At 41.0% G+C, this 72,089-nt stretch overlaps 1 protein-coding gene across 2 annotated transcripts; it reads left to right on the forward strand.

Moving 5' to 3' along the window:
- Nucleotides 1–30,501: 30,501 nt before the first annotated feature.
- On the forward strand, nt 30,502–41,690 carry LOC142180003 (uncharacterized). 2 transcript variants are annotated; one of them, XR_012708326.1, is made up of 2 exons: nt 30,502–31,034; nt 41,540–41,690. XR_012708326.1 is itself a non-coding variant. In XM_075250920.1 (2 exons), the coding sequence occupies exon 2, from the start codon at nt 39,377–39,379 to the stop codon at nt 41,264–41,266; it is 1,890 nt and encodes a 629-aa protein (XP_075107021.1). In that variant the 5' UTR covers nt 30,502–31,034; nt 39,305–39,376; the 3' UTR covers nt 41,267–41,532. The 2 variants fall into 2 exon arrangements, 1 of the variants encoding a protein (XP_075107021.1); XM_075250920.1 differs by lacking the exon at nt 41,540–41,690 and adding an exon at nt 39,305–41,532.
- Nucleotides 41,691–72,089: the final 30,399 nt, after the last annotated feature.

Genomic DNA, 72,089 nt, shown 5'->3' on the forward strand with positions numbered 1-72,089 from the left:
CCATTGACTCTGAATACTTCACCATTCTTGTTCCTTAGATCAAGAGCACCAAATGGGTTCACGAACACAACTTCAAAAATCCCACTCCACTTTGACTTGAGCTTACCCGAAAACAGACATAACTGGGAATTGAACAAGAGAACCATATCTCCAACCTTGAACTCCTTACCCCGAGCATATTTGTCATGAAGGTACTTCATTTTTTCCTTGTACAATGACGAGCTGGAGTAGGCATGGAATCTAAACTCATCGAGCTCATTAAGTTGTTCAACCCGAAGATTTGCCGCAACATCCCATTCTAAGTTCAACTCCCTCAAAGCCCACATGGCCTTGTGCTCTAATTCCACCGGAAGATGGAAAGCTTTCCCAAAACACCAACCGATATGGAGACATATCAATCGGAGTTTTGTAAGCCATCCGATAAGCCCAAAGAGCGTCATCCAACTTTTTCGACCAATCGGTCATATTAGCATTGACAGTTTTAGATAAGATACTCTTAATTTCTCTGTTGGAGACTTTCACTTGGCCACTAGCTTGAGGATGATAGGGGGTCGAAACCTTATGATTGACACCATACTTAGAAAGCAACATGTCGAAAGCCTTGTTGCAAAAGTTAGACCCCCCATCGCTAATGATAGCACGAGGAGTGCCAAACCTTGTGAAGATACTATTTTTCAAAAATGCCACAACACTCCGGGCTTCATTGTTGGGAAAAGCCACGGCTTCAACCCACTTTGGGACATAGTCCACCGCCACGAGAATGTAAGTGTTCCCACAAGAGCTCATAAAAGGACCCATGAAATCGATTCACCAAACATCAAAAATATCCACTTCGAGAATTGTATTGAGGGATATCTCATCCCTTTTAGAAAATTCCACCAGCTCTTTGGCATTCATCACATCTTTTGACCACATCACCCGCATCTTTAAACAAGGTAGGCCAATAAAATCCGCAACTAAGCACTTTAGAAGCCATTATCACCCCACCATGATGGCCACCATAGGGAGAGGAATGGCAAGCCTCCAAAATACCCAATTGTTCCTCCTCCGGGACACATCGTCGAATCACACCATCGGTGCAAATCTTAAACAAATATGGCTCATCCTAATAAAAATCCAAGCTATCCCGCTTGAGCTTCTTCCTTTGGTTGGAAGAGAGCTCACAGGGGATGATTCCGGTAACAAGATAATTTACGACATCGGCGAACCACGACATTCCATTCATTGACACCGCAAGGAGTTGCTCATCAGGAAATGCATCGTTTATCTCAAGGCTATCACAAGGCCTCCCCTCCTCCTCCAAACGGGACAAGTGGTCTGCAACTTGATTCTCACTCCCTTTTCGGTCAACAATTTCCAAATCAAACTCTTGGAGAAGCAATACCCATCTCATCAATCTTGCCTTTGAGTCCTTCGTGGTCATTAAATACCTAAGGGTGGCATGGTCGGTATGCACTATCACTTTGGCCCCCATAAGGAAAGGTCGGAACTTTTCCATAGCAAAAACAATAGTCAATAACTCCTTCTCGGTGACTGTGTAGTTCCTTTGAGCCTCATTCATGGTCTTGCTTGCGTAGTACACTGGATGGAATATTTTGTTGATCCTTTGGCCCAAAATAGCCCCAACCGCAACATCACTAGCATTGCACATGAGCACAAAATGCAAGCTCCAATTTGGTGCGGTAATGATGGGGGTAGAAGTCAACTTGAGCTTAAGAAGCTCGAATGCTTGTATACAACTCTCATCGAACAAGAACTTTGCATCTTTCTCTAGCAACTTGCATAACGGATGTACCACTTTAGAAAAATCCTTTATGAACCTCCAGTAGAAACCCGCATGCCCAAGGAAACTCCTCACCCCTTTGACAGAAGTAGGGGGAGGGAGCCTCGAAATAACCTCAATCTTGGCCTTATCAACTTCAATTCCTCGTTTCGAGATCTTCTGACCCAACACTATACCTTCTTCTACCATAAAATGGCACTTTTCCTAATTGAGAACAAGGTTGGTGTCTTCACATCGGGCCAACACTCTATCCAAGTTTACCAAGAACTCCTAAAAAGAATCCCCAACCACGCTGAAATCATCCATGAAAACCTCCAAGATATCCTCCACCATATCAGTGAAAATAGCCATCATGCAACGTTGGAAGGTCGTCGGAGCATTACACAATCCAAATGGCATTCTAGAGAAAGCGAATGTGCCATAAGGACATGTTAAGGTGGTCTTCTCTTGGTCCTCCGAGGCAATTAGAATTTGATTGTACCCCGAGTAACCATCCAAAAACCAATAGAAAGCCCGGCCCGCAAGACGATCAAGCATTTGATCAAGGAATGGTAATGAGAAATGATCTTTTCTAGTCACCTTGTTCAGCTTCCAGTAATCCATACAAACTCTCCACCCGGTGACCGTTCTAGTGGGAATGAGCTTATTGTTGTCATTGGTCACCACGGTCATACCACCCTTCTTCGGCACACATTGCACCGGAGAAGTCCACGAACTATCAGAAATAGGATAAACCACCCCAGCATCTAGCCACTTGATAACCTCTTTCTTCACCACCTTTTGCATCGCCTCATTTAGTCTTCTTTGATGCTCTAAGGAAGGCCTTGCATCCTCCTCCAAAATGATCTTATGCATGCAAAATGCGGGGCTTATACCCCGAATGTCAGCCAATGTCCATCCAATCGCCTTTTTCCGCTTTTGAAGTACCGCCAAAGTGGCGTCAACCTGCATGTTAGTTAAGCAAGACAAAAGAATAACAGGTAAAGTAGAATTTGAACCCAAGAATTCATACCTGAGGTGTGGAGGAAGTGGCTTCAACTTCAACACCGGTGGCTCCTCAATCGATGTCTTTGTTGGTGGAGTTTTGCGGTTTTCAAGATCCAAAGATAGCTTCTTAGGCTTATATGAATATGAACCATACCATGCAATGCATTCACGCATTCCACTCTACTAGCATCATCATTGATATCCATATTAAGAAGCACGGCCTCAAGGGGATCTTCAACGTGGATCATGAACTTGTGTTATCCACTATCACAGCTGTGACAATGTCCACAAATGAACACACCTCCGTGCTATTGGGTTGTCTCATTGATTTGCAAACATGGAATACCACCTTATCATCCCCCACTCGGAAAGTCAACTCACCCGCTTCAACATCAACCAATGCCTTCCCTGTAGTTAGGAAAGGTCTACTAAGAATAATCGGCACTTCAAAGTCCACCTTACAATCTAATATGACAAAGGGGGCCGGCAATATAAACTTATCCACCCGGACAAGTACATCATCAATTATGCCCAAAGGTCACTTCATCGATCGATCCGCCATTTGAAGTCTCATTGAGGTAGATCGAGGTTGTCCAATTCCCAAAGTCTTGAAGACCGAGTACGACATCAAATTTATGCTAGCCCCTAAGTCACAAAGGGCCTTTGCAAAATCCGCACTCCCGATGGTGCAAGAAATGGTGAAAGCACCGGGATCTTCAAGCTTCGGAGCCATTGAATGTACTACAGCACTAACTTGCTGAGTCATCTTTGTAGTCTCACAATCCATAGAATGCTTCTTTGTGACCAAGTCTTTCATGAATTTTGCATAGCCCAGCATTTTTTCAAGTGCCTCCACCAATGACACATTAATAGATAAGCTCTTCATCATATCAATGAACTTTTTAAACTGATTATCATTCTTCCGCTTCGCGAGCCTCTGAGGATAAGGTGGAGGTGGCCTTGGCAATGGAGCCTTGGATCTTGTCACAACCGGCTCGGGCATGTCAATCACGTGTTCCCTAGACGGGTTCACGACATCTTGAGTTTCTACCTCAGCCTCATCAATATCAATCCTCACATCATTGTTCACATTCTCTTCAACCACATCTTCAACAACCAAAGGTACATTATCATCACGCAACTCAACATCCTCATCCACAACTTGCTTTTGCTTTGAGGCATTCACATCACCGCCTCTCCCATATCTTGTTGTAACCGCCATCACATGATTGTTATTCCCACCCTTCGGGTTCACTACCGTATCATTTGGTAGAGCACCCTTGGGACGAGTATTCAACGCTTGAGAGATTTTGCCTAATTGCACCTCCAAGTTCCGGAGAGATGTATTATGAAAAGCCAATTGGGCATCGGAATCTTGGTTCTTTTTCATCATTTGCTCGAACATGCTTTCAATTCTTCCTATATCACCTCCGGAAGAACTAGGACCTTGAGAAGGGAAAGGGGGTGGATTGTTCGGTTGTTGGTACATTGGGGGCCTTTGAAAGCCCATCCCCCTGTTTCCTTGGTTTCCATTGTTGTTCCACCCGCCTTGATTGTTGTTGTTACCCCAATTATTGTTATTAACATTCCAATTCCCTTAGTTGCCTTGATTACCCCAATTGTTGTTTTGATTGTTGTTATTCCAATTGCCACCACCTTGTTGTTGGTTGTTGTTATTCCAATTACCTCCGCCTTATTGTTGATTGCCCCAATTTCCTTGAGGTCGCCATTGTTGGTTGGAAGAGTTGCTTCTATTTCCTTGATAGTTGTTGACATATTGAACCTCTTCACTTTAGTCATCATAACACTCATTTGAAAACCCACTACCATCATTGTCATATTGTTCACAATTCCCTTGAGATTGTTGCCGTCTTTTCCTTCTCTTAAGCATAGTGACACCTTCCATTGCGTTGACTTGATACGGATTTTGGATTTGTTGCAACTGCACCTTTGCCAGTTGGTTCATAGTAGTAGTAAGCTCGGCAATAGTTTGACCATGATCGTGTAATTCCTTGTGCAAATGAATGAAAGTGGGGTCACCTTGGGGAATATTTGCTCGACTTTGCCATGCCGAAGAGGTGTCGGCCATTTCATCAAGTACATCACATGCCTCTTAGTAAGAAAGTTTCATATAGTTCCCTCCGGCCAATTAGTTCACAATGCATTGATTCGTGGTGTTGATGCCCCGATAAAAGGTTTGTTGAATCATAGCCTCGGTCATGTCGTTATTAGGGCACTCTTTCACCATTGTTCTATATATTTCCCATATCTCGTGCAAAGGTTCTCTTGGCTCTTGCTTGAAGGCTATAATGTCATCCCGAAGAGCCGCCACATGACTTGGAGAAAAGAACTTGGCAATAAATTTGTCCGCCAATTAATCCCATGTTTTAATAGAATGATTGGGGAGCCTTTCTAACCAATCCAATGCTTTACCCCAAAGAGAGAACGGGAAAAGCCTCAATCTCAACGTATCCTCGGACACATTTGTCTTCTTGCTACCCCAGCATGTATCCACGAACCCCTTCAAGTGCTTGTAGGCATTTTGATCAGAGGTGCCCGTGAAATACCCTCTTTGCTCGAGCAAGGTCAACATAACATTTGTGATTTGAAAGTTCCCCGCCCGGATTCGGGGAGGAACAATAGCACTGGCGTATCCTTGATTTGGTAAAACTCTGGGAGCCACTCTCAGTGGTGGCGGAGGAGGGTCTGGAATATTGTTGTTCTCATTTGCATTTACATTGGCATTTCGGCCTCTTCGTGGAACTTGAGGTAAGACCTCATCTTGTTCTAGATCCTCTACCTCCTCCCTCGCTATCATATTACCGAGAGGGTCATTTGCATTAAGAGCCATTTGTACGTGATTGATCGACACAAACAAAATTAGTAAACAAGAAGGAAAGAGAAGCAAAACACAAAACTAAATAAACCGATAGTCAACACCGTAAGCTCCCCGACAACGGCGCCAAAAAGTGATCGATGCCAACTCGACGCTACACTAAGGTAGGAAGAGCGGGTCGCAATAGCTTTAACCCGATATGAGGGTCGGGATCGATTTCCTCGGGGAGCTAGTAGTGGAGTTGGATTGTCTGCCTAGCCTAAAGATGTGTTTGTACTCCTAATGTCACTTCAAACATTTTTGGGTTTTCGAATCATAACTATTTTTATAAAACTATTTATTAACACTAAATTATGCTACGAGAATATTGCTAAGTTGTATCTAATAGGAAGAAGGGCACTAGGGTCGTGACATTACCTAGGTGGCTAATTGACGGGTAGATGTTACTAAGGTTCGATTGACATAATTGGGGCTTATGCTATAACCGTTGTACAATTTTACCCACTCTTACACCTCTCGGTAGAGAGAGTGATTTTGCCCAATTGACTCCCTCGAGACCATATGAGTAGGTAAATTAGAACAAGCAACTAGGGTTCAAGTAGGGTAATTACTCTCTCGAGGTTTAACCCGTTAATTGGGACTATCATTTTTCATGAGTCCATCCCAATTCCTTGTTGGGTCAATTTTGGGGTCATAGACTCTCTTTCTCAAGAAGAGTTAAACCCACAAAGCTTGAATCAGTGTTTGCAACCATCAATTCTAGATTAAAATATAAAATCAACCCAAATAGCAAACATCCATAGTCAATCTAACACTAGATGGCAACACCCATCAATTACCCACACTAGGGTTGAGCCACAACCCTAGCTAATGGGTTTAGCTACTCATGCTAGATAAAGCAATTGAAGAAATAGATGAAGAACTAAACATATTAATTAATTGTTAAAATTAAACTACAAGAATCTATCGTAAATGTAAAGCAAAAGTGCTAAAAATGGCTACAAATATCGTTCTCAGGAGCGCAACTCACGTCTGAATACAAAAGATCACCAAAAATGGTAAAATGTTCAATTTATACTAGGCTGGAAAAACTGGAAAAAAATGCCCCTATGGGGTCAGTGCGGGCCGCACTAAATGGACCGCGGCCGCATTGGGCTCTTTGCCATTGACTTTTGCTTCTCTGAACTTGGACTTCGCGGACCGCGTAGAATGGATCGCGGCCGCGAAGGGAGCTGGCGCCGTCCGCGCAATCACGATCGCGGACCGCATGGCATTGGCTTTGCAAACTTTCATCTCTCTAAATCTTATGACCGCGGACCGCACAAAAGACTAGTGCGACTGCAGAGCCTTCACCGCGGACCGCGAGATGTGTACCGCGACCGCGTTGCCTCTAGCCTGGTTTACCAACTCTCTAAACCACCTAGTGTGGCCACATTCAACTTTGCGCAGTCCGCACTAGGCCTTCTTTCCTTAGATTTCTTGGTATTTGATACTTGAGCAGGTTTTACTCCTTTTTGAGTCGATCTTTGACATTTCATCACTTTGCCGATCAAACCTGCAATCAAGCACAACTTGTGAGCCTTTTAGGACTATTGTGTAACAATATTTGATCAAAGCATAGGCAAGTAGGGGCATAAAACATGTTAAAATCCTAAATTATCACGTATGCCCGGAATCGAATTCCGAGGTCCCAAGCCCGAGAAATGAATTTTTAAAGAAAATTATTTTTTGAAATTGTTCATGAGATTTGAAAATGAATTGTGGTTAAAACTTGATGGTATCGGTACCGTATTTTGGTTCCAGCACCCGGTACTAGTCTTATATGTGGTTTAAGATAAGTCTGTGAAATTTGGTAGGAAACGGACTTGAAACGACGAGAATCGGATCGTTTTTGAGAAAATTGGAAATTTGAAGTTCTTAAGAAAATTTCATGATTTTGAAGCTAAATTCATATTTGGTGATGTTATTTTAGTGATTTGAATGCACGAACGAGTCCGTATGATGTTTTTAGGTTGGTGTGCATGTTTGGTTTGGAGCCTCGAGGGCTCGGGTGAGTGTTGGATAGGCCACGAGGTGAATTTTTGGACTTAAGGAATTGCAGGTTTCAGCTATTTCTGTGCAGGCCTGCAGGCTTTGAATTTGCGAAGCCTGGCTCGAAAATGCGATATCGCAAATGCGAGGGCTTGGTCGCAATTACGAAAACAGCCCAGGCCAACCTATCTTCGCAATTGCGAGGATTTTGATCGCAAATGCGATCCCCCAGATTGCGGCCAGTCGTCGCAAGTGCGACATATGGATCACAATTCCCAGCTCGCAAATGTGAGCCCTTTTTTGCAAATGTGAACCTAGCAGAGGTCGGGGTTCACAATTGCGAACCCTGGTCTCAATTCCTATATCTGCAACCTACAATTTTTATACTTAGCCAAAAAACAACCATTTTTCACATCTTTTCAAAAGATAAACTCCCTAGGGTGATTTTTCAAGAACAACTCTTCTTCCAAATCGATTGTAAGTTAATTTTAACTCGTTTCCTTCAATCACTAACATCTTTTAACATGATTTCAACTCAAAATCAATGATTTTCATGGGGGGAATTGTGTATTTGGGGTAGAACCTAGTTTTTTAAAAAATTGGGGATTTGGACCTCGATTTGAGGTCCAAGTTCAAAACAAATTATATATTTGGGTTTGTGGGGGAATGGGTAATCGGATTTTGGTTTGAACCTCAAGTTTTGACCATGTGGGCCCGGGGGCAATTTTTGACCTTTTGGGTAAAACTTTGGAAAACTCATTTTCATGCATTAGGGTTGATTCATTTAGCGTTTAGTGATGTAATTAAGTAACTTGTGTCTAGATACGAGCGAATTGGTGGTGGAATCAAGGGGTAAAGCAATAATTGAGACGTGAAATATGTTTGTGGCATCGAGGTAAGTGTTTGGTCTAACCTTAGCTTGAGGGATTAGGAGTTGTGTCCTATTTGCTACTTGTTTCTTGTTGAGTACAACGTATAGTCATGGTGACGAGTATCTATACTTTGGTGTCAAGCATGACCGTGAGTCTTAAATTGAACTTGTTGTGTTCTTATCAATTACTACGAATGCCTAAGTCGTTGACTCTCTGTGTTGAGAAAGGATTATGATTATTCTCGTGGATATTACTTATGACTTAAAATTAGTGTTAGTTGAGGTAGTTAGATGTTGGAATATGTCTGGTTATAGTTGTTTCTTCCTTGTCGGGACGTATTTATTTATATTGTTGATTCCCTTGCCAGGACAGTATAGTTCTTCATTAATCCCTTGTCGGGACTCTTGTTGTCATTGTTGTTGGTTGTATATGTGGATCAGGTTGTGTGTCGCAACAATGATATATTTGGATTGGGTTGTACGTTGCAACAATGATATATTTGGATCGGGTTGCGCGCCGCAACAATATTATATGTGGATCGGGTTGCACGCCGCAACAATGATATAATTGGATCGGGTTGCACGCCGGAATAATAATATAACCGTATCGGGTTGCACGCCGCAATAGTGATAAACGATATGGATCTGGTTGCACGCCGCAACAGTGTTGTTATAAGTTGGGATTGGGTTGCGCGCCGCAGCAATTGAGGATACAAAGTGTTTGTAGATTGGATACAAGTTCCTTATTGTTTTGTTGTGAATTCCAAGTTGTCCTTTTGCCTTTACTCTTGATTTACTGTTGATAATGATATACCCCCACACCATGTACCCCCCCTCCCGTCTTTACTTGTTTATTTCTGTTTTATTTTCCGCTATATTTTATATAACTGCACAGGTTTATTTGGTAGTCTGGTCCAAGCCTCGTCACTACTTCACGGGGATTAGGCTAGGCACTTACCAGCACATGGGGTCGGTTGTGCTGATGCTACACTCTGCACTATGTGCAGATCCCGAAGCAACTCTTGGACCATAGCATTTGGGTGGCTGCCTTCAGTCCAGCTAGAGATCCCGAGGTAGACCTGCAGGCATCTGCAGGCCCAGCATTTGCGTCTATCTTATTACGTATTCTGTTTTTAGTTGTTTCCGAGATAGATTGTACTTACTTTTCAGACATTTGCTTGTAGTATTCATAGACAGTCCGTGATATTGTGACACCGGATTCCGGGTAGAGACGTATGTTGGCACTGTCGTACTGGATTTAGCTATTTTATCATATTAAGTATTCCGCTTGATTTTTATTTATCGTTAATATTTCAATGTTGATTACCTGTTAATTTAAATTGTTAAAAAGGGGTAAAAAATGAAAGTGTTAGTGATTCTTTATTTCGCGGTTTGCCTAGCTTCTATGAGTAGGCGTCATCACGACTCTCAAGGGTGGGAAATCTGGGTCGTGACAAGTTGGTATCAGAGCTCTAGGTTACATAGGTCTCACATTTCACGAACAAGCTTAGTAGAGTCTGAGGGATCGGTACGGAGACGTCTGTATTTATCCCAGAGGCTACAGAGTTAAGAAGAACTTCACATTTATTCCTTCTTGTCGTGCGGTTTGGTTTCTCAATGCTAATTAAATTTCTACTCTATTCTTTCGCAAATGGCGAGAACACGCGCTTCCTCATCCACCGATCAGCAGCTCCCATGAGAGGCAAAGGGCGAGGTTGAGGCCGTGCTAGAGGCTGAAGCAGGGGCAAAGCTCAGCCCAGAGCAGCAGCACCAGCGACGGAGCCTCAGGTTGACTTTGATGATAAGGTTCCGTCCCAGACAGTTCTGGTGGTCCTGTCCCAGGTCCCAGAGGGGTTTATTGCTACCCCAGTACTCCAGGATGCTCTGGTCTGTCTGGTGGGCCTTATGGAGAGTGTCACTCAGGTAAGCTTGCTTCCCGTAGCACCAGCCGTCTCTCAGGCGGGGGAGGAGCCCAGACTCCTGCTACTCGGACTCCGGAGCAAGTAGCTCCCCAGATTCAAACTCCAGCAGTTTAGCAAGTTGGAGCAGTTCAGTCGGGTGTGGTAGCTCAGACCAGTGATGGAGCAGCTATGTTTACTGATGCTTTGTGGAGATTGGATAAGTTCATCAAGCTCTTTACTATTACCTTAAGCGGTGCATCTTCTGAGGATCCCCAAGATTTTCTAGACAGCTGTCATGAGGTTCTCAGGAACATGGGGATAGTAGAGACCAACAGGGTCGATTTTGCTACATTTTGCTTGTCGGGATCTGCCAAGACTTGGTAGAGAGACTATTGTTTGGCTAGACCAGCCGGATCATCAGCTTTGATTTAGGAGCAGTTTACTCAGCTATTTCTGGAGAAGTTTCTCCCCATCACTCAGAAAGAGGCCTATCGGAGGCAGTTTGAGCGTCTCCAGTAGGGTTCTATGACTGTTACCCAGTATGAGACCAGATTCATTGACTTGGATCGTCATACTCTTATCATAATTCCCACCGAGAGAGAGGGTGAGGAGGTTCATTGATGGACTTATTCAGCCGATTCATCTTCAGATGGCTAGGGAGACAGGGAGTGAGATTTCTTTCAAAGAGGCGGCCAATATGACCAGGAGAGTGAAGATGGTTCTATCGCAAGGAGGTGGTCATGGGTCGGACAAGAGGCCCCGTCATTCAGGCAGATTCAGTGGTGCCTCATCTGGAGGTAGGAATTCATATGGTAGAGGCCATCCTCCTAGGCCCTTTCAGTCAGCACTTCAGGTTTCTCACGGAGCTTCAGGTGGTCGTGGATCTCATATGCAGTATTCTGATCAGCAACCCTATAGTGCACCACCAGCTCCTATCAGTGCACCACCACTCTAGAGTTTTCGGGGTGGTCATTCAGGTCGCCAGGGTCAGTCTCAATTTCCTCAGCCGCAACACTTAGGTGGATGCTTTGAGTGCGGTAAGTATGGTCATATCCGGAGGGCTTATCCGAAATTGGTGGGTACTTAGTCACAGCAGTAGGGCTCCCGTGCTATGGTTCAGGCACCACATGTTCTGCCACCCGCTCAGATAGTTAGGGGTGGGGGTAGAGGTTCTAGAGGTGGAGGTAGAAGTGTTAAAGGTAGAGCTCAGACCGCTATAGGTGGTGGCCAGCCATCTACAAGCCGTCCCAAATATGTAGTCCAGGATGGTGGGGCCCAACCCCGATGTTATGCTCTTCCATCCAGGCCTGAGGCTGAGGCTTTCGATGCGGTTATCATAGGTACTGTTATGGTTTGTAGCAGAGATGCTTCAGTTTTATTTGATCCAGGGTCTACGTACTCCTATGTATCATCTTATTTTGCACTGTATCTGGTCATGCCTAGTGGTTCTTTGAGTGCTCATGTTTATGTGTCTACACCGGTGGGTGATTCTATTGTGGTAGATCGAGTCCATCGTCATGTGTAGTTGCAATTAGGGGTCTTGAGACTCGTGTAGATTTGCTTCTTCTGGACATGGTTGATTTCGATTTCATATTAGGGATGGACTGGTTATCACCTTATCACGCTATCTTGGACTGTCATGCCAAGATTGTGATCTTAGCCTTGCTGGGTTTACCTCGTTTAGAGTGGAGAGGGACTCCTGGCCATTCTACCTGCAGTGTTATCTCATATATGAAGGCTCGGCGTATAGTCGAGAATGGGTGTTTGGCCTATTTGGACTATGTTCGTGTTTCTAGTGCTAAGGTCCCGTCTATTGATTCTGTGCCTGTTGTTCGTAAGTTTCCTGAGGTATTCTCTCCAGACCTGCCGGGTATTCTACCGACAGAGATATTGACTTTTGCATTGATTTGGCTCCGGGCACTCAACCCATTTCTATGTCGTCATATCGTATGGTCCCGCCTGAGTTGAAAGAATTGAAGGAACAGCTGCAAGACTTGCTTGAAAAAGGTTTCATTAGACCTATTGATTCACCTTGGGGTGCGCCGGTGTTGTTTGTTAAGAAGAAGAATAGATCGATGAGAATATGTATTGATTACCGGCAGTTGAACAAGGTTACAATCAAGAATAAGTATCCATTGCCGAGGATGGATGATTTTTTTGATCATCTTCAGGGTACCAAGGTCTTCTCGAAGATCGATTTGAGATCTGGCTACCATCAGTTGAGGATTAGGGCATCCGATGTCCTTAAGACAGCTTTCCGCACACGGTACGGACATTATGAGTTCTTGATGATGTCATTCGGGTTGACAAATGCCCCAGTAGCTTTTATGGAGTTGATGAACTGAGTGTTCAGGCCTTACTTGGATTTGTTCGTGATAGTCTTCATTGATGATATTTTGATCTATTCCCGTAGCCGGGAGAAACACGAACATCATCTTACAGTGGTTCTTTAGACCTTGAGGGATAGTCAGTTATATGCCAAGTTTTCGAAATGGGAGTTCTGGTTGAGTTCAGTTGCATTCATGGGTCATGTTGTATCCGCAAAGGGTATTCAGGTTGATCCAAAGAAGATTGAGGCAGTCAAGAACTGGCCTAGACCAGCATCATCTACAGATATTCGAAGTTTCTTGGGATTGGCTGGCTACAATCGTCGGTTTGTGGAGGGGTTTTCATCTATCGTATCCCCGATGACCAGGTTGACCCAGAAGGGTGCCCAGTTCAAATGGTCGGATGAGTGTGAGGCGAGCTTTCAGAAGCTCAAGACAGCTTTAACTACGACACCGGTGTTAGTTTTGCCCATAGGTTCAGGGCCATATAATGTTTATTATGATGCGCCTAGTATTGGGCTTGTGCGGTGTTGATGCAGGATGGCAAGGGCATTGCTTATGCTTCGCGGCAGTTGAAGATTCATGAGAAGATCTATCCGGTTTATGATTTGGAGTTAGCAGCCATTGTTCACGCATTGAAGATTTGGAGGCATTATCTGTATGGCGTGGCATGTGAGGCGTTCACAGATCACAAGAGTCTGCAGTACTTGTTCAAGCAGAAGGAGTTGAATTTGAGGCAGGGAAGGTGGTTAGAGCTGTTAAAGGACTATGATATCACCATCTTATATCATCCGGGAAAGGCCAATGTGGTGGTCGATGCTTTGAGTAGGAAGTCAGCCAGTATGGGCAGTCTTGCTTATATTCCGGTCGGTGAGAGGCCGCTTGCTTTGGATGTTCAAGCTTTGGCCAATCAGTTCGTGAGGTGGGATGTTTCTGAGCCCAGTCATGTGTTAGCTTGCACGGTCGCTCGTTATTCTTTATTGGAGCGTATCCGTGATCGGCACTATAATGATCCCTATTTGTGTGTCCTTAGAGACATGGTGCAGCACGGAGGTGCCAAGTAGGTTACCTTAGGTGATGATGGAGTTTTGAGATTGTAGGGTCACGTTTGTGTGCCTAATGTGGATGGACTCCGAGAGTTGATTTTAGAGGAGGCCCATAGCTTCCAAAACTCTATTCATCCAGGCGCCACGAAGATGTATCAGGATTTGCGGCAGCATTATTGGTGGCAGAGAATGAAGAAAGATATCGTTGCATATGTCTCGGTGTTTGAATTATCAGCAGGTTAAGTATGAGCATCAAAGGCCTGGTGGTTTGTTCCAGAATATTGAGATTCCTGAGTGGAAGTGGGACCGAATCACTATTGACTTCGTTGTTGGACTCCCACGGACCCAGAAGAAGTTCGATGCAGTATGGGTTATTGTTGATAGGCTGACCAAGTCAACGCATTTCATTCCTGTGGAAGCCTCCTATTCTTTCTAGAGATTAGTTGAGATCTATATCCGGGAGATTGTTTGTCTTCATGGTGTGCCCAAGTCTATCATTTCAGATCAGGTACGTAGTTTACCTCGCATTTCTGGAGAATAGTTCAGCGAGAGTTGGGCACACGGGTTGAGTTGAGCACAACATTTCATCCTCAGACGGACGGGCAGTCCGAGCGGACTATTCAGATTTTTGAGGATATGCTCCGAGCTTGTGTCATTGATTGGAGGCTCATAGGATCAGTTTTTGCCTTTAGTAGAGTTTACCTACAACAACAGCTACCAGTCGAGTAATCAGATGGCTCCTTTTGAATCTTTATATGGTAGGCGGTGTCGGTCTCCGGTTGGATGGTTTGAGCCAGGAGAGGCTCGGTTGTTGGGTACGGATCTGGTTCAGGATGTCTTGGACAAGGTCAGGATTATTCAGGATAGGCTTCGTACAACTAAGTCTAGGCAAAAGAGTTATGCCGACCGCATGGTTCGAGATTTGGCTTTCATGGTCGGTGAGCGAGTATTGCTTCGAGTGTTGCCTATGAAGGGCGTGATGAGATTTAGGAAGAAGGCAAGCTTAGCCCTAGGTTCATTGGCCCGTCTGAGATTCTTGATCGGGTGGGAGAGGTGGCTTATAGACTTGCATTGCCACCAAGCTTATCAATCATGCATCCAGTTTCCAGTTGCCATTCTTGATAGGCAGGTCCGGAAATTGAGAAATAAGGAAATTGCCTCCGTAAAAATGTTATGCCAGAACCAGCAGATGGAGGAAGCCACTTGGAAAGCCGAGGAAGAAATGAGAAAGAAGTACCCACATTTATTTGAATAGTCATGTAATAGCTTTTATGCATTTGGTTCCTATGAACTCTTATCTTTTGATTCGATCTATATAAAATTGTTCCATTTTGGTTATATATGTTGCCTAAAGCGGCCATGGTTGGTGTTGTACAAGTATGTTATGTCTATGGAACATGTATATGCTGTTAGGACATGTACCTAGGGCCCTTTGACTGGTGGATAGGCCTAGTTACAAAGGAAACTCTGGCGAAATTTTTGGAAATTTAAGGAGAGTTAGCCAATTTGGGGCTGTTGATATGTTTCATGCTGCGAAAGGCTGAGGTTGCATAGGGATTGCTAATAAGTGAACATTGATCCTTATTCAAGGACGAATAATCTTAAGTGGGGGAGGATTTAAGGCCCCGGGAAAATTTCTACTCAAAAACCCGAATCTCATGGTGCCAAGTTAGGATCATGTGTTAGAAATTCATAAAATTCTTCAGCTCGCTGCGGTTCGAACACTTTGGATTGATCCGTGCACTAAAAAGTTAAGAAATTATGTTTTCCAGAAGAGTGCATTTCTGCGGTCCATTATGCGGTCGCATAATAGGTATGCAGACCGCATAGTCGCCGCAGAGTCAGTCAGTATGATAGTTAACTTGAGGTCAACTATGTGGCCAATTATGCGATAACGTAATCGATATACGGGCCGCATAGTCATCGCATAATCCCCTTGGAATATTTGTGAAGGGCGGTTCTGCGGTGCATTATGCGACCGCAGAACAGGTATGCGGACCGCATTTCTGTAGCATACCCAGATAGTTTGTCCAGATTTTGGGACAATTTTTACGGTCCATTTTGCGGGCCGCATGTCCATTATGTGATCGCAAATCGTGTCGGGGCTCCTATTTTCTAACTTTTAAAACCCGACCCCATCCCATTAAAAACACTCCGCTAGACCATTTTTCTGTAATTTCATTGCATTTAGAGAGAGAGGAAGTTTTGGAGAGAGAGGGAGTGATCTTTATCAAGTCCCCACTTAATTCTTGCCCCAAATTTTTGAAGATTGTCAAGTGAAATTGCTAGGTCTTCACCCTAAGAGGTAAGAACTTGTACCCTCATCTATAATTTCGAAATTTCAATTAAAATAAGTGATTAGCAAGTTGATTCATGGGTATAAGGGCTGATAACCTTGCATGCATAAAATGTAATGGGGTTTGGGGAGGTTGTGTGAACCAAAAGGATAACAATTGTGGTATAGGATGATGAAAATCTCTCACAAAAGGGTCCCAAAATCACTATGCACACTTAATGCTTGATAATTTACTTAAATGAGCTAGAATCTTATTCATGCCTCTAATTCTTGCTTCAACTTGTAATTTTCATAAAATAGGTTGAGGTTGCTTGGAAGTTTCGGAATTTATTATAAGGATTTAAGGAAAGCTCTATTAAGGTATGTATGGCTAAAACCCCCTCCTCTTAGGAGTTGGGCCTCCATGGTGCCCGTGCAAATGTTGTAAGTCCGAAATTTGATTGATGTGGAACTTGCTATGCCAAATGATTCGATGTTGTGAAAATGTATGTGGAAGGTGCTTCTCCATGTGTTTAATGTGTTATTCTTTGTAAATTGAGTATGTGTGGAAAATGTGAACTATGTGTTAAATGCCTAAATGTCAAGTCAAGGTTAGATTGTGATTAATATGCCGAACTAGATGAATTCCTCTCTATGCTTATAACTTAAATTGCTTTTCTATGTGCATATAAATTGATATATGTTAAATAAAGATTGAAATGAGACGATTAATAAGAAAAGAGTAACGTCTTGGTAAGACAGCTTAGCCGATCGGGCTGTGATCGGATGCCATGTTATACACACATGGTGGTAATGTACTGATAATTGAAACTGGAAAGTGAGAATGAAATAAGGGTAACATTTTGGTAAGATGGCTTAGCTGATCGGGCCGTGATCGAACGCCATGTTATACACACATGGTGGTAATGCAATGATAATTGGAAACTAAAAAGTAAGAATGAGATAAGGGTAACGTCTTGGTAAGATGGCTTAGCCGATCGGGCTGTGATCGGACTCTGCTCAAGGAAGCGGTGGTAATGTAGATGATGATGCAACGATATGGAATGCCCCAATCTAAAATTTCAGAAATTATGTTAAAACTATGTGAACCTCTTATATTGTTGACGTGGTGCTTATTTGAAACTTTGTTGTCCTTATGATTTCTTTTTACTCTTGCATGGTCGTTCTTTCTAACTGGATGGTGTTTAGTTATACATACTAGTACTATTCCTTGGTACTAACATCCCTTTTGTCGGGGGCGCTGCATTTTTTTTAATGAATGTAGGTGGCTCCATAGCGGATAGTGCTGATTGCGTGTAGCGGAGCATCCTCCTCTCAAAGTCTTGGTGAGCCCCTTTTCTTTCAAGGGGTAATGTCGTACATCTTTTGTTATAGTTGTGCACTTTTGAGGTATACACGGGGCCTTGTTTCCGGCGTTGTCATTATTGTCTTTTGCATCCTTAGAGGCTTCGTAGACGATTGTGTGGGTTATGTACGGGTGTTGGATGGGTCTATGAACTATATTGTAAATCCAAACTCTTATTTTCTCTAGATCATAACTGTATGTAATCTTGGAAACTTAACTATGGTTTAAGGTAGTGATATAAAATGAACTAACAATGTTTAACGTACAATTTTTCCTATTGTCTAAATAAATGGAAGTACGGTTCCCTTAATCTTATTGAGTTGGGTAGAAAGTGTTCTATAAGTCTTGCTCAGTTGGGTTCACTCGATTGAGTGTCGGTTGCACCTCCTATGGTTGGGGCATGACAATCCAGTGTTTCATGTGTCCATATTTTGGAAGTATCACGGCGATCCATCTCACGCGTTAGATTTCAGCACTGTCTAGTTGGACAAGGACTTGTCTTATGAGGAGGAGCCGGTGGCTAGGTTTGTCAGTTGATATCGAAGAGTTTTCCTTCTCTTCGTGTTCAGTGGAGAGGTCAGCCTGCTGAGGTATCGACCTAGGAGTCTGAGTCCGATATGCGAAGCCATTATCCCCATCTTTTCCCCGACTCAGGTACTTCCTTCTTATGTCCGTTCGAGGACGAACGATTGTTTTAGAGGTGGAAAATGTGATGACCTTTAGGTCATCACTTGTTTTAAAAACGAATTCTGCATTCTAAGGCCTTAAAAACCTCTTTTAGTCTAACCTCGATTTGCATGCACAGTCCGGGCGCGTAGCCGGAAAGACAATATATGAAAATCTGTTAAAAATGATAAATTTGACTATAAAATAAATTAAGTTGACTTCAATCAATATTTTGGGTAAACGAACCCGGACTTGTGATTTGACGGTCCCGGAGAGTTCGTAGGAAAATATGGGACTTGGGAGTATGCCAGGAATCGAATTCCGAGGTCCCAAGCCCGAGAAATAAATTTTTAAAGAAAATTATTTTCTGAAATTGTTCATGAGTTTTGGAAATGAATTGTGATTAAAACTTGATGGTATCGGGCCCGTATTTTGGTTCCGGTGCCCGATACAGGTCTGATATGTGGTTTATGATAAGTTTGTGAAATTTGGTAAGAAATGGACTTGAAATGACGTGAATCAGATTATTTTTGAGAAAATTGGAATTTTGAAGTTCTTAAGAAAATTTCATGATTTTTAAGCTAAATTAATAGTTGTTGATGTTATTTTAGTGATTTGAATGCACGAGCGAGTCCGTATAATGTTTTTAGGTTGGTGTGCATGCTTGGTTTGTAGCCCCGAGGGCTCGGGTGAGTGTTGGATAGGCCACAGGGTGAATTTTTGGACTTAATGAATTGCAGGTTTCAGCTATTTCTGTGCAGGCCTGCATGCTTCGCATTTGTGAAGCCTGGCTCGCAAATGCGAGGGCTTGGTCGCAATTGCAAAAGCACCTCAAGCCAGCCTATCTTCGCAATTGCGAGGATTTTGATCGCAAATGCGATCCCCCAGCTTGAGGCCAGCCGTCGCGAATGCGACCTATGGATCACAATTCCTAGCTCGCAAATGCGAGCCCTTTTACGCAATTGCGAACTCTGGTCGCAATTCCCATATCTGCAACCTGAAATTTTTATACTTAACCGAAAATCAACCATTTTTCACATTTTTTCAAAACATAAACTCCCTAGGGCAATTTTTCAAGAACAACTCTTCTTCCAAATCGATTATAAGTCAATTTTAACTCGTTTCCTTCAATTATTAACATCGTTTAACATGATTTCAACTCAAAATCAATGACTTTCATGGGGGGAATTGGGTGTTTGCGGTAGAACCTAGGTTTTTCAAAAATTGGAGATTTGGACCTCGATTTGAGGTTCGATTTCAAAAAAAATTATATATTTGGGTTCGTGGGGGGAATGGGTAATCGGGTTTTGGTTCGAATCTCGGGTTTTGACCATGTGGGCCCGGGGGCGATTTTTTATTTTTTGGGTAAAACTTTGGAAAACTCATTTTCATGCATTGGGGTTGATTCATTTAGCGTTTATTGATGTAATTAAGTAACTTGTGGCTACATACGAGCGAATTGGTGGTGGAATCAAGGGATAAATCAATAATTGAGATGTGAATTGTGTTTGTGGCATCGAGGTAAGTGTTTGGTCTAACCTTAGCTTGAGGTATTAGGAGTTGTGTCCTATTTGCTACTTGTTTCTTGTTGTGTACGACGTATAGGCATGGTGACGAGTATCTACGTTGGTGTCGAGCATGACCGTGAGTCTTAAATTGAACTTGTTATGTTCTTAACAATTACTACGAATGCCTAAGTCGTTGATTCTCTGTGTTGAGCAAGGATTATGATTATTCTCGTGGAAATTACTTATGACTGAGTATTGGTGTTAGTGGAGGTAGTTAGATGTTGAAACAAGTCTGGTTATAGCTGTTGATTCCTTTGCCAGGACAGTGTATATATACTGTTGATTCCCTTGCCGGGACAGTATAGTTCTTCATTAATCCCTTGCCGGGACTCTTGTTGTCATTGTTGTTGGTTGTATATGTGGATCAGGTTGTGTGCCGCAACAATGATATATTTGGATCGGGTTGCACGACACAACAATATTATATGTGTATCGGGTTGCATGCCGCAACAATGATATATTTGGATCGGGTTGTACGCCGCAACAATAATATCACCAGATTGGGTTGCACGCCGCAATAGTGATAAACTATATGGATCGGGTTGCACGCCGTAATAGTGTTGTTATAAGTTGGGATCGGGTTGCGCGCCGCAACAATTGAGGATACAGAGTGTTTGTAGCTTGGATACAAGTTCCTTATTGTTTTGTTGTGAATTCCAAGTTGTCTTTATGCCTTTACTCTTGATTTACTGTTGATATTGATATACCCCCGCAGCATGTACCCCCCTCCCGTCTTTACTTGTTTATTCCTGTTTTATTTTCCACTATATTTTATATAACTACACAGGTTTATTTGGTAGTCTGGTCTTAGCCTCGTCACTACTTCGCTGAGGTTAGTCTAGGCACTTACCAGCACATTGGATCGGTTGTGCTGATGTTGCATTATGTACAGATCCCGGAGCAGCTCTTGGACCATAGCATTTAGGTGGCCGCCTTCAGTCCAGCTAGAGATCCCAAGGTAGATCTGCAAGCGTACGAAGGCCCCGCGTTCTCATCTATCTTATTATGTATTTTGTTTTTAGTTGTTTCCGAGACAGATTGTACTTTCTTTTCAAACATTTGCTTGTAGTATTCATAGACAGTCCGTGATATTGTGACACCGAATTCCAGGTAGAGATGTATGTTGGCATTGTCGTACTGGCTTTAGTTATTTTATCAGATTAAGTCTTCTGCTTGATTTTTATTCATCGTTAATATTTCAATGTTGATTACCTGTTAATTCAAATTGTTAAAAAGGGGTAAAAATGAAATAGTTAGTGATTCTTTATTTCACGGCTTGCCTAGCTTCTATGAGTAGGCGCCATCACGACTCCTGAGGGTGGGAAATTCGGGCCATGACAGTTCAAGAATTCGAGCTTAGAATAACATTTATAATTGGCTTTTATTTATTATCTGATTATTTATTACATGTTTTGGCCTAATGTGCTAAATGTCGCTTTTTACCGCTTTGATATTATTTGAACTGTATATAAACTATTACGAAACCCTTCTCTTCTCATTTTCGGGGATGTGCATGCTGGCGTGACTCCTCTTTTGTTAGTATTATACCTTAAATTAGAAAGAGACTCGGACAAGTTACATAGCCAGATGGCCTTTTGGTTCCCAGTATGTAGCCCCCATTCGGCTCGAGTTGTCCGCTCGGGTACACCAAGGCTAGAACAATATACCCAGGTTTTAAACCTAGAATAACTCAGCCTCATGTCGGATCCCTAGTAGGAACGTTTGTTTGCATCATGTGCATTTGACTTTGGGGACTCAACACAGGGGTTGGGTCCGTCTAGGACAGGTGGACCCCAGAATCAAAAGACCATCTTGATGCATTTTTTACGTGCTACTTGTACAATTATTTTCTTCGATTTGCATGTTGACCGGTTGCTAGAACAGGGAGGAAATTGGGAAAAATAAATTTGAGGTACAAGAGAGATTACCCACCTTTGAAAAAACCTGTTGTCCAAAATATACCGAAACTCTATCGAAATTTTGAAAGAAAAAAAAAGAGAAAGAAAGGAAGAGAAAATGGTTTCAAAAATACTTCATGTTTTCAGTTGTGACAAAACTGACCGAACTACAAAGGTCTGATTCACATCGGATGTGAGATACGTAGGAAACATCATCGGTTCCGGCCCCAATTTTTTAAAAATCCAAAAATATTTTCTTTTAATTTATTCTTTAGAAGCATTCCCTTAGAAAATTTAAAAAAAAAAAACTCAAAACACATTTTCCTTCATTCCGAAGTCTTTCATACGAAAAAGAAATTAAAAAAAAAAGAATAAATCAAAAAATCAAAATCCAAAAAAAAATGTATTTTTTTTCCTTATAAGTCTTTCTTTAAAGTCCATCTTTTCAAAATTTAGAGGCAACATTAAATATCCAAAAATATTTTCTTTATTCTCCGAAAAAAAACTAATGAAAATTCGACGAAAAGTATTTTCTTTTTACTTTTGAAATTCCCAAAGTTCAAAACAAAAAAAAAACAGAAGTCTTGCATTCAAAAATAAATCAATCAAAATCCAAAAAAAAAAGAAAAATATGTTTTTCCGTTCTTTAGAAATCTTTCTCCCATAAATTCAAAAATAAAAAATAAAAATCCAAAACTATTTTCTTTCTTCTTTATACGCCTTTCCTTCAGAAATTCAAAAAAAAAAGTTAGCTTATTTACTCCATTCTCAATCTTCCCGAACTATGCAAGATCTGATTCATGCGACATCATGATACGTAGGCAATCCCCATCGGATTCGATCATAGCCATAAAATTAATTGAGTGAAAAATAAAGTGAAAAGGAAAGATGGAAAGAAAACAAAAACAATTGAGTGAAAAAAAACAACAACAATAACTACCCAGTAAAATCCCACCAAGTGGGGTCTGGGGAGTGTAATGTGTACGCAGACCTTACCCCTACCTTGATAGGGCAGAGAGGCTATTTCCGATAGACCCTCGGCTCAGAAAGACGGAAATAAAAGACAAGAAAAGATAATTCATTAGTAACTCCAGTAGAAACCGTAATAGTAACATAAGCATAATAACCAAAAGATGAATGACATGCAATAACAATAACCAGTATCTAAGGCACGGGGCTAAGATAAACAGTAAGGATAGTGTGGATTCAACATAAACTGCAAGCCATCTAAGATCTATCCTAATCCAACCCCGCCTCACCCCAAGTATGAAGTAAGGAAAGTTCTACTACTCCCTAACCTACAACCCTAATGCTTGACCTCCAGACCTTCCGATCAAGGGCCATGTCCTCGGAAATCTGCAGTCGTACCATGTCCTGTCTGATCATCTCTCCCCAATACTTCTTAGGCCTCCCTCTACCTCTTCTCGTACCTACCACGGCCAACCGCTCACACCTCCTCACCGGTGCATCAAAGCTTCTCCTCTGCACGTGCCCAAACCATCTAAGTCTCGCTTCCCACATCTTGTCATCCACAGGGGCCACGTCCACCTTCTTCCGAATATCTTCATTCCTAATCTTGTCTATCCTAGTATGCCCACACATCCACCTTAGCATCCTCATCTCTGCTACCTTCATCCTCTGGATATGGGAGTTCTTAACTGGCCAACACTCTGCCCCATACAACATGGCCGGTCTAACCACATCTCTATAAAACTTACCTTTGAGTGTCAGTGGCACTTTCTTGTCACACAAAACACCAGATGCAAGCCTCCATTTCATCCAGCCCACCCATATATGGTGAGTGATGTCCTCGTCGATCTCTCCGTCCCCCTGAATCATTGACCCAAGGTAGTTGAAGCTATTTATCTTCGAGATGACCTGTGATCCAAGCCTCACGTCCCTACCTACTTCCTTCTACTCAGCGCTAAAATTGCACTTGAGTGAGAAAAAAAGAGTGAAATAAAATAAAATAGTGACAAAAAAAAGAAAAAAAGAAAAAGAGAGTGCCAAAAATAAAAGAGCGGCAAAAACGAAATAAAAATCAAGAGTGATTAGAGAGAAGCGAAAATAAAGAAAAGAGGTGTAAATTGAAAAAAAAAGGTTAATTAAGGCCGGGATAAAATATGTAACTCGTTCAAACACATAGTAGAAACGTTTAACTGTTTAGGTGCATTGTATCCCAATATGCGATTTTCTATTTGTTAAACGTCTCAAAACTAACAAGGTTGTTGGGTGTTCAAATTAGCCAGGTTCTGTTCAGGTGGTTAGTTTTGTTGGTAGTCTAGCCCATCCTTACTTCACGAGATCCATAGGAAAGGTTACTATGGCCTTTGAAAGCCATCTACAAATCCTCGATCCTGAGGATAGCCTAGCACCGGCTATTCCACAACTAGAATCAGCAGCTGCTGAAGAGAATAGGATTTTGCGTCTCCGCATATTGGAAATGTGGGACGCCTGGTCTAATGGTAGGGAACCGCCAAGTGCAATCCCTGGGTTCCCTGAGTTGATCCCCAAGTCAGGTGAGGTTACCAACGCCCATGTTCCTAACCCGCTCATCCTATGCGGGCACCCTCTAATACCGTCCAATGTTCCTGACATGCCTTCTGTGGTTTGCCCCTAGGCGCCAATTGCCTGGGCACCTCCAATATTGTTCTTTGCGGCACCAGTTTGCACCAGAGTACAATAAACTTTACCACGACCGTATATTGAGCCTCCAATGTTCACCTTTCAAGGTCCACAACTTCAATCAAAAATAACATATGTGACTCATTACTCTTTAACTCAACCTCCGCAATATGATCTCTCAGTGGAGCAAGAAAAGGTTGTTAAAAATCTCGAGCAAGAGGAAATGGCTCGCAAGATGAAGAGCCTAGAACAAAGCCTGAAAAACATGCAAGGTCTGACTGGCCAAAAAAATGTCTCATACTCTGACCTCTGTATGTTTCCCGATGTCCACTTGCCAGCTAGCTTCAAGATGCCAAAATTTGAAAAGTACGATAGGCATAGAGACCCGGTCGCTCACCTAAAACGATACTGTAACCAGTTGAGAGGCGCTAGTGGAAAAGAGGAGCTTCTAATGGCCTATTTTGGGGAAAGCCTCACTGGAATCGCTTCTGAGTGGTATACGGATCAAGAAATTACCCATTGGCACGTGTGGGACGATATGGGCCGATATTTTGTCCGCCAGTTCCAGTATAATATGGACATCGCTCCCGACAGAAACTCTTTGTCCAATTTGAAAAAGAAAACCACGGAAAGCTTCTGCGAATATGCTGTCAAATGGCGTGAGAAAGTTGCCAGGGTAAAGCCTCTAATGGATGAAATTGAAATGATCACGGTCTTTCTACAGGCCTAAGAGGCGGACTACTTCCAGAACATGATGTCTGCTATGGGAAAGCCATTTGCTGAGGCTATCAAAATTGGGGAGATGGTTGAAAACGGTTTAAAAACAGGTCGAATCTTGAGTCATGTTGCTTTTAAGGCCACATCATAGGCTGCTCAGAATGGTTCGGAGGGTTTGATGAACAACAATGGAAGTAAAGAGGAAGCCATGATGGCTTCAAGCTCGAGGGGGCCCACAGGTCATTCAGCCAATCATATGTGCCTCCTATGGTCCCACCACACTATTATCCCATTCAAGATGCTGCTTATGCCGTGGCACCGCCTCCCTACGTGGTGATGAGCACGCAACCTTACACGCAGCCATAGCATTATACACAAAATCGTGTTCCACCTCCCAGAAATGCTCATCCTTACCAATATCCATATAATCCCCAATCAATGATCCCCAGTGCAATCCTCGCCCAAGAGATCCTTTTAGAAAGAATCAGTTCACCCCTATTGGTGAATCATATTCAAGCTTGTTCCAAAAGCTAATCAGGCTAAATCTATTGCAGTCAGTGGCCCCGAACCGGCCGAAACCCCAGGCCCCCTTGCACCGAGCTAATGCTAGATATGAATACCATTATAGAGCAGTGGGACACAGTACGGAGGACTGTTGGTCCCTTAAAAGGGCTGTTGAAGACTTGATTAAAGCTGAAAGAATCGTTTTTTCAGGATGAATAAGCTCGTAATGTGATGAACAATCTGTTGCCTGCTCAAAACACTGGGCCAATAGTCGGAATGATTTGTGAAGATGAGGAATTTGATCTGGCACTAAAGGATATCGCAACCATTGCCAAAACAGAAGAAAAACCAAAAAACGGCCGCCAAGCTTGAAAGTTCCCAATCAAACGGGAGTCTCGGTAGCCAGTCTTGCTATCCTTTCTGCGTTCGGATTATCTCAAGGTGTGATCCAAATATTTTTACTTTATTGTCTTACTTTCTTATGTAAACCCTTTTATCTATGGAAAAAAATTAAAAAAAATAAAAATAAAACTCAAAAATCAAAAATCAAATTAAATTAATATTCCATTGTCTAGGAATGTCTCCTTTCTTAATCTCACTTTTCTTATTCTCTTCTTAGTTCTGCTAAATGCAGATTGTAATAATATGACATGCTTGCGAACTTCATGCCCAGATCTTGAAACGCTGTCAGACCTCGAAATAATGAATCAAGAATTAGATCGCAATGAAGATAAGTTTAAGGAAATAAAACAAAGATTTGGAACAGCTGAAGGAAAATTGATTCCAGTTTGGAAAGGCCATACATTGCAACAAGAGTACTGCCAAAAGAGTGTGTTGTACTTGGAACACATCGAAGGAAATGTCCCTGAAACAATTGTCAATGCAAATGCAGTCAAAAGGTACTATGTCGTATCCTCTATATAGCATTAATAATCTCCGATTGGGATGAAGAAGGCTTTCTTTCTCACTATCCAAAAAATATCAATACTTTGCAAACCCGTTGAGCCGGTTACTTTTCTTTGATTACCCTCTTTGGAACCTGAAAGTGTTATTGAAAAAATAAAAATTGAAAAATGAGATGAAGAATGAAAAAAAAATGAAAAAGGAGAAGAAAAAGAAAGATACAAAAAAAGGACTGAAAGACAAAGAAAATGAAGAATAAAAAAATGAAAAAAAAAAAGAGGAAAAGGAAAGGAAAAAGAAAGAGAAAACAAAATAAAACAGAAGAAAAACAAAAGAAAATAAAAAACAAAGTTTCCTGAACTACGTTCGACTTGATTCCGAAAGGACACGTAGGCAGCCTCTCGCTGGGGCCCAGTCACACCAAAACAAATCCAAATTTTCCCAAAAGTGAAACTGGGGCAGATGTTATAATGATTCGGCAATGATTTTGCCTGAAAGGTTCCAAAGTTGTAATTCAGTCCAAATCATTTTTAACCAAATCCTTTTAAGTCCTTTCGATCAATCAGTAAGAATGTTCAAGGATCAGAGAATACAGCTACTTGGATTCGATGCAATCAAAATGAGAGAGTCTTATTGGTGAAAACCCACACGGGCACCGTAAGGCAATGGTAAGCAGAGAAATTGAAAATGAGAGTCTTGTTAGTGAAAATTTGCAAAGAGAACTATAAGGCGATGGTGAGAAGAGAAATGAGAGAGGCCAGCTCGTGAAAACCGGCAAAGGGCACCTCTGATCGAAAAGAGGATCCTCACAGCCATCGGCATCGACAGAGTCCTGGCAAGGTTTCTTGATTTTGAGGCAAAAGTTGTGATGAACTTCTGAGAGTCGGACGGTTTACACAGATTAGGCATCCAGTCCAAAAGGCATGTCATGTTCATTGAAGTCCGCATGTACTCCAGATAAGTCCTTCTATCCTTTCCCCGAAAAGGATACCTCTTGTCTAAATTCATTTATCAATTCCTTTGTTTGTTTTTCCTTTGAATCCCTTTCGGTCTAACTCTATTCCAAAACTGAGACAAGAAGGGATGACAAGACTGATTTACAGGGTTCTCATTTGACACGATCTAATGTGCAATAAGGCACCCAGCCTCGTCACTGGCATCAAATCGACTTCGACCAGCCATGGTGGCTAATGTTTTTAAATTAAAAACTCTTGGAAGTTGAAAAGGTTGAGTCCCACGTGGCTAACCATCTCGGCAAAGATTTGAAAAAGCCAATGTACCCCAAATGCTCTGAAATTGAAGTTGGAAGAAAGAAACCAGAAATGAAAGGCCTACGAGGGAAAAATAAAGTTGGAAAAGGTTAAGTCCCACGCGACTAGCCGTTGCAGCAAAGTTTGAGGAGCCAAAAGTTCCCCGATGCTCCAAAGTTTAAAGAAAAAAAGGAAAAAAAAGAAAAAAGAAAAAAAAAGAAAGAGAAAAAGAAAAAGAAGTCAGAAAGGAAAGGCCTACGAAGGAAAAATAAAGTCGATAAGGTTGAGTCCCACCGACCAATCATCATTACAAAGTCTGAAAAAAACAGAGGTTCTCCAGGGCAGAAATGCAATCGGTCCTCAGGAAACAACCAGTTGCAGAAGAAAGGGGCCGAGATCAAGCGATTGAAATAATCAAGGCCACAAAACCAATTATCATTTCAAACTGACAAATTGTTCTTTGTTTGAACACAGGAAACAGGTGTAATTCAAAGCAACCTTGCAAGAAGCAGGTGCAACCAAAAAGAAACTGCGCAAGGGGCTAGAAACAGCTTTGCAGCAACAATCCAAAAAGGGAAGTCCCCTCTAAAATTCTTTCCCGCATTTACTCATTCTATGAAATAAGAAAAAAATAATAAAAAAAGGGAGAAGAAAAATGATGAAAATGAAAAAAAAAATCAAAATCATGGTAGCCTAGGGTCCCCAATCTCTAGCTACGTTTTTCCAACATAGGGTCCTATTCCCTAGTCGCTGTTAGCATAACCTGGTAGTCTTTTCCAGTATAGGGTCTCACTCCCTAGTTGATCCCCAGAATAACCTGAAGACCTTTCCGGCATAACCCGATGACCTTCCTGGCATAAACCGTGGACCTCCCCCGCATAACCCGAGGACTTTTTTCCGGCATAACCCGATAATTTTTCTGGCATAACCCGTGAATCTCCCCGGCATAACCCGAGGACCTTTTCCGGCATAACCCTATGACTTTCCCAGCATAACCCGTGGACCTCCCTGGCATAACCCGAAGACCTTTTCCGGCATAAACCAATGACTTTTCGGCATAACCCGCGGGCCTCCCCGGCATAATCCGAGGACCTTTTCCCGGCATAACCCGTGGACCTCTACGACATAACCCGAGGACCTTTTCCGGCATAACCCGATGACTTTCCTGGCATAACCCGTGGACCTCCCCGACATAACCCGATGACCTTTTCCGGCATAACCTGAGAACCTTTTCCGGCATAACCCGATGACTTTCCTGGCATAACCCGTGGACCTCCCCATCATAACCCGAGGACCTTTTCCGGCATAACCTGATGACCTCCCCGGCATAACCCAATCACCTTTTCCAACATAACCCAATGACTTTCCCGGCATAACCTAAGGACCTTTTCCGGCATAACCCGCGGACCTCCCCGGCATAACCCGAGGACCTTTTTCGGCATAACCCGATGACTTTCCCGGCATAACCCGTGGACCTCCACGGTATAACCCGAGGAACTTTTCCGGCATAGCCCGTGGACCTCCACGGCATAACCCGAGAACCTTTTCCGGCATAACTCGGGGACCTTTCCGGCATAACCGGTCATTTGTCCAACATAACCTGGTAATCTTCCCAACTTGGAGCCTCTGATACCCGCTTGATTTCATTTTAGATATAGGGTTCTCACTCCTTAATATCTTTTTCTCAGGGATATATAATCCCGATTTTATTGCTTTCAATAAAGAAATATTTTAGATTTTGTTACAATAACTCACGAAATTGTCCTAGTGAAAACTGGGGCAGAAAAATTTTGTTCGTTTGTTTGTTTTGGTGTCTGAGTAGGTTATACCTCATGACACAGGGTTCGAGATAACCAAAAGAAGAAGTCTCAATCCAGAATAAAAGAAAATAAAGAACAAGAAAAGAAGTGAACTTCAAGTGTAGAAGTGGAGAAAAGATGCGGACTGCTCAAGATACGATTGAAGTTGCGAGATTTGCATGTCTCGCCTTCATCCGAAAAGCTGAAGAAGAACGAACCAGTGTTTGCAGCTAACGAGCATCAAGATTCATATCAGAGTCTGTAGGAAGAACCAGCCAAGACTCAAAATCAAGCTTCAGAAGGTTTATAGATAGGAATCTTGTAGCTCGTAGTTGATAGGCTTAACTAGTTTAGCTTTTTATTTTTTATTTTGGTGTAATAAGGAGCTGAGCAAGCATAAACAACAGCAACAGTAGTGAAATCACAGTTTCTCGGTAGTCCCAGCTACCAAAACTTTCAGAACTACACCGACCTGATTCCTTTATAGCCAAGGATATGTAGGCAACCTCTGAAACAAGGTTCAGTCAAGCTTTTTCAAAATGCTTCCAAATGGAGTTTCAAATTGGCAAAAATTGCTCGTAATTGCTCATTTTATCTTTGCCCGAAAACTCTTCATGTTTTCGAGCAAAGAGTGGCGGCTGTGAGCACCTAATTTTTGCCCTACATGAAAATAACTCCTAAAAATAGACCAAAAATAAATTTTAAGAGATTTTAGAAGTTTTTTCTTTATTTAGTTGTATTCCATGCATTTTGAATATTTTAAAATCATAAAAAAAATCATAAAAATTGTCACGTTTTAATTTCATGCCATCTTAGGTTTAATTTGCACTTTAGGAATTAATTACTTATTAATTTGTGGAATTAATACATGAAATTCATAAAAAAAATTAATAATTTTTAAATGCATTTTTATTAGTTAATTTAGTCAATTATTAGATAAATCATTAAATAAGTTAATTTTGCAATTTTTAGCTTTACATATTAGGTTAATTTATTAGTGGCTAAGCAAAAAAAGAGGCTGCCTAGTCTTAATGAATTTGGGCCTGTCTAAGCCCATTTTCGGTCAACCTAATCCAAACCCATAACCCATTTGGCCCATAGCCATTACCCCAAAAATCAGATTTTCCCTAACCTAAAAATGGGAGACCTAGATAACCATCAGGACCCCATCCCATAGCGGAGAGCGCCGTTTACTCTAAGAAAAAAAAGACCAGAGACCTTCTCTCCCATTTTCTTCTTGGTTCTCACCATCAACTCAGATGAACGACCCTCCCATGTGGTGAATAATAGACCCTTTCCTCAAAGAACGAAGCAACCAGCGACTCCCTTCACTCTCTCTCTCTCTCTCCCTCATACACACACACACGAAAAAACACAAAAATCTGAAGTTCAGTGATGAAAATTGGATTCTAGATCTGGAATATGATAGCTTCGAAATAAAAGGAAGAACAGAGGATAAAGAGAAATTTCTGAATTGTTTGAAGTTGTTGTCTTCTTCTTTTGCAATAATGTCTGCTTGAAATTTTGTTGTTGCTTGTTGCTGAGTCTGCTAACCTCCGCCTCTCTGGCCCTTTATTCGGCATTTATAAAAGTTGTTTACTGCAATCAACTATTGCTGAGCTTCACTCTGTTTGTCTTCGTCCATTGTTTGGCATTTCTAGAGTGACTACAGTGCAATCAGGTACTTGTTTATGAACTTGAGTTTTTTATTTGAAAGAAATGATGTAATTCCTTTGTTTTTTCTTTCATGAAATCTAAATATGCTACTGTTTATATGTTGAATACATATCCTACTCTTTTTTTATCTGTTTAGCTTTGAATTCTGTTCACTTGGTGAGAGCGTGTGAATTCGAATTGATTAATTTCGGGTTTGTGAAGCAATAAAATTCCACAATTTGCCTAGATGTAGATAGTGTTTTCTTTTTATTTTCATTTATAAATTTTCCTCTACGGTTTGCAACAGTCAACTACACTCTTGAGCTCAGACCTGATGTCATTTAGTTCATTTTATTGAGCTATGACTTGTTTTCCTCCTTGGTTTTGTTAGCTTAAGCACTTTAGAACCTCAACTTTGTAATTTAGGTAATCAATAGAACCTCATATTATTTTTTAAGGGCACTCTAAACAGCAATCGCTTCTGCCACTTTAATGTTTTGAGTTCCCGGAGTTAATTTATAATTTTTAAAATCTGATCAATCTTGTATTAATGCTTGTAGAAGTTTGCAATTATTTCCATTTGTTATGTTGATGTATGAAAATCATGTGGAAAGGCTAGTCAAGTGTAGTTATACGCATTTCTAAATTCAATTTAGGCCCATTTGGTAGTCCATGGCCTCACAATAATCTCAAACTTAGAAAGAAATAATTACAAACATCGTAGTTTGCTTTAGGCACGCAATTAAATCATTACAACTACGGATACGATTTCCGTGGCGTAGTTGTGATGCCTAATTTCAAATTAGATTTAAATAGGAGCATCCTTAGCTTGCTTTAGTGAAATACAAATCCTTTAAAAATAAATCGAGGCGTGCCATTCACAATTGAATCACCTAATCTATGGCCCTCACATTAATATTATAACTTAGTGTAGAAAATATTTTGAACATTTGTAGTTTGCTTTAAGCGCATTCATAATAAAATCATCATAGCTACGGGTACGGTTCCTTGTGATACCTAATTTCCAAATCCGGGGGTACATTTATGTGGCCCGGCTACAACTTCTAATAAAATAATTAAAAGCGATTATAAAGTTAAAAATGCACAATAGGTTTAAAATATGTAGTAAATCAGATAATAGGCCAATTGATAATAGTTAAAGCAGTCGTGCTAGAACCACGGAATCCGGGAATGCCTAACACCTTCTCCCGAGTTAACATAATTCCTTACTTAGAATTTCTGATTCGCGGACTTTTAAAATAAAGTCAAAATTTCCTCAATTTGGGATTTTAAAATAAACCGGTGACTTGGGATACCAAATAAACTATTCCAAGTGGCGACTCTAATTAAATAAATAATCTCATTTCGAATAATGTCACTTTAAATTAGAAAAACTCTCTTATATCCCCTTTCGGGCGGTAAAAAAGGAAAGAAATCATACATAGCTGGAGTATAACAAATAAGGAAAGACTTCAAACAGTGCAAGTATAGAACAGGTAATTAGGGCTAGGTTCAAAAAAATTCTAATTAAGGAAATAATCAGCAAGAATCAAGTAACAATGCAGACAAGGTAAGGGAAGTTAATTAAGGCAAGAAAATCAATCAAATTGAGTAGAAAGGTAAGAATCGAAGGTTTAAGGGAAAGTGTTCAAATCAACCCAAGAAATAAGGAATTCAAAAAATTACATAGCTCAATCAAAGAGAAAGTCATGGAAAGAGTCGGCATGTTTAGCATATAAATAGATAGGGTAAAACATGGATAGTCAAGAATCGACACATAACCCTAGCAAAAATAAAAGTTAAACAATATTGATTCGATGAGAAAGTTGCAAGTGTTGATGCGAACGGTCGAGATGAACACAAGCACATGGAATCAGTGAAAGTTTAGACTAAGAAACTCAGTAGAAGCATGTCAAGGCAAGACAGGCACGAGAAATCACAAAAACTCAAAACGAGAACTAGTCAGTCATGCTAATACTCAAAAAACCAAACGAAGAACCCTAAAAATTAGGGCTTTCAACATAGGCGAGTTAAGGTTGTAGTAGTCTCATAGAATCAGTCAAAATATGTGAGAAACAAAAGTTTAAACACAAAGAATCATTTAAACAAAGTTTTAAAAAGAAATTCTGAAAACCCTAGTTTTAGAAAAGGTGAAGAAACACTTGAAATCATATGATTCTTGTAAAGAATCTCAAAGATAATGTAAAATACTCAAGAAACAAACTCAAATCGTCCTAGATATGTACAGATTTAGGAGGTATAAAAAATAAATTAGGGTTTCGAAAGAGACCCATACAGAGATGAAGAAACCTCTCTAGAAACCCATAGATCGTAGCAAATATAGAACGATTTTACTTGGAATCATACTAGAATAGCCAGGAACAGGCAAGAGATGAACCCTAGATGCAAGTTGGCATGGCCCCGGTCCCTTGAGGGCCTTAGAGAAGGCAAGAATGACATGAGAGAAGCCATTGGAGGCCTGAGAGAGGATGAGAGGTCACCGGAAATGGCCAGAGATGGGAGGTCAGCGTTTGAAGATTAGAGTTTAGATTGGGAGTGTTTTGAGAGCAGAGAGGATTTTAGGGCGGCGGAGGAGGTGGTGAAATGAATTAGGTTTGGGGGGTATAGGCTAGTTTAATTAGGAAAGGGTGAATCTGAGCCGTTGATCTCGGAGATCAACGGCCAAGATTAAGGGGGCCTGGGTCGGGTAATTTAATTAGAAATTGGGATGTATATTGGGATTGGATTGGGTTGAATTTAGTCTCAAATTGAAATAAATTTTGCAAAGTTTTAAATAGCCACTTTCAGTACTATACTATTTATAAAAAATAATAAAATGATTTCTAAAAATACTTCGTGTACTGAAAATGATAAAAAATAATTGTTTAATATTTTAAAAATATAAAAGACCTTTTTATGCATTAATAACGTAATTGTACATTAATAGGGCTATATTACAATTATATGCAAATTGGCTTAGAAAAATATAAATGCAATTATAAAAATGCATAAAAAATATTTAAGCAATATTTTGGCATAAATATAGGATTTAGATGGCTAAATTACCACAAAAATAATTTGAAGGATAATTATTGGAAATTTATAAGTAAAAGGGAAAGAAATAAATCAATTTAAAGTCTTTAAAAATTATAGAAATTTTATAAAAAGCTTGGGCATGCTTGTATATGCAATTTTGAAAGTATATATGTGTTTTAAAAAATATATAGGAAACAATTGGGTATCAACAGCTGCCCATCTTTACCCGGGAAGGATGAAAGAGTTTTCGGTAAAGAAATAATGGCCAATTTTGACCAGGCAAGATGCTTTAAAAAATAGAGGCCGGACTCCGGTCTTCGAGTTACCTACATATCCCCGATTTTACAGGAATCAGTCCATGTGTAGTCCTGGATTCATCGGCGGAATATGCCGATGAAATCATTGCAAGAACGGACACGAGGTGCCCAAGCGGCTATGGTGAGCGGTTAAGGTCCGAGACAGTTGAATGAACTGAAGCAAGAGCGCTCCTTCTAGGATAGTGGTTGCTTACTGGTTACCTGCAGATAAACGATGCTACAAACATGTATTTGCGAAAATTTAAACATGATGCAGATTCCCTTTGGACCATGAAGGTTGTCTTTCGACGGTTAAAGATGACGTCTTTGGACCATGACGTCTTGGGCCATAAATTGTTTAGTGAGGGATTCATAGGCCATGAAATGATGTTCTCGGGCCATGACAAATGGTTCCTCCGAACCATGACGCCTTTGAATAATGATATGCAAATTTGAGGGATCCTCATGCCATGGCATGGTGTCTTCTGGCTATGAGGATGATACCTTTAGACTATGATGCCTTTGGATATATTGGCGATATTTCAACCCATGATATGCAATAACATGATATTAACAGGATAGGGCTTAGTCTTGTTGAATAAAGGGTAGAGCTTAGCCCGATCAAAAAGCGGATAAAAAATAAAGCAATATTTGTGGGAAAAGGGATAGTTCTTAGTCCCATGCGAATGTGGAGGCATGGATTAACCTCATGCAGATATGGAGGCAATGATTAGCCTCATGCAGGTGTGGAGGAAGGGATTAGTCTCATGCGGATATAGAGGCAGGGATTATCCTCATACAAGATAGGGAGGCAGGGATTAGCCTCATGCAGGTAGGGAGGCAAGGATTAGCCTCATGCAAACATGGAGGCGAGGATTAGCGTCATGCAGATATGGAGGCAAGGATTAGCGTCATGCAAATATGGAGGCAAGGATTAGCCTCATGCGAATATGGAGGCAAGGATTAGCCTCATACAAATAGGGAGGTAGGGATTAGCCTCATGCAGATATGGAGGCAAGGATTAGCCTCATGCAAATATGGAGGAAAGGATTAGCCTCATGCAAATAGGGAGACAGGGATTAGCCTCATGTAGATATGGAGGCAAGGATTAGCCTCATGTAAATATGGAGGCGAGGATTAGCCTCATGCAAATAGGGAGGCAAGGATTAGCCTCATGAAAAGAGTGAATAGCAAATAGGAGTAGTGTATGTCTTAGCTGGAGATATATTCGGTGTTTGGTGGCCTATTTGATAGTGATTTTGCTTTGTGTATATATGTTTGCGAATGCTATCGCTACGCCAGATGTGCCTGCGTTTAAAGAAAAATTGTAAGTTTTGTGAGGGGGAGGTTGGTTCGCGCCTTTGTCCGCTGGCCTTGCTTTGGTTCGTTCTGGAGGCCTCGTTTGAGTTGCCCTGGGTAACACCTGACTGTTACAAAAAATAGAGTTTTTGAAAATATGCAATTATTGATAAAAAATAGAGTTATTTTAGAAACATATTGAAATATCAAGTAGTTTTAGATGAACTAGTGACTATAACACATTTCAGAGACATTGCAGCTTTCTTATGGAATTTTGAGGGTCCTCCTTAAAATTCTGCCCCAATTTGGTAGATGACCTTTTAACCGTTAGTAGATTATAGGACTTGCCGAACCTTCTTCGGAATTTTGAGAATCCTTCTCAAAATTCTACCCCAGTTTCTTAACCAATTTCTGACTTCCTAGCATGCGATGGCATTGGCTGGACTTGCTCCAAAATTTTGAGGGTCCTCCTCAAAATTCTGCCCCAATTTCTAATCTTGGGGGGGAATGGAAATTTTATTATGATATAACCGAACCCACAAGGTTGCCTACGTATCCCCTCTGAAACGAGAATCAGGTCAAGTGTAGTTCAATAACATCAAATGAGGAAATGTAAACAATCTAAGCATAGTATCTATTGACTGCATCTGAATTAATTGGTTTTGGCTAGATTTCTCCATCCATTTCTGCATTTATGAGTGCTCCTCCTGTCAGCACCCTATGAACCATATACGGACCTTGCTAGTTGGGAGAGAATTTCCCTTTGGCTTCATCTTGATGTGGGAAGATCTTCTTCAGCACCAACTGACCTGGTGCAAATTGCCTTGGTTTGATCCTTTTGTTGAAAGCTCTGGACATTCTACTTTGATAAAGTTGGCCGTGACATACTGCGTTCATCCTTTTTTCATTGATATAGGCCAATTGTTCATAGCGACTCCTTGTGAGCACGTGATTTTTGATTCACGGAAAACTACTCCAAAAGAAATCAAAAAATAAAACAAATTTCATCTGTGTACAATTTTTGAGAATTTGTGGGACATTTTGGTAAATATTCTGTCCGTATATGTTTACCTTTGATGAGATTAATTAAAAAATACAAAAAATACATGTTGCATGCACATTCAAGATTTAATTGTAAGTCTTGGAATTAATTGAGTTATGTTTTATGGAAAAAGAAAGAAAATTACAAAATATGCAGTTTTGTTGCATTTTGGCATTTATGTGTGCCGCTGTGTAATTTTTGTTTTAATTAATTAAATATTCAACCTTGTGTGATAATTGTTGCTAAAGTTTAATAGTGGTGTAGGATAATTTTGGTTTTACAAGTTATTTTTAGAATTTTATTGATTGTTAATTAAAAGTAGAAAAAAAAAGAAAAAAAAAAGAAAAGAATTCAAAATTGAAGAGAAACTCGATTTTGGGCTCATGTTCAACCCAAGCAGATCAGGCCCAATCTATGGCTGACCCAGTCCACGGCGACCCGGTCTCACAGACGGTGAAATGACGCCGTATTAGTATCCCCATTCTGAGCCATTGATTTATTCAAATGAACGGCCCAGATCAGGCCATTCACTTACCCAAACGACGCCGTATAGGGCCATCTGATCTCAACTGTTAACCCAACCTCATCCAACGGCCTCAAAACATCCCCATATTCCCGATCCATTTAACCCCGGGCCAACCCGATCCCTTCTTAAGTGGAAACGACACCGTCTACATTAGCCAAGGAATCCTGGCCATTGATCACTCTCTATCCAACGGCCAGGATCAAGCCACCCCCTCCGTATATAAGCTCCCCAGCACACCCCACGCCCCAAACCAAACCCCACCCTTCACCATTATATACCGTCGTCCCAAACACAAACCCAAGCCCCCGTTCCAAACCCTAGCCGCCCCATACACTCTCACCCTGAACCCGGCGGCCCCGACGCCGGTGACCACCAAAATAACACCCCTGATGCACCTCACCACCCCGAACACGGATCTGCTACCCCCTTGCTTCGAATCACCCCCCATCATATCGAATCTTAATTTAAAGGTTCGAGCCCAACCCTGACCTATACCAACCCACCCCAGTTTCACACCAGTCACCACCGTGGCCTCACTCGTAACCAAACCAAGTTTGGTTTGGTTCGAATCTACCTACAAATCCTTAAGCCCAAAATCGGACTGGTTCGAACCCTAGAACACAAGAACCTTGGAATCCGGCTAGTTTAATAGAGGGTTGGGGTCTAATAGACTTTAATCAAGGTGTTCTCGGTTGAGAACACCCCGATTAAAGTTTGTTCGACCTCAAATGGGCAAACACGGTCAAATTTGGGGTCATCTGTGTCTGAACCATTCAGAGTGAGTTCCCCTCCTTCTTTTCTATTTTTGTTTGAAATATTGTTTCAATTTGTCTGCATGTTTGGTTAGTTTGTTTGGTGTTTCAAATATTTAGTTTCCAATTTGTTCTCCGTCTTCGTAAGGCCTTTTATTTAGTCGATTGTTCTTCTGTGTATGTTTGAATATGTTTTGTGATATACATGCTCGAGTTAATTAATGTCGTCAGTCATATAGATTCCCTATGTCGTGCAAAATGGTTGAAGGCAGTTAATGCCCCGTTCATGTTTGATCGACTGATTATCCTACGTCATGATTAGTATAGTTGATTAGATAAACGTCGTCGATTAGCTTTATAGGATTGAATGTTCAAATATTCTGAGTCATATAGCTTCATAGGATGGGTCGAATCATTGTCGTTCATTGGAGGCTTGACATTGTTTGAAAGTGTTTTGTAACTGCAATGCAAATGACTAGAATTCAGTCTAGGGCAGCTTTGAATTTGAACTTTCAGAAGTTCAAAATGTCCTACTGTTGCAGTAGGATAATACAGTAATAATCAGGGTTTAACAGGGGTAATTTGGGGGGTTTGAAAAGAGCAGAAAGGACTAGTTTAAGTGAGCTGACATAGGGTACTAAAAAGGACTTAAACTAATGTAATAGTGGGGAACCAAACTTGGTAGCATGGGGTTGATTAAATATTAAAGGCTGCCCATAACTTTGGGCAGAAAACACATGCTAGGGGGCTGTCAAATGGATGGGCATGGGGCATTTTTATGATTAGTTTAGAGGAGTTATGGGCAGGAAAAGGCTGAGGGGATGAAGGCAGCCTGGAGCCTGCCATTTCTGCCTATAAATGGGCTCATTTAAAACAAGAAGAAGGGCTGGACATTTAGAGGTCTTGAGAGAAAAACAAAAGAAAAAACAAGGTTGGTCTCCGATTTTGAGAGTTCAGTTTGGTATTGAGAGCATAGGCTGGGCTATTAATTTGTTAAGTCAGTGTTAAGCTTTACATAAAAGAACTTCAATCTTTCCTTGAGTAATCAGAAGCCACTGTTTTCTTTTCTTTTGCCCCTGTCTGTGTTTTCTTGGTGTTGTTGGATTTCGGCTGGATATTCCCTAGTGTCCTACTGTCGAGCATTGTTCCATTGGGTTACTGTTTGGTTTATTTCCTGGTTTTCTTTAACTCTGTCACGGGTGTCTACTACTGTTATTATTGGCTTCATTGGTTGGTGCTGTGTCGTTGCATCTGTTGTGTTGCTGCTTACACTGTTGTTGTTACTACTGCCTGGCTGCTTGTTGCTGATTTTCTTCTTCTTCTTGTCCTTGTTTCCAATCTCAGACAGTTAGTTGTTAAAGCATTCTGGCAACACACCCTTACCAAACCAGATCCAAAGGACCGGTAGCAACGAGCATGACTACTTCAGAAAATAGTACCGAGGAAGAAAGGTCGTTGAGCCAGTTGTTAAAAGAAGCGATGGAGAAGATAGAAAGGATGGGACTAGAGATGAATGCAATGCAGATAGCACTAGCCAAAGCACAAAAGAGCCTTGAGCCATTGGGAAACATGCCCGAATACCCCCACTTCGGCCCTTCAACAAGCCTCCCAAATCACCGTTGTCTTCAGGAGAGAAGCCCCCATGATTCCCAAGCTCCACCACCCCATCAACCTCTCCCAATACCAAATGTTCCCACTTTTGTGGGACCCACATCAGCCACCCTGCAAAGATCAACCAGTGAGCCATTGTTTCAGGCTCACGATAAGCAATACTATCCCCTTGAGCCCACATTCCATGCCCCAGAACCCCATACCTACAATCCGCACTTGGAGGTATCGGCAGAGATTGAAAAGCCGGTTAAAGTCCCAGAACAAGATGAGGTAATAAGGAAGTTCAAAAGCCTAGAGCAGTCCTTCAGGAACCTGCACGGATTGGGCAACCAGGTCAGCGTGGCCTACAAGGATCTATGCCCTTTCCCGGACGTCCAACTCCCGGCTGGGTTCAAAATGCCCAAGTTTGATTTATATGAAGGGCACGGTGACCCCATGGCACATTTGTGGGGCTTTTTTAGCAAAATGAGAGGGGCAGGCGGCAAAGATGAGCTACAGATAGCTTATTTCGGCCAAAGTTTGAGTGGATCGGCACTAGAATGGTATACCAGGCAGGATTCCAGCAGATGGTACACTTGGGATGACCTGGCACAGGCTTTCGCGGGTCACTTTCAATACAATCTCGAGATAGTCCCTGACCGTCTCACATTGCTGAGGACCGGAAAGAAGCATGGGGAAAGTTTTCGTGAGTACGATTTCCGCTGGAGAGAACAAGCGGCTAGAGTTGATCCTCCCATGAGAGAGGGAGAAATAGTGGACTACTTCTTGCAAACACTGTATCCAACTTACTTCGGTCACTTGGTGACGACGGTTGGAAAATCCTTCAATGAAGTAGTGAAGATAGGGGTCATGATAGAGGAGGGTCTGAGGTCTGACAAAATCCTGAATTACTCAGCGCTCAAGGCAACGACCCAGGCTATTCAGAGCGGCACGGGAGGTGCGCTGGGAAGGAGGAAGAAAGAAGAAATTGCCACGATTGAGGCAAGTAGTTGGCCCAGGTCCGGCAAACCACACTACAACCAACCCAGACCCTACAGGTCAAACTACCCATACGACCCACCACAGCACTACTATCCACCTCAAGAACCACATTTCACCGTCCATCAAGCCCAGACATACACCCAACCTCCGGTTCGCCTACAATGGCGCGCGCCAGCTCCCCACAATACATACCCACCTCCACATAATACCTACCCACCACCACAAAACACCTATCCACCGCCAAGAGCCTACAGGAACCCTCCAGGGATGGGTTTCAAGGGAAATACGGCTTCCAGAAATGAAAGACTGCAGAGGCAAAGAACCTTTACTGAGTTGGGAGAAACTTATATTGCCTTGTTCCACAAATTAAGGCAGTTGGTTTTATTAAATCCTATTGAGCCTAGATTGCCAAATCCCTTACCCCAAAATTTGGACCGATCGATAAGCTGTGGGTACTGCTCAGGGATGTTGGGGCATGATATTGAAAAATGTTGGAGATTGAAGCATGCAATACAAGATCTCATTGATGCCAACAAGATCGAGGTCCAGACGCCGGAGGCACCTAACATCAACCAGAACCCATTGCCAACACACCATGAGGCTCACATGATCGAGTTGGTATATGAGGGAGGAGGAGGATTATCTTCTAGAGAGATTATTATTGGGAGAATATTTTTGAGAGTAATACATTCTGGAAAATTTCAAGAGTGTTAGAGAGTAAAAGAGAAAGACAATTTGAACTTTCACTTGAATAATTTCCATTTTTCCTTTTCTCGAGTGTTATTCAAAATCAGTAAACTACTGCATCTTGTATCCGTCTCTCTTCTGCCTTGACTGCGATTGCACTTTGGTATTGCTGATTTTTCAATCCGTTGCTGGGTTATTCTACTGGTTGTTACTGGTATTGCGGTGTTGCTGAACCTGCTGTTGTTGTGTTATTATTGCTGCTGACTTCTCCTTCTTTTGTACTTGTACTGCCATTTCCAGGTACACATTTGTACTCTCTCGGCTTGAAGCGAAAATGAAATATTAATCAGGCTTTGTTCCTGTTGAATTCCTCCTGTTTAGATTTGTGTTTGAATAATAATTTTTCTTTCTTTGTATAAAAATGTAGTGGATTGATTAATGAGTAATGAGGTTGCATATGTATAACTTCTTCATCTAATAATGTTAGCTTAAATTAATCGAAGAATAGTTAATCTGTTTTGATATTATGGTGTGTCAATCTCATGTTCTAGTATTATTGAATAATAGAATATAGAATGAAAGCAGTTTTTCTTTGTACAAACTCGATCGCAATTTTCCATTCGCATTAGCCGTAAACTAATAACTAATAAGTTACGTTTTTCAGCATGTAATTAATTAAGAGATTTTCTTTTATTTTACAGACGAACTTAATAGAAAAAATGTAGTCACTGTAGGTTTATCCTTTTAAATAAAAATGAGACGAGCCTCGCCAAATAAAATGCACAGATTGCGGGGCCGTCACAAAATGTACGTGTTAATTACTTAGAACTCGGGATAGGCCGCTTAGCGAACTCCACGGCCTTACCCAAAATAATAATACGCTAATCGCTTTAGGCGCGCATTTTAATAAATCTTACCTTCTTAAACTCGGGTGCACATTTATGTGACTCAAATCCAAATCTCAACGGAGTTGAAATATGGCTCTAATCACGGGTACATTGATTGTGACGTGGTCCGAGATGCATGTCCACGACGTTGCAAATTCCTTTAAAAAATAAGAATGAGATGAGCCTCGTCGAATAAAAATACAAAATTGCGGGCAGTAAATATTTGCTTTAAAATTGCTTAGACTTCGGGATGGACCGTTTAGCAAAATTCCACGGCCCTACCCAAAGTAGATGATACGCTAGTCGCTTTAGGCGCGCCTTTAATAATTTAATTTTCTTAAACTCGGGTGCACATTTATGTGACCCAAATCCAAATCTCAACGGAGTCAAAGTGTGTCGACGACCACGGGTACATTGATTGTGACGCGGTTTGAGATACATTTTCACAACGTTGCAATTCCCTGTAAAAATAATAATAATAATTAAGAAAGCGGTAAAAAGTTAAAATTTGCACATAAGTTCAATATGTATTAAATCAGATAATCAAGCCGAATATGACAGTTGAGCGACCGTGCTAGAACCACGAAACTCGGGAATGCCTAACACCTTCTCCCGGGTTAACAGAATTCCTTATCCGAATTTCTGGTACGCAGACTGTAATATGGAGTCATTCTTTTCCTCGATTCGGGATTAAAATTGGTGACTTGGGACACCCTAAATCTCCCAAGTGGCGACTCTGAAATAAATAAATAAATCCGTTTCGATTGTCCTTCAATTGGAAAAAACTCCCCACGCCCCTCGCGGGGGCGGAAAAAGGAGGTGTGACAGCTCTGGCGACTCCGCTGGGGACTTAGCCCAGAACCACTGGTTCAGGGTTAGAAATTCGAGCTTAGATGAATTGTTATATTTGGTTTTATCTGATTTTGTTACATGATACATGCCTAATGTGCTAATTGATTGCCTTTATCGCTTTGATATTATGTGAACTGTATATAAACTGTGCCGAAACCCTTCTCTTCTTACCTCCGGGGAGAAGCTCGCTGGTCGAGACTCCCTATTCTGTTAGTGTCAATACCTGAAATAAGAAAGAGGCCGGATAAGTTACAAAGTCGGACGATCTCGCGGGTCCCCGATACGTAGCCCCCTCCTCGACTCGAGTTGTCCGCTCGGGTACACAGTCTAGAACAAATGCCCAGGTTAAGAACTTAGAATAACTCAGCTTCATGCCGGATCCCTAGTAGGAACATTTGTTTGCATCACGTGCATCTGACTTTGGAGGCTCAACACAGGGGTTGGGTCTGTCTAGGAAAGGTGCACCAAAAATGAAAATGATCATCCTGATTTATCTTACTTGCTGCTACTTGTGCATTTATTTGATTCAGACTTGTGTGTTGACCGATTTTTGAATATCAGGAATATTGTAAAATTGAAAAAAAAGAGAAAAAAAGAAATAGCGGTTAGGGAATTGATTGTTTATTTTTGAAAAAACCCAATACTCAAATACTGTCAAAACTCTGCCGAAATTTTTAGAAAATGAAAAAAAAATGTCTTATTAGTTTGTTTTATTAAAAGCAAAGGAAAAATAGAAGAAAAAAAATCGTTGTTCTGTCTTGTTGTTCAAAAAAAAAAATAGGAAAAAAATAGTTTGTTTTGCCATGAAAATGAAAATGAAAAAGAGTCTTGTTTTTAAAATGGTTTTTTATTTATTTATTTGTTTATGAAAATGTCAAAAAATAAAAAATAAAAGAGTCGGGCGTTGAAAATGGTTTCATTATTTGTTGCAAAATATATATATATATTTATATAAATCCAAAAAGTTTTTCTTTATGTCCAATATATATATATATATCTTTATTTGTTGCAAAAAATATTTGTCTTGCCAAAAAGTCTAGAAAAGTTTTTTAGACCCCCAATTTTCAAAACAAAAAATCCAAAAATATTTTCCATTATTGACTTCTTTAGAAAGTCTTTTTAATTATTTAAAAAAAATAAAAAATATATATAATAAAATAAAAAATCCAAAAATATTTTCCTTCTTCTTTCAAAATTGAAAAGAAAATTCAAAATTCAAAAAAAAACTTTTAGAAGCATTTCTTTCATTGAAAGTAAAATTCCAAAAATATTTTCTTAAGAATCCTTCTTTTCAAAAATGCTCCTTTTCTTCTTTATAAGTCTTTCCTTCAAAAAATAAAAAAAAATTAAAAAAAAAAGGTTAGTTCATTTACTTATTCATGATCTGCCCGAACTACGCGGGTTTGATTCTCACCAGATGTGAGATACGTAGGCAACCCTCATCGGGTCCAACCCCACCTTTTGCTAAAATAGCCAAAAACAAATAAATAAATAAAAATAAAAAAACATGTCAAAATTTTAAAAAAAGGTCATAAATAAGTCAGGTGATGCTGTTTTGTCAAAAATAGCCGAATGTTCCCGAAAGGGACACCAGAAGGCTGACTTTGCATAAACAGCCACCTTTGGGTCATTTTTTAAGATTTGGTCCAGTTGACCCACACAGCCTTAAAAATCTTCGTCCCCGAGGCGTTGAAAGGCCGTGTTTGCAATATTGAGTTTTCCATTTTTGAAAAACGATAAAAAGAGTCATAAATAAGTCGAGTGATGCTGTTTTTGTCAAAAATAACCGAATGTTCCCGAAAGGGACGCCGGAAGGCTGACTTTGCATAAACAGCCACCTTTTGGGTCATGTTTAGGATTTTGGTCCAGTTGACCCACACAGCCTTAAAAATCTTCGTCCCCGAGGCGCTGAAGGGCCGTGTTTGCAACACCACGTTTTCATTGTAATTTGAAAAAAAAAAACAAAAAGTCAGCGGTCAGGTGAATACCGTTTGGGCTTTTGGTCAAAATAAGCCGAGCCAGCTTCGGCAGTGTCTTAAACCGTTCTTGCCGAAATAGCCTTAGAGTATCTTTCAATTGTCGAAAGGTTATTTTCGTAAAAGAATGGACAAGTTTGTAAAGTGTCATAAAATAATCCTCCCGGCCTCAAAATTCGTGTGAGATTTGGAAGAGGCCACATTTGCAAAAATAACCGTTTGGTTGCATTTGTCAAACGGAGAAAGGAAGCTGGCCATTTGTTTTTGGAGTTTGTAAATCTTTTAATTAGAATATGTGGGTTGTTTGATTTTCGAGTTTGTAGGTCATCTTCAAACCTTTGAAACCCAGTTTGTTTTAATATGAAAATTGAAAAAAAAATGTTTAGTATTGTTTATCTTTTATTGGTCCGAACTACACAAGGTCTGATTCATGCGGGGTCATGATACGTAGGCAATCTCCATAAGATTCGACCACCACTGGAAAAAAAAGAGAAAGAAAAATAAAGGAAAGCGCGAGTGCATTGCATCTCTGATAGAACGGTTTAACTGCTTAGGTGCATTGCATCTCTGATATATGATTGTCTGTCAAATGCCCTAACACTAACGTGATGGCTTCCCTTTGCTGTGTTCATATATAGAAAAGTGGTTGGTTGTGGTAACTCCTCCCTGCAAAGCAAATGACACAGAACCTCAGAACAGAGTGGGTCGGTACTGATGACCGACAACAATTGGTCGAACGGAACAACGGGTTGGTAGAAGAAGTGAAAATGCTGAGACAGCATGTGGCAGACATGTATCAGGCATGGATAACTGGGAAAACACCGCCCCCTCCACCGCCAAGCCTCTTGAACTCTGTCATTTCCCAAGCACCCAACACCATAACGGAAGATCCCTCATACTCTCCATCCCAACCCACTTATGGCAGCTTTCCCAGCTACCCGAGTAGCTCCATCACTCATCAACACTACTCCCCTCCCCAACGCTACTATTCTCCACGAGATTCCCAAGGACGGACTTCACTGTCCAAATACCCAGCTCCACAGAAGGCCTATCCACCCTCACAAGCCTACCAGAAGCCCCATGGATCAGGTTTCCCGCCCAATCAAGCATTTAGGAACGACAGGTTGCTGAAACGAGGAAAGGCTGTCACCCCTATCGGAGTATCTTATGCCAATCTGTTTGAAAGGCTAAGGCATGCTGGCTTGATTGAGCCACTCCCTGCATGTACTTCAAATCCACGTGCAAGGAACTTTGATCCGGCAGCACGATGCGCATACCACTCCAATGTCAGAGGACATAGCATTGAAGACTGTCATTCCTTGAAAAAGGAAATAGAAAAAATGATTCAGGGAAGGGCAATTGTGATCAATGACAGTGACATGGAGCACGCGAATCCTCTTGAGAGCTCGCTGACCAAGGTTGATGATGTTAAAGCTGGTAATGGTCTTGGCAGTATTGATGCGAAACTCAATGGCTAAGATGCCAGTTTTGATAAAGTGGGAGGACGCTCCGTTCCTTGGTTAGCAAGAGAGAAGCTTGTGGTGGCTTATTTTGTTGTCATTTCTGTTGACCGGATTATTCTTAGGGTTGTAGTCCGGATATTGTCTTGTGTCAAACCTTCTTATCTTTCTATTTCGTCATAGCGGTCTGTTTAAGTTTTGTCCAGTTTGTTTTAGGATTTTATTCTGGTTTGTTTTGTTTGTCTTGTTTATTCAAACCATTTCACCGGTAATCTAATGCAAAATCCGGTCTTTTATTATTTCCAGTTTTCTTTTGTTTAGTCCTTTTATCATTTTTATTCAACGCCGATTCTAGTGACATGACATGCGCACACAGTTTGGGCCTAATCTTAAAAGTTAATCATAAAACCCTAGGAAGGTGATCAAATCATTTAAAGGAAATAATAACGGTTTGAGATTATTTGGAGCCCAAGTCATGTGGAACTGGGGAAAGTAAAACATAAAGAAAACCGTTAAATGCAAGGTTTGCCAAATTGACATGAGGGTCGTTCATGATAACGCGAGTGAGAGTGTTGCCCAACAGTGCTTTAGAGATGACAAATAAAAAGGCAAATGTATGAATATAATTGTCAAGTCCAGCATCGTCAGAAGAGGCTACAAATATTTGTTTAAACTGTGTTGTTTGCACTTGGCATGTTTTGAAGACTGGAATGACGAAGGCATTTTTTCTGCTATCTAAACACTTTATCCTTTGTTACCCCTTTTTGAGCCTTATTTGTTTTTCTTTCGTACCCCTCGTTCGGAATCAATAGCAACGACTAGAAAATACGAGCCTGGAAGGTAAAGGAGAAAGAAAAGAAGAAAAAAAAACAACAAAAAGAAAGGAGAAATGAGAAAAAAGAAAAGAAAAGAAAAATGATAAAAAGAAGAAAACAGAGAAATTAGGAACTACGTTTGACCTGATTCCTCAAAGAGGATACGTAGGCGCCTCACGGCTCGGTCACAGTGTGTGTAATGCGCATAGCCCAACATAGTGTAAATACAAAATTTCCCAAGCAAGAAAACTGGGGCAAGAATTGTGTTTTGAATATCCAAAAGGGTTTGATTCCAAGAGTTGTAACACTTCACCCATCGGATTTAAGTTAAATGTTTGACACACAAACCAACATCGATGCCCAAAAAGACCTCCTGATCAATGTCCGAGAAGTGCCAAGTTAGGACAATGGAAGCCGAGGATAATACGCTGATCTCCAGCAAAGAAGGGGATCATAAATGAGAAATGAACTGATAGCCAGAAAGAATCTCTGAAAGAGAGAGTCATGTCGGCAACACCCCAATTCCCGTTGAAGGGCGAAATGAGAGAGTCTTATCGGTGAAAACCTTCGCAGGCACCATAAGGCGACGAAAGATGAGAGATATAAAACGAGAGAGTCTTATTGGTGAAAACCTTCACGGGCACCGTAAGGCGCCGGGAGCTGAGAGAAAAGAGAGAGTCTTATTAGTGAAAACCCCTCGAAGGGCACTGTAAGGCGACAAGACAGATTGGCAAAAGGATCCACATTTGCGAAGAAATGGACACCTACTTATCCCCAGCAAGTAAGGCCATCAGGTAGGTTGATTGGTACAAATAGACTGGGTCGGGAATCCATGGTGCACGACATGATCGTAAGGACCAGTCATATCATCCAGATAAGTTCTTTTCTTTTCTTCTTTCGCACTAGTATTGGTTCAGAAAGATTTTTCTCTTTTTCTATCTTTTTCATTTCTTTCTAGAAATTTGTTTTGAAAACGATTTTTTCAGAGTTTACTACCAGAGGCCAAAGGGGTACAAAAGCAAAATACGAAAGGGACAGGCCAAAAGCCGAGGCAATAAGACAAAAGGCGTTTGTTGCAAAACCAAAGGACGAATTGTTTAGAAAGTTAAGGGTGACGTGAAGAAAGCAGAAAACGACGGGTGAGGGACTTGTGGACCAAGTTCCAGGAAGTTTCCCTCGTAGAATGTCGATAAATCGCGGACCCAGGTCTGAGGTGGTCAGACACCACATGAAAGGAAAATTAATCCGCTGCAAGATAACCCTAATAGTCCTAAAGGTTATCCCCAGGCGATAACATTCTATGTCTTGCAGTTCCGGGAGGAGATAAACTTTTAAGAGAGTGGTTTTGGGATTGAAGAGGACTCCCACAGCTTGTTCTGAAAAGAGAAAGCAGGGAGGGGATAAATGGAAAACCATCCCCAGCAGGCATGTCACCCCCGGCAAGAAACTTTATTCCCCAACCAGTTTTTGGGAGCGCAGAGCAAGGAAAAGAAAAGGAAAAATCATCCCCCAGCAGGAAGGACACGGCTGCCCACCATGATTAAAACTAACAAAATCCTCTTTGTCTGCTGCAGGAAAATAAAGGTTGATGATGGCAGAGGGACGCGACACAAGAGAGGTCACCGAAACTGGGGCAGAAATTGTTCTGCCGTTTTCAACATTTTTCTCGGAGGAACGAGGAAACAGATTCAAATTTTATTGTCTTAGTTTAAATAGGCGCCCGCCTGTATAACAAGAGGAATATTTGTATGTCTTAGATAAATAGGCTCCCACCTGTATAACAAGAGGAATATTTTCATGTCTTAGTTTAAATAGGCGCCCACCTGTATAACAAGAGGAATATTTTCATGTCTTAGTTTAAATAGGCGCCCACCTGTATAACAAGAGGAATATTTTCATGTCTTAGTTTAAATAGGCGCCCACCTATATAACAAGAGGAATATTTTCATGTCTTAGATTAAATAGGCGCCCACCTGTATAACAAGAGGAATATTTTCATGTCTTAGTTTAAATAGGCGCCCACCTGTATAACAAGAGGAATATTTTCATGTCTTAGTTTAAATAGGCGCCCACCTGTATAACAAGAGGAATATTTTCATGTCTTAGATAAATAGGCGCCCACCTGTATAACAAGAGGAATATTTTCATGTCTTAGATAAATAGGCGCCCACCTGTATAACAAGAGGAATATTTTCATGTCTTAGTTTAAATAGGCGATCACCTGTATAACAAGAGGAATATTTTCATGTCTTAGTTTAAATAGGCGCCCACCTGTATAACAAGAGGAATATTTTCATGTCTTAGATAAATAGGCACCCACCTGTATAACAAGAGGAATATTTTTATGTCTTAGTTTTAATAGGCGCCCACCTGTATAACAAGAGGAATATTTTCATGTATTAGTTTTAATAGGCGCCCACCTGTATAACAAGAGGAATATTTTCATGTCTTAGTTTAAATAGGCGCTCACCTGTATAACAAGAGGAATATTTTCATGTCTTAGATAAATAGGCGCCCACCTATATAACAAGAGGAATATTTTTATGTCTTAGTTTTAATAGGCGCCCACCTGTATAACAAGAGGAATATTTTCATGTATTAGTTTTAATAGGCGCCCACCTGTATAACAAGAGGAATATTTTTATGTCTTAGTTTTAATAGGCGCCCACCTGTATAACAAGAGGAATATTTTCATGTCTTAGTTTTAATAGGCGCCCACCTGTATAACAAGAGGAATATTTTCATGTATTAGTTTTAATAGGCGCCCACCTATATAACAAGAGGAATATTTTCATGTCTTAGTTTTAATAGGCGCTCACCTGTATAACAAGAGGAATATTTTCATGTCTTAGTTTTAATAGGCGCCCACCTGTATAACAAGAGGAATATTTTCATGTCTTAGTTTTTATAGGCGCCCACCTGTATAACAAGAGGAATATTTTCATGTCTTAGTTTTAATAGGCGCCCACCTGTATAACAAGAGGAATATTTTCATGTCTTAGTTTTAATAGGCGCCCACCTGTATAACAAGAGGAATATTTTTATGTCTTAGTTTAAATAGGCACCCACCTGTATAACAAGAAGAATATTTTCATTTCTTAGTTTTAATAGGCGCCCACATGTATAACAAGAGGAATATTTTTATGTCTTAGTTTAAATAGGCACCCACCCGTATAACGAGAGAAATGTTTTTCAGTCTTATACTGCAGATCTCGAAATCAGTAACTCACAGGAAGGCAGAAGGTTACAACAAGAATCCCCAGCAGGAAACAATAAAAATCCCCAGCACCGGGAGGCAGAAGGTTGCAACAAGAGGTCCCAGCACAAATTCAAGCGCCTGAGTCAAAAGGAAGAAAAGGCGTGTCTTGAAAGAAGCGGTTTGTGAACATTAAATTGTGCCCGGCATAACAAATCTGATGAAGAAATCCATATCCCCAGAGGAACCGCCGAAAAGCTCAATAAGGAAAACCATATCCCCGGTAGACCAAGCGAAATGTTGAAACTGGTATTCAGAAAGGCAAAAGGCCAGTGTCATCCCCAAATTCACGGAAGAAAAGCACCGGAAGCAACACAAGCCGACAATAAAGCAAGACAACAAGAACAAGTTGAAGATAGATAAAATCTTGTGATCCGTAGTCTAGTCTAGCGTCTTGTTTTCTTTTTAGCATGATGTAATGAGGAGACCGGTAGAGCAGCAATAACAGCATACAGCATCAGTAACATCGTACAACAGCAGTAACAGCATGCAACAGCAGTAACATTGCAGTCCCATGGTAGTCCCAGCTACCAAAACTTCCCGAACTACATTAACCTGATTCCCTTCTAGCCAGGGATATGTAGGAAACCTTTGAAGCAAAGGTTCGGTTAAATCTTTTTCAAAAAATGCTTCACACGGAGCATTCCAACAGGCAAAAATCGCTCGTATCCGCTAACTTTATCTTTGCACGAAAACTCTTTGTGTTTTAGGCCAAAGAGGGGCAGCTGTGAGCACGTGATTTTTGCTTAACGGAAAACTACTCCAAAAGAAATCAAAAAATCAAACAAATTTCATCTGTGTACAATTTTTGAGAATTTGTGTGACATTTTGGTAATTATTCTGTCCGTATATGTTTACCTTTGACGAGATTAATTAAAAAATACAAAAAATACATGTTGCATGCACATTCAAGATTTAATTGTACGTCTTGGAATTAATTGAGTTAGGTTTTATGGAAAAAGAAAGAAAATTACAAAATATGCAGTTTTGTTGCATTTTGGCATTTATGTGTGCCGCTGTGTAATTTTTGTTTTAATTAATTAAATATTCAACCTTGTGTGATAATTGTTGTTAAAGTTTAATAGTGGTGTAGGATAATTTTGGTTTTACAAGTTATTTTTAGAATTTTATTGATTGTTAATTAAAAGTAGAAAAAAAAAATAAAAAAAAAAAGAATTCAAAATTGAAGAGAAACTCGATTTTGGGCTCATGTTCAACCCAAGAAGATCAGGCCCAATCTATGGCTGACCCAGTCCACGTCGACCCGGTCTCACAGACGGTGAAACGACGCCGTATTAGTATCCCCATTCTGTGCCATTGATTGATTCAAATGAACGGCCCAGATCAGGCCATTCACTTACCCAAACAACGCCGTATAGGGCCATCTGATCTCAACCGTTAACCCAACCCCATCCAACGGCCTCAGAACATCCCCATATGCCCGATCCATTTAACCCCGGGCCAACCCGATCCCTTCTTAAGTAGAAACGACACCGTCTACATTAGCCAAGGGATCCTGGCCATTGATCACTCTCTATCCAACGGCCAGGATCAAGCCACCCCCTCCGTATATAAGCTCCCCAGCACACCCCACGCCCCAAACCAAACCCCACCCTTCACCATTATATACCGTCGTCCCAAACACAAACCCAAGCCCCCGTTCCAAACCCTAGCCGCCCCCATACACTCTCACCCTGAACCCGGCGGCCCCGACGCCGGTGACCACCAAAATAACACCCCTGATGCACCTCACCACCCCGAACACGGATCTGCTACCCCCTTGCTTCGAATCACCCCCCATCATCTCGAATCTTAATTTAAAGGTTCGAGCCCAACCCTTACCTACACCAACCCACCCCAGTTTCACACCAGTCACCACCCTGGCCTCACTCGTAACCAAACCAAGTTTGGTTTGGTCCGAATCTACCTAAAAATCCTTAAGCCCAAAATCGGACTGGTTCGAACCCTAGAACACAAGAACCTTGGAATCCGGCCAGTTTAATAGAGGGTTGGGGTCTAATAGACTTTAATCAAGGTATTCTCGGTTGAGAACACCCCGATTAAAGTTTGTTCGACCTCAAATGGGCAAACACGGTCAAATCTGGGGTCATCTGTGTCTGAACCATTCAGAGTGAGTTCCCCTCCTTCTTTTCTATTTTTGTTTGAAATATTGTTTCAATTTGTCAGCATGTTTGGTTAGTTTGTTTAGTGTTTCGAATATTTAGTTTCCAATTTGTTCTCCGTCTTCGTAAGGCCTTTTATTTAGTCGATTGTTCTTCTGTGTATGTTTGAATACGTTTTGTGATATACATGCTCGAGTTAATTAATGTCGTCAGTCATATAGATTCCCTATGTCATGCAAAATGGTTGAAGGCAGTTAATGCCCCGTTCATGTTTGATCGACTGATTATCCTACGTCATGATTAGTATAGTTGATTAGATAAACGTCGTCTACTAGCTTTATAGGATTGAATGTTCAAATATTCTGAGGCATATAGCTTCATAGGATGGGTCGAATCATTGTCGTTCATTGGAGGCTTGACATTGTTTGAAAGTGTTTTGTAACTGCAATGCAAATGACTAGAATTCAGTCTAGGACAGCTTTGAATTTGAACTTTCAGAAGTTCAAAATGTCCTACTGTTGCAGTAGGATAATACAGTAATAATCAGGGTTTAACAGGGGTAATTTGGGGGGTTTGGACGATACGCAATACTATCCCCCTGACTTGGGCAACCAGGTCAGCGTGGCCTACAAGGATCTATGCCCTTTCCCGGACGTCCAACTCCCGGCTGGGTTCAAAATGCCCAAGTTTGATTTATATGAAGGGCACGGTGACCCCATGGCACATTTGCGGGGCTTTTGTAGCAAAATGAGAGGGGCAGGAGGCAAAGATGAGCTACTAATAGCTTATTTCGGCCAAAGTTTGAGTGGATCGGCACTAGAATGGTATACCAGGCAGGATTCCAGCAGATGGTACACTTGGGATGACCTGGCACAGGCTTTCGCGGGTCACTTTCAATACAATCTCGAGATAGTCCCTAACCGTCTCACATTGCTGAGGACCGGAAAGAAGCCTGGGGAAAGTTTTCGTGAGTTCGGTTTCCGCTAGAGAGAACAAGCGGCTAGAGTTGATCCTCCTATGAGAGAGGGAGAAATAGTGGACTACTTCTTGCAAACACTGGATCCAACTTACTTCGGTCACTTGGTGACGACAGTTGGAAAATCCTTCAATGAAGTAGTGAAGATAGGGGACATGATAGAGGAGGGTCTGAGGTCTGACAAAATCCTGAATTACTCAGCGCTCAAGGCAACGACCCAGGCTATTCAGAGCGGCACGGGAGGTGCGCTGGGAAGGAGGAAGAAAGAAGAAATTGCCACGATTGAGGCAAGCAGTTGGCCCAGGTCCGGCAAACCACACTACAACCAACGCAGACCCTACAGGTCAAACTACCCATACGACCCACCACAGCACTACTATCCACCTCAAGAACCACATTTCACCGTCCATCAAGCCCAGACATACACCAACCTCCGGTTCGCCCACAATGGCACGTTCCAGCTCCCCACAATACATACCCACCTCCACATAATACCTACCCACCACCACAAAACACCTATCCACAGCCAAGAGCCTACAGGAACCCTCCAGGGATGGGTTTCAAGGGAAATACGGCTTCCAGAAATGAAAGACTGCAGAGGCAAAGAACCTTTACTGAGTTGGGAGAAACTTATACTGCCTTGTTCCACAAATTAAGGCAGTTGGGTTTATTAAATCCTATTGAGCCTAGATTGCCAAATCCCTTACCCCAAAATTTGGACCGATCGATAAGCTGTGGGTACTGCTCAGGGATGTTGGGGCATGATATTGAAAAATGTTGGAGATTGAAGCATGCAATACAAGATCTTATTGATGCCAACAAGATCGAGGTCCAGATGCCGGAGGCACCTAACATCAACCAGAACCCATTGCCAACACACCATGAGGCTCACATGATCGAGTTGGTATATGAGGGAGGAGGAGGATTATCTTCTAGAGAGATTATTATTGGGAGAATATTTTTGAGAGTTATACATTCTGGAAAATTTCAAGAGTGTTAGAGAGTAAAAGAGAAAGACAATTTGAACTTTCACTTGAATAATTTCCATTTTGCCTTTTCTCGAGTGTTATTCAAAATCAGTAAACTACTGCATCTTGTATCCGTCTCTCTTCTGCCTTGACTGCGATTGCACTTTGGTATTGCTAATTTTTCAATCCGTTGCTGGGTTATTCTACTGGTTGTTACTGGTTTTGCGGTGTTGCTGAACCTGCTGTTGCTGTGTTATTATTACTGCTGACTTCTCCTTCTTTTGTTCTTGTACTGCCATTTCCAGGTACACATTTGTACTCTCTCGGCTTGAAGCGAAAATGAAATATTAATCAGGCTTTGTTCCTATTGAATTCCTCCTGTTTAGATTTGTGTTTGAATAATAATTTTCCTTTCTTTGTATAAAAATGTAGTTGATTGATTAATGAGTAATGAGGTTGCATATGTATAACTTCTTCATCTAATAATGTTAGTTTAAATTAATCGAAGAATAGTTAATCTGTTTTGATATTATGGTTTTGATATTATGGTGTGTCAATCTCATGTTCTAGTATTATTGAATAATAGAATATAGAATGAAAGCAGTTTTTCTTTGTACAAACTCGATCGCAATTTTCTATTCGTATTAGCCGTAAACTAATAACTAATAAGTTACGTTTTTCAGCATGTAATTAATTAAGAGATTTTTTTTATTTTACAGACGAACTTAATAGAAAAAATGTAGTCACTGTAGGTTTATCCTTTTAAATAAAAATGAGACGAGCCTCGCCAAATAAAATGCACAGATTGCGGGGCCCTCACAAAATGTGCGTGTTAATTACTTAGAACTCGGGATAGGCCGCTTAGCGAACTCCACGGCCTTACCCAAAATAATAATATGCTAATCGCTTTAGGCGCGCATTTTAATAAATCTTACCTTCTTAAACTCGGGTGCACATTTATGTGACCCAAATCCAAATCTCAACGGAATTGAAATGTGGCTCTAATCACGGGTACATTGATTGTGACGTGGTCCGAGATGCATGTCCACGACGTTGCAAATTCCTTTAAAAAATAAGAATGAGATGAGCCTCGTCGAATAAAAATACAAAATTGCGGGCAGTAAATATTTGCTTTAAAATTGCTTAGACTTCGGGATGGACCGTTTAGCAAAATTCCATGGCCCTACCCAAAGTAGATGATACGCTAGTCGCTTTAGGCGCGCCTTTAATAATTTAATTTTCTTAAACTCGGGTGCACATTTATGTGACCCAAATCCAAATCTCAACGGAGTCAAAGTGTGTCGACGACCACGGGTACATTGATTGTGACGCGGTTTGAGTTACATTTTCACAATGTTGCAATTCCCTGTAAAAATAATAATAATAATAATTAAGAAAGCGGTAAAAAGTTAAAATTTGCACATAAGTTCAATATGTATTAAATCAGATAATCAAGCCGAATATGACAGTTGAGCGACCGTGCTAGAACCACGGAACTCGGAAATGCCTAACACCTTCTCCCGGGTTAACATAATTCCTTATCCGGATTTCTGGTACGCAGACTGTAATATGGAGTCATTCTTTTCCTCGATTCGGGATTAAAATTGGTGACTTGGGACACCCTAAATCTCCCAAGTGGCGACTCTGAAATAAATAAATAAATCCCGTTTCGATTGTCCTTCAATTGGAAAAAACTCCCTACGCCCCTCGCGGGGGCGGAAAAAGGAGGTGTGACACTCTTTATCTACTCTACATCGTTGAGTTCAGCTTCTTGTATGACTCTTAAAGAAGGAATCTCTACCTCAGCTGGGATGACAACCTCGGTACCATAAACCAACATGTAGGGTGTTTCCTCGGTTGATGTGCGAACTTTAGTATGGTATCCCAATAAAGCAAAAGGTAGCTTCTAGTGCTATTGTTTGTGGTTCTTTACCATCTTCCATAGTATCTTCTTAATATTTTTATTGGCGGCTTCTACGGCTCCATTCATCTGAGGTATGTATGTTGTGGAATTCTTGTGCTTGATTTTGAAAGTTTCGCACATAGCTTTCATCAGATCACTATTGAGGTTAGTGGCATTATCGGTAACAATGGACTCGGGAACTCCGAATCAGCAGACAATACGATCTTTGACAAAATCTGCGACGACTCTCTTGGTCACAGCTTTATAAGATGCAGCCTCCACCCATTTTGTGAAGTAATCAATGGCTACCAGAATAAACCTGTGTCCGTTTGAAGCAGTGGGCTCAATCGGACCAATAACATCCATTCCCCAAACAGCGAATGTCCAAGGAGAGCTTGTTGCATTGAGCTCGTTTGGCAGCACTTTTATCATATCGACATGCACCTGGAATTGAAAGCATTTGCGGACATACTGGATACAATCCGTCTCCATGGTCATCCAAAAGTAATCGGCCCTAAGTATCTTCTTAGCCAAGACAAAACCATTCATGTGCGGGCCACAGGTCCCGGCATGTATATCCTCAAGTAGCTTAGAAGCTTCCTTTGCGTCAACACATCTTAGTAAACCCAAATCAGGAGTTCTCCTATACAAGTTGCCTCCGCTATGGAAGAAGTGATTGGACAATCTCCGGAGTGTGCGTTTCTGAGTGTGATTTGCATGCTCAGGATATTCTCCCTTTGATAAATACTCTTTGATGTCATGGAACCAAGGCTTTCCATATGTTTCTTCTTCAACATGAGCATAATATGCCGGCTGATTATGGATCCTCACCGGAATGGGGTCAATATAATTCTTATTTGGATGTTGTATCATAGATGACAAGGTGGCCAATGCATCGGCAAACTCATTCTGAATTCTGGGTAGATGTTGGAACTCTATTTTTGTGAACCTTTTTCTCAGTTCCTGCACATGGTGCAGATATGGCAATATCTTCGAATTCTTGGTGGCCCACTCTCCTTGTACCTGGTGCACAAGCAAATCTGAATCACTGATTACCAGCAGCTCCTGAATGTTCATATTGACTGCCATGTTGAGCCCTAGTATGCAGGCTTCATATTCTGCCATGTTGTTAGTGTAGGAAAATCTGAGTTTAGCAGATACTGGATGATGTTGATCTATTTTTGATAACAAAACCTCTCCAATACCCACTCCTTTGAAATTTGCAGCTCCGTCAAAGAACATCTTCCAACCGTTGTATGCTTCGGTAATGTCTTCCCCTACGAATGACACCTCTTCATCAGGAAAATATTTTTTCAAAAGTTCGTATGATCCTCCCATAGGATTTTCAACAAGGTGATCTGCCAATGCTTGTCCCTTGACTGCCTTTTGAATTACGTAGACGATGTCGAACTCACTCAACAGTATCTGCCATTTGGCCAACTTTCCAGTCGGCATGGGTTTCTAGAATATGTACTTTAGAGGGTCCATCCTGGATATGAGGTATGTAGTGTAGGCACAGAAGTAATGCCTCAATTTCTAAGATGTCCAGGTCAAATCACAGCAAGTGCGTTCAAGCAGAGAGTACCGTGCTTCATAAGGTGTGAACTTCTTACTCGAGAAATATATGGCTTGCTCCTTTCTTCCTGTCTCATCATGTTGTCTAAAAACACATCTGAAGGCTCCATTTAATATAAATATATAGAGTAGAAAAGGTCGTCCTGGTTCTGGTGGGACCAGAACTGGTGGTGTGGACAGATACTTCTTGATCTTGTTAAAAGCTTTCTGACAATCTTCTGTCCAGATTGTTTCAGCATCTTTCCTCAGCATCTTGAAGATGGGTTTACATATGACTGTAGACTATGCTATGAAGCGACTGATATAGTTGAGACGTCCTAGGAAGCTCATCGCGTCCTTCTTGCTCTCAGGCGGTGGTAACTCCTGAATAGCTTTAACTTTAGACGGATCCAGCTCGATCCCTCGACGACTGCTGATGAATCCCAATAATTTTCTTTCAAGAACCCCGAATGCACACTTTGCGGGATTTAGTTTCAAATTGTACCTCTTTAGCCTGTCAAAGAACTTTCTTAGGTCCACTATGTGATCTGCGGCCTTCTTGGATTTGATAATGATGTCGTCCACATACACCTCTATTTCTTTGTGTATCATATCATGGAAGATGGTTGTCATGGCTCTCATGTAAGTGGCCCCAGCGTTCTTCAAACCGAATGACATCATCTTGTAACAGTATACACCCCAAGGTGCAATAAAAGCTGTCTTCTCTACATCTTCTTCATCCATCCAAATCTGGTGATAATCCGCGAAGCAATCTACAAAGGATTAGAGTTCATGATTGGTGCAATTATCGATCAGGATGTGTATATTTTGGCAGTTGGAAGTCGTCCTTGGGAGTTGCTCTGTTTAAATCCCGATAGTCAACACATACTCTGACCTTCCCATCCTTCTTCGGAACTGTCACAATGTTAGCTAACCAGGTTGGGGACTCAACCACCCTGAGAACTTTGGCTTTGATTTGCCTTGTAACTTCCTCCTTGATTTTCAGGCTCATGTCTGGTTTGAACTTTCTGAGTTTCTGCTTTACTGGCAGACACGTGGGATTAGTGGGCAGCTTGTGAGCTACTATGGACGTGCTCAAACCGGTCGTATCATCGTATGACCATGCAAAAATATCCTCATACTCTTTTAGGAAGCGAATGTACTCTTCCTTCTTTGTTGGTGACAAGTGAATGCTGATACGAGTCTCCTTGACGGTCTCGGCGTCTCCCAAATTTACTGCTTCGGTCTCGTCCAGATTGGACTTAGGCATATTTTCAAAGTTTTCAACCTCCCTGACAATTTCCTCGGGTATCTCATCTTCTTCATCTGAATCACTATTCTCATGTTGCATCACCTCATTACATGTCACAGTCATTGGTTCATCAGGAAAAGTAATAATAGTGCTGTAGAAGGAAAAGTGTAAAGATAGTAGTAAATAATAAAGAGCAAATGCATTTGATTAAAACAGAAAAATCATCTAGACAAAGTACGGCTCGATGAATTGAGCATTTATTTTGAAACAAGTAAATCTTAAAACAAAATTACGGGAAATCTTAAATGCCTAGAATGGCTATAGAAGTAAAATCTGCCAAGCTACCCAGGGACTCGGCAGGGTCGGGATGGTGTAGCGGTCCAGTTCCTGAGAACAGCTCCTTTCTTCATGGTCTGAATAGTGAAGCCTTCTTCCTCCTCCTCCTCAATTATGGCACTGCAGTCCATGTCTTCATCTTCAATGAACAAATTCTTCAACCCAGCTAGTGCTTCCTCTTCTGCAGTCCCCCATATCATATCAGCTTGGTGAAAAGCTTGTTCCAAATGTGGCACTGGTTGCTCGAGAGGGTAGTACGGTCCACGCCATGGAGGCGACCAATTCTTGTACCCTTGCCATGTGTACTAGTATTCGAGCCCAAAGGTGGTACCATGATGTTTTAGCTATATCGGTTTAGTGATACCTTGAAGGTTCTTTCCCAATCCTTTGTCGGGTTCATATCCAGACCAAGCCAGTATACTTTCTATTTTACCACTCCACCATTTATCCTTCTCGATGGCATTGACTCGTTCAATGTGATGATAGGTTTACCCTCCTAGCCTTTTTCTATGTCCAATAGTCGGGATGGTTTGACTAGTGTAAATGGGGTTACTCCCATCTTCGTGAATGATCACCTCCATACGATTCCATTCGAATTTTACAACTTGATGTAGTGTGGAAGGTACGGCCCCAGTGGCATGGATCCATGATCAGCCCAACAAAAGATTATATGAGGCTGGTATGTCAAGCACCTGAAACTCGACATCGGACCAAGTTGTCCCCATCTACAAGCAAAGGTTGATTTCCCTGATCGTGACCCTTTGGGACCCATCGAAAACTTTCACATTCATGCTTTCTACCCGTATTTCATGGAAACCTTTGTCCAACCTTTTCAGAGTGTCTAATGGATAAATATTTAGCCTTGAGCCTCCGTCAACCAAGACCCTAGCGATGAATTTGTCTTCAAATTGCACTGTAATGTGCAATGCCCGATTGTGATTCAGCCCCTCAGGTGGTAGCTCATCTTCGTGGAAGATAATCTTATGACTTTCCAATATTTGTCCCACCATGTTGGCCATTTCTCCACCAGTGATGTTATTGGGTACATAAGCCTCGCTCAGCACTTTCATTAAAGCGTTCTTATGTGCTTCTGAATTTTGCAACAGTGATAGGATAGATATTTGAGCTAGGGTTTTGTTCAGATGGTCAACGATGGAATACTCCTTTGCATGTACTTCCCTCCACAAGTCATCTAGCCCTGTCTCAATGACGGGCTGCCTGGTAGTGGTATTATTGCTTGATCCTCCCAAGTGTTCAGGTGTATAGACTCTTCCAGTCCTAGTCATTCCTTGTGCAGCATCAGATTCTTCTACCTTGGCCTTCCCTTTTCCCCGAGCCTAGGCAACATAATCCTAGGATATTGCCTTTGAGTTGAATAAAGGTGTGGTTGATACCGTCACAGTGAAAGGTGTGACCACTTCTACTTCAAATGGAGCAGGGGTGGCTGCGGGCGAAGCCACCTCTACCTCGAATGGAATTGATGCAGTTACCTCAACCTTGATTGGTGACTGAGTCTGTACCACAATAGGGGTAAGTGTGACTGCAACTTTAAAGTCACCACCTTCTCGAATAAGCCCAATCGACCCCTCAGGGTCCCATTATTCGTTCATCTCTATCACATGTACTCCACCACCTCTATAATCAGGGAGGGGGTTGTCGCGGACATTAGGTGCGACTTCCTTTGCCTGTATGACCTTGTTGTCAATTAGAATTTGGTTCTTATCCTTCAATGTTCGGCACTCACCAGTGGTGTGCCCCTTCATACCGGAATAGTACGCACAAGTTTTGTTTGGGTTGACCCATTGGGATGGGTTTTCTAATGCCACAGTGGGAATAGGAGTGACGTAACCTGTGGCTTTCAACCTTTCGTACAACTAGTCGATAGGCTTAGTAATGGCGGTGTATTATTTGGGTGGCTTGCGGTCGATGTTGGGTCTTGGTCTTGGATAATTTTGGTGAGCTGGTGGTAATTGGAAGTGGGATGGTTGGGAGTTATAGGTGTGATGAACAATGGCTATTTGAGAGTATCTGGGAGATAAGGGTTGATATGTAGGCGATGATGCTTGGTATGTGGGCGGAGGTGTTTGATACGTGGGTGGAGCTGTTTGATATGTGGGTGGAGGTGTTTGATAGATAAGTGGAGATTTTGGACCTTGGGCCACCACTACTGCCGCAATATCTCTCTTCTTCGATATGCCACTTGATTGTAATGCCTTATTTGTGGCCTGTAGTGCCTCAAAATTCATTACCATCTCACTCTCGATTCCTTTCTCGATTATTTCTCCAAGTTTGATGATATCAGAGAATTTATGATTTTCTATAACCATCAACATTTCATAATATTGCGGATCCTGTGCTTTGACGAAGAATTCGTTCATCTGTTCTTCGTCCAAAGATGGCATGACCTTGGCTGCTTCCGACCTAAATGAGTAGCATACTCATGGAAGGTCTCAGTAGGTTTCTTCTTAAGATTCTAAATGTAGAAAATATCTGGTGCGTTCTGTGTATTGAACCTGAACCGGTCCATGAAATTCGATGCCATACTTACCCAATTGGACCATTTCTTGGGATCTTGGCTGATATACCAGGACAAAGCATCCCCAGTAAGACTCCTAATAAAAAGCTTCATCTGGATCTTTTCATCTTTCCCGACCCCAACAAGCTTGTCACAATATATCCTTAGATGAACCCTGGGATCACCTATGTCGTCGAACATCTCGAACTTGGGAGGTTTGTACCCCTCTGGCAGTTCCACATCTGGTTGTATGCATAGGTCTTCATAGTTCAAACCTTCTATTCCTCTGTCGCCTTCAACACCCTGAACTCGGCTCGTCAACTTCTTAAGTTCTTCGACCATGTTTTTAATGAGCAGGTCCTTTTCGGAGGATTCTGTTGTATAGAAGATAGGTTGGATGGAGTGAGGTACAGTTTCTACATATATAGGATTGCTTTGATGGGTTCCAGGGACTTGGGTGTAATAATAGTCATTGGTGGAGTTTTGGGTTTCGAGAATGGGTTGTGGTGTGTTTTGGGGAGTGTGGTAAGTGGTGGTTGGTGGGTACTGAATTGGTTGATGGTGATGTTGTGGCGGAGTTGGTATTGGCAATGTATTGAGATTTTGGGGTGGAGTTGTGTATTGATTCGGTGCGGGAGGATTTTGTGGATGTAGGTTTTGTTTGTTATGGGGAGGTGTTGGGTTCATTGTGTTCTGTTGGTTGATGTCGGGGACATTTAGGGTGAGTGACAAATTTGCCAAGTTGTGAACCTACTCAAGTTCTCCTTATAGTTCCAGTATCTTTTGTTCCAGTCTCAAGACTAGACCATTTGAGGTCGGAGTACTACGGCCATCTGAGGTTTTTGCGTTCTCAACATTCTCCTTTTGGATACCACTTAAGTCGTCCATTTTGCTTTTCCTCTGCCTTTTGTGTTGCTTGGAGGAGGAGGAGGTGGAGGGCCTCTAGATCTGGTATGATACGCTGATGAGGCCAATATGAGTGAACCAACCTAAGGGGATGGGAATAATCAAAATAAGCAAAAACAAAAGGTAACAAGTCAGTGAGGATTCTGAAATATTTGCAGTATTTAAACACATATTGCGGAAATGTAAATTCGTGTCTTAATTTGGAAGTCTCATTATGCCCGAGGTAGGCCTAGTGACAAATAAATTTGGAGAACCTTAAATGCCAATAAATGCTTTATTTCATAATATAAAAATAGACGAATCCCGACACTAAGATAATAAAAATAAGTCACTACTGGCACTTAGCCTTATTACATTTAGGAAAGAAAATAAATCTAGCCTATTTGGTCCCAGAAGGACCTTCCCCAGATTCGATCTTCCTAACTCCATCATATAGGTCTCCCAGCTCGCGCAGACCTAGCAGTAAGTAGGCTCTGGCCAGATATCCTCTTTCAGCTCCTTCAGCATTCTGGCAATCCTCGATCCTCTTTATTACTTTACCTTCTAGCTCCACTATTCCTTGCTCCAGATATTCCAGTTTCCTGTTGGAAGTGACCGCCATCTCTTTCTATTCTTCAATCAACCTCACATTCCTCTCATGTATTTCCCAATGCTCATTTTCAGAGTCGTGGACCCTCTTACGCAGCCTGTTGTATTTGACTTGAGCTTTAACTTCTTTGTCTATGATCCTATTCCCTCGACCAGGTCCTGGAATCACCATTCCTTTTAGATTGTCCTCCAACCATGATGGGTAGAGAGGCTCACACCCTGCATGATAGTTGTCTGGCTCAACGGTGTTCTTTTCCACAATGATTTTGCAGTGCCACATGTGCTGAGCTTGGAACTTGTAAGGGACGTTGTCGTCTTGAAAGTCTACCCTGAAATGACTCATCTTGGCAACCCTGGGTACAACCTATTTCCTGCCTGCTTGCCTCATAACTCGGATATGGACATAAGGGTATATCCCTCTCAATCTAATCAGTACCAAGTGTGGAGCGTCCCTGGATCTGATGATGAATTCGTCTCTTGGCAACCATTCAAACATCCATTGCACATGTTCCTCGGTCAGATTGTCGAAGAACTCTACCCATTCTTTGGCGCTTTCCGGCTTAGCAAATCTGTCTGGAATGTAAGTCATCCGTTTGGGGTGATGGAAGGCAATATGGTCGTTCCAAACCCTTCGCGAAAATTCTTGTCGGTAGTGACCCTTTTGAAAATGTTCTAACCATAACTGTAGCAACAAGTTACAACCCTCGAAATGCTTGACCCCTCTTTGACAGCACTCCAGAGTCCTGTAGATGTCGGCTATGATCATGGGGACTATAGTGTATGTCTGTCCATTGATCCCTTCCATCAAAGTCTTAGCGACCATGGCCAACCTAGTGTCGATTCTTTCCCTTTTCATTGTGAATACTATTAGGCCTAAGAAGTATACCATGAACACAAACACTCTGCGGTGGATGTGGCCCAGAGAAGTGAGAGAGATCCCATCATGGTTGGTATGGTAGGATTTGCTATGGCCATACCTCTCATACAGATATTCGAAGGGTATGTAATATTCCTTCAGGCATACCAGGTCAACATTCTTCTTCAATCCCATCATCTTTGAGAACCCTTTACCGGCACGGTTTTCTGGAACCAATAACCAGGGACTATCCCAAGTCAATCCTGCAAGCCCTCCAATTTCTTCTAGAAGTGGTGTCATTTCTATGTCGCCGAAACGGAACATAGACCTGTCACTATCCCAGAACAAAGGGGTAGCCTCAGTCAACTTGTTGTTTTGGCTCAATGTCTAGCAGGGAAGGCAAGTTACCCAGGTACTTCCTTACATGTTTCTTGTCACTTGAGGAAAGATCCTCCCACCAATCTAGCAGCAATGGTGGAATGTTGCTAACCATACCGAATCTGGGGACCTCGTGCCTCATTTTCTGCAAAACAAAAGGGTTAGGCTTTTCTCCCCAACCAGACTTATCTATTTATACATTCATGATCAACATATCGACATTTAGTTCTCCAAATTAATGCACAGAACGTGGTTGTGTCTATTGGGATTGTGGAAACCCCGGTGGACTTTGGATAAGGCTCATCTTAAAGGATCATTATGTGTACAACATAATTGATCCGACTAGGTTTGACCATGATGCATGCATAATTTTGATCAGAGTAAGGTTACTATGGAGGTTTAAACCGGTACCCTCAAACGGACAACTTTAGGGGGGAAAGACACGGAACCGTCGACTACACCACTGATTTGACTGGTTTTACCGCAAATAAGCCTTTCCGAATTTAAGGGTAATAAATAGGAAGAGCGCAACCACTCATCAAGCGTTGCTATAGGATTTGATACGTACGAGTGGAATATGATGTGGAGCATGATTTATGTAGCAATTAAAAACATGTAGTCAAGTATTTGCTCGTAGAAAAAAAATGCAGTATTTAAATAATTGAAAGACAATTACGGAAAAGAAAACAAAGAGACAAGTCAGTTTCAGGGATAAAGAATCATAAATGCTTAAAAGAAAATAGACAGTTAAATTTAAATAAGGGGAAAGGGTACAGGATAAAGCATGCTTGGACTAATTCATAAAATAAGTTCGTTATGGTAAGAGCCTAAAGGTATCCCCAGCAGAGTCGTCATGTTGTCGCGCTCCATTTTTTCCTCCGCAGAGAAAGTCTGGATTCCGACGTTCATGGGGGTAATAACTCATTTCCTTTTGGGAATTTGGGTTTTGAAGAGTTGCCACCTAACAGATTATGGTGCATTAGGGCACCCAGGGTGATTAACTCTTGGAATGGTTTGCATTACCAGAGATTTAGGGTAAGGGCTCGAAATAACCTTGAGGGGAAGGTGTTAGGCATCCCTCTTGGTCCATAACGGTGGGTCCTGGCCAAACTTATACTTATGAACTAGTCCATTAACAAATAAATAGTTTTAAACACATAATTACAAATAAGAGCAGGTTTTGGACATTACATGACTCAAATAATAAGACAAAGGAAAGGCTTAAACAAATTGTATACATATGGAAAGTAAAGGGAATTTGGGAAGGAGGGGTCCTAGGTTGGTTAGCCTACAGGATCACCCCATGCAATGTTCGGTAAACACTCCTCAATTAGGGGCTACACGTGACATTAGCGCGTAGTCATCATATCCTGTTCTACCCAACTCCTTCCCCTTGGTCATATCCTAAAGTGTTCTAGTAACCTTGATAATGTCCTATGCGTGCACTACCCGTCCCTTCCTCGTGGCCCTGGAGGTATTTTAGGACCTCTATTCTTTGGACAGTTCTAGACTTTCCTAAGGTCTTAAAGGATAAAAATCTAGGCGTCAATCAAGAACAGTTAGGACTACATTTAAAGAAACAAGTTATAGGCTCACAGTTACCTCCTCAAACATAACAAATAAGTGCACGTCCTCAAACAATATTCAAATACTTAAGAGAAAATCCTAGAACATGATATCTAAGTGGGCAGGGTTATATAGTGTTGAATTAGGACAATATATGAAAGATCTTATTTAACTTGCCTAGTGATTAAACCTATTAAATTTGGATAGCTTTAAGTAGCAAAAATACAGTTTCAGAGTTGTAGAATTTAAAATCACCCTATAGGCTTGCCTAAACGCAGAACAGTAATGTCCTAAGAGCATGATAACTATGTTGTTGTAGTAAAACAGTGAACAGTTTTTTAAACGGACTCTTGAATTCCTATAGGCATGTTGTCTAGTGATAGTAAATTAAGGCAGTGCTAAAAATTCATTTAAGGAAACAGACAATTGATTAGGCCAGTTTCAAAGTGAACTAACATGAATTAGATCGAATTGTTTAAACTAAGCTGATTTTAAGTTCTATAAGCGGAATTTCTAATTTTAAATCCTATTAGCATGATATCTAATTGTTAAAAGCTGATGTCAGTGAGACCGATGTAAATACATGCAGTAGCGGAAATTGAACTCAATCACTTTACTCTATAGACATGGTATCTACTTATGAAGTTGATTTATTACTTTTTAAAAACCTATAGACATGGCTTTTGATATTGAATCCCTTTAAATTCTATAGGCATGGTTTCTAGTATGGTAAAGCAAATATAGCAAGTATATTAACACGATCCTATAGGCATGGTATTTACCCGAGTTACCCCGCAGATATGTAACTACACACCCCTTTTCACTAATCACCCCAATGTTGTTTACAAATAATTATTATAGACCAGCTGAATAAATTACATAAATAATAAAGAAAATAAGAAGTTAACTATAGGGAGCCTAAAGCAAGCCCAAATGACTTCCCCAAGCCTTCAATAGCCTCAAATGCCAAATGCCAAGACAATATCATTGTCTAGGTACGTCAGAGTTCCCTAAGGATCTCAAGGGTCCCGGGAAGTGCTCACACCTAGACTTTATAACCAGAACTGAGTAAGTGCAGTGTGGAAGAGCCAGCTCCAGTGCTTCAGAGTTCAGAGGGATCTCATAGGGATCCTAAGGCAGTCACACACTGGAGGGAAAGAACTTAAGGACCTAAGAGTAGAGTGAGAGTGCTTGACATGGTTTTGAAAAGGTTTTAATAGGAAAGCAGTATTTGAAAAGACTCAGTAGTTTTATGAATAGGAGAATTGTTCAGTAAAACAATTTTTGACAAGAGTTGTGTAATCACACAAACAACAGATCAAACATAGGGCCAAAACAAGTTCAACAACACTCAAATAACAAACCTTCATACAGGGGGTAATTGGGGCCGGGAACACACAATACAAATAATAGAAGTCTTTGCAATTAAGGGAGTAGCTAATAACGCAAACAGTAAGACATGGATTCAGAGGTGCTAATCAGAACATAGCTATAGAGTCAGAGGTGTTTTAGGGGGTTCATGGGTTTAGGGATAGCTAGTAATACAACACAGTAAGAATTTTAGAACCAACATAGAATCAAACAACTTCGAATAACAAAATTACTTTGCAAAGAAAGGTTCATACTAGAGACTAAATTGCAAGGGAACCAACATTCAAAAACATGGTAGAGTCAAATTTAGACAGACTACAAGTTCATAAGACATGTTGATCCTAGAAGTCATAAGACATAACTAGGTGAAGTAATAAGTCAATTACATGTTGAACAGCAAACCAGTAGATAGAAACAGATTAGGAATATGATAAACAGAAGCAATAGGAAACACATTGGTTTGAAAGCTTGAATTTAAAATCAGAACATGCCAGTAAAGAGAGTAAACGAAAGGTAAAGAACAAGAGAGTGTAATAATTAGCCTTGGCTTGCAGCCGGCTAATTCAGTAACTATAGTAAGTAACAAAGAAAGCATGAGAGCTTTTGAGTGTATAAGAGATGTGAACTAATGTTTGTCCTTTCAAAACTGTAGAAGAGAGCAATATATAGTAGTTTGAAAGCTAGGTAAATAAGGTAAGAATCAAATTGTTCAGTAATTATAAAACTCAGAGTAAAATCAGTTTGAGTCCTCCCTTAATTAAGGGAATTAATTCAAATGGTAAAGAGCAGGTGACAAATAAGGAAAGAAATCATACATAGCTGGAGTATAACAAGTAAGGAAAGACTTCAAACCGTACAAGTATAAAACAGGTAATTAGGGCTAGGTTCAGAAAATTCTAATTAAGGAAATAATCAGTAAGAATCAAGTAACAATGCAGACAAGGTAAAGGAAGTTAATTAAGGCAAGCAAATCAATCAAATTGAGTAGAAATATAAGAATTGAAGGTTTAAGGGAAAGTGTTCAAATCAACCAAAGAAATAAGGAATTCAGAATATTATATAGCTCAATCAAAGATAAAGTCATGAAAAGAGTCAGCATGTTTAGCATATAAATAGGGTAAAACATGGATAGTCAAGAATCGACACATAACCCTAGCAAAAATAAAAGTTAAACAATACTAATTCGATGAGAAAGCTACAAGTCTTGATGTGAATGGTCGAGATGAACATAAGCACATAGAATCAGTGAAAGGTTAGACTAACAAACACAGTAGAAGCATATCAAGGCAAGACAGTCATGAGAAATCACAAAAACTCAAAACGAGAACCAGTTAGTCATGCTAATACTCAAAAAACAAACGAAGAACCCTAAAAATTAGGGCTTTCAGTATAGGCGAGTTAAGGCTGTAGTAGTCTCACAGAATCAGTCAAAATATGTGAGAAACAAAAGTTTAAACACAAAGAATCATTTAAACAAAGTTTTAAAAAGAAATTCTGAAAACCCTAGTTTTAGAAAAGGTGAAGAAACACTTGAAATCATATGATTCTTGTAAAGAATCTCAAGGATAATGTAAAATACTCAAGAAAAAATCTCAAATCGTCCTAGATCTGTACAGATCTCGGAGGTATAAAAAAGAAATTAGGGTTTCGAAAGAGACCTATACAGAGATGAAGAAACCTGTCTGGAAACCCATAGATCGTAGCAAATATAGAACAATTTCACTTGAAATCGCACTAGAATAACTAGGAACAAGCAGGAGATGAACCCTAGATGCAAGTTGTCATGTCCCCGGTCCCTTGAGGCCTTAGAGAAGGCAAGAATGACATGAGAGAAGCCATTGAATGCCTGAGAGATGATGAGAGGTCACCGAAAATGGTAAGAGATTGGTGGTTGGCGTTTGAAGATTTGGGTTTTGATTGAGAGTGTTTTGAGAGCAGAGAGGATTTTAGGGCGGCGGAGGAGGTGGTGACATGAATTAGGTTTGGGGGGAGGGGGTATAGGCTAGTTTAATTAGGAAAGGGTGAATTCGGGCCGTTGATCTCGGAGATCAACGACCAAGATTAAGGGGGCCTAGGTCGGGTAAATGTATTTGGGGCCTGGGTCGGGTAATTTAATTAGAAATTGGGCTGGGTATTGGGATTGGATTGGGTTGAATTTAGGCTGAAATTGAAATAAATTTGGCTAAGTTTTAAATAGCAACTTTCAGTACTATACAATTTATAAAAAATAATAAAATGATTTCTAAAAAGATTCCGTGTACTGAAAATGATTAAAAATAATTGTTTAATATTTTAAAAATATAAAAGACCATTTTATGCATTAATAACGTGATTGAACATTAAAAGGGCTAATATTGCAATTATATGCAAATTGGCTTAGAAAAATATAAATGCAATTATAAAAATACACAAAAAATATTGACATAAATATAGGATATAGATGGCTAAATTATTACAACAATAATTTGAAGGATAATTATTGGAAATTTTTAAGTAAAAGGGGAAGAAAAATCAATTTAAAGCCTTTAAGAATTATAAAAAGCTTGGGCATGCTTATATATGCATATATGCTATTTTGAAAGTATATATGTATATTAAAAATATATAGGAAAAAATTGGGTATCAACAACGACCGCTGACCTGCTCACAGGAGATAACTCACCTGAGCCCGGGCTCATTCACCAGCTGTACAAGTCCATTCACTCCTCGTGGACATCAACCAAATGTGCGACAATATCTTCCAATTCAAAATTATGTTGTATCCTTCTTCATATCAAGTAGCTCCTTTTTGTCATATCAAATCTCCCACCGTATGTTAGTCAATATTTCAAATTAAGCTCATAGACCAAATCACCGTCCATTAAAATTCCCAAATCACTCCAAACTTTCCTCATAGGTGTAGTTATCCTGCCATTGAATCCACGTGCTGCTTTGCCACTCTCCCACTTTGGCCAAACCCTCTTCTTTAAGCAACTATTCGACTTTCGCTTCTTACACCTGGCTTCCTTAAAAATTTAACATCGCATGACACTTCCCACTTGTCCTTCCCCATCCATTGTTGTCCAGTTGTTGCCTTAATTAAATCTTTATTTCTATAACATTTGAACCAACAGATCGTCACTAACTTTAAACTTTTTCGAAGATCATCTTTCTTGAGTCATCCACATTAGAAACACTGATTCAATCCTGAACCACCGCACCCTGTGATCTCTGACAGTCGCTTCTCCAATATTATTTCACAATATCTTGCCCCATAGGTGAATCGTGGAAGATCATAACACCGACAAACTTAACACATCCAATCAAGGACAACAATACTGCGTCGTAGATGAAAATCCCACCACACTTGAAAACACCAAGTCTCTTTACTCCATCGATCCAAATCTGGACATTCATAGGCCAATTGTTTTTCTCCGTCGGAAATGAAATACCAAACTTCTGAATCATGCAATGAGTAAACCTCCTTTCAAGTCATTCACTGCCCCAACACATAGGCAAGTATCCTATCCTCATGTCAATACCTTGTGATAACCAATCATAGCAATCCGCGCATAGCCTCAAGCTCTTAGAAGTGCATCTACCGAGCTGAAATGATAGAATATCCTTCCATAAGGCGACGACAATAGCCCAACCAAATATGCCGGGAGAAACATCCTGCACCACATATGTAGTACCATTACAATTCCTCAATTCTCAATTTATAATAAGCGCTTCGCATCGCATAAGATTGAGTAGGAAGGAAACAAGGGCATAAGCCTCAAAGGAATCAAACCGCACGATGAGGAATCAAGAAGGGAAGTGCTCCTAACAGCCCTGTAGCCTCTCGAAGATAAGTACAGACGTCTTCGTACTGATCTGCAAGACTCTACTAGACTCGCTCATGACTCGTGAGACCTAAGGGAACCTAGTGCTTTGATACCATGTTGTCACGACCCAAAATCCACAAAGGGTCGTGATTGCGCCGGACACCGCTTTCATTTTTGTTTTAATCATTTTGAAAACTATGATTTTTCCTTCAATTCAACTAGTAAAAGATAATCTTTACAAAGTAAATAAAAGAATGTTCAGAAGTAAATACAGACTACCCCATAATCATCCCAGAACCGGTGTCACAAGTGCATGAGCAGTTTCTAGAGAATAATGTAATACAACAACTGTTCGGAATACAATTTGGACAGAAAAAAAAAAAGACACAGTACAATACTTTGAAGGAAACTCTTCTAGTTGTGGGTCGTATCGAGAGATGCAGCTCACCTAAGTCTCTGCATCAACCATACTGTTGCGCCCAATGAGGCCACTAGTCGAACATGTG

This window comes from Nicotiana tabacum, chromosome 1 (genome assembly GCF_000715075.1).
Source record: "Nicotiana tabacum cultivar K326 chromosome 1, ASM71507v2, whole genome shotgun sequence".
NCBI classification, from domain to species: Eukaryota; Viridiplantae; Streptophyta; class Magnoliopsida; order Solanales; family Solanaceae; genus Nicotiana; species Nicotiana tabacum.

Excerpts from the sequence above, each read along its gene's own strand:
- LOC142180003 (XM_075250920.1), top strand. The coding sequence starts at position 39,377 with ATGACTACTTCAGAAAATAGTACCGAGGAAGAAAGGTCGTTGAGCCAG.